Source organism: Zingiber officinale, chromosome 2B, assembly GCF_018446385.1.
Source record: "Zingiber officinale cultivar Zhangliang chromosome 2B, Zo_v1.1, whole genome shotgun sequence".
In the NCBI taxonomy this organism is placed as follows: domain Eukaryota; kingdom Viridiplantae; phylum Streptophyta; class Magnoliopsida; order Zingiberales; family Zingiberaceae; genus Zingiber; species Zingiber officinale.
This window is the reverse complement of record NC_055989.1, coordinates 113,097,843-113,169,931: the sequence shown is the minus strand read 5'-3', so window position 1 is coordinate 113,169,931 and position 72,089 is coordinate 113,097,843. Positions and strand designations below refer to the sequence as shown.

General features: G+C 39.5%; 1 protein-coding gene across 1 annotated transcript; it reads right to left on the bottom strand.

The window, feature by feature from the left end:
- Positions 1 to 44,114: 44,114 nt before the first annotated feature.
- On the bottom strand, positions 44,115 to 71,369 carry LOC122049442 (sulfite oxidase-like). Its single transcript, XM_042610827.1, has 12 exons — positions 71,295 to 71,369; positions 61,478 to 61,590; positions 61,332 to 61,394; positions 61,169 to 61,205; positions 60,920 to 61,001; positions 50,050 to 50,168; positions 49,793 to 49,888; positions 47,759 to 47,869; positions 47,584 to 47,685; positions 46,531 to 46,578; positions 46,237 to 46,452; positions 44,115 to 44,275 (listed from the first exon to the last, which is right to left on the bottom strand). Exons 1-12 carry the CDS (start codon positions 71,367 to 71,369, stop codon positions 44,147 to 44,149), a joined length of 1,191 nt encoding a protein of 396 aa, XP_042466761.1. The 3' UTR covers positions 44,115 to 44,146.
- Positions 71,370 to 72,089: the final 720 nt, after the last annotated feature.

The window sequence follows — 72,089 nt, the reverse complement described above, 5'->3', positions numbered from 1 at the left end:
TAACACCGCTAAACATGTTTCAACAACTAGAGCATGAGATATACCTTTGTTTTGGTTCCTACGAGGATAGTCCGCCTTCCAATGTCCTGCCTGCTTGCAGATGAAGCACTTGCCCTTGGGCTTCTTCACTCCAGCTTTAAATCCCGTACTTTGAGATTTATTCACTTTCTTTGCTGAGCCAACTTGTTTCTTCTTCTTCTTTCCTCTCGGTTTAGAAGTAGAACCATTTTCAGCATAGTGAATTTGAGAATTGTGACGAAATAATCCTTCTGCTGCTTGAAGTTCTATCAGTAGTTCCCCTAATGAATAAATCCTTTTATTCATATTATAGTTCAGGCGGAACTGCTCAAAACTTCTAGGTAGCGTTTGGAGGATCATATCGATCTAGGTTTCCCCATCAATTTCTCCTCCAAGGATCTGTATCTCGTTCAGATAAGCCATCATCTTTAGGATATGATCCCTTACAGGAGTACCCTCTTGCATGGTGGCAGTCATTATCTTTCTCATGGCTTCTTGCCTAGAAGCTCTATCCTGATGACCAAAGAGTTCCTTGAGATTGTTCATAATATCATAGGCTGTTGGTAAATCTTGATGCTGATGTTGCAATACATTTGACATTGAAGCCAAAATGTAACACCGCCATCTCATCCGCTTTTACCCATTTCCTATGAAATTCAATCTCCTCTGGGTAGATTCACCAAGAGGTGCTGATGGGCACTCGGTTGAAAGACATTTTAAGAATCAAAGAACAATTTCCGTGTTCCTTTTCCAATCTATGTAATTAGGTCCAGAAGTCTATTTTGTTGAAGTATGATGGATAGTGGGGTGAAAGTCATCCTAAGAATCACAAATAACTTTTGGTCGAACTCTAAATTTAGAATAATATTGATTCCTCAAACAATACTATTTTAAATTAACCAACACCTCATAACACCGTGAATTTTGTATGCCACGTTAGTGTGGACGTATACAAATTCAGCATTTGTAAAAGGAGGGTTTTAACCCATTAATTTTATTATCTTGTCAACCTAACTTTTGACAAATAAAATTAATAGTTGGTATTATTTGGTCACACAAATAATAGCGGTGACTCCGTTGGGAGGATACTATTAGATGTGTCAAGTGTATACCATTACTTGACACTAAGTCCATTAATAAGATTATGCCCTTCCGTTGGGGAAGATCACACGCTTAATTAACTTCCTATAGTCATCCAAAATGGAAGTCTGTCTAGTGATCCGCAAACAAGCTCATCCGTTATGGAGGAAGGCACTCGAGCCAACGCGCAAGCTTGTTTGCATCACTTACAAACCAAGAATGGAGACCATGAGATTTACTTAAAATCCTCTCCCACTTAGTCATTTATAAATGAGGAATTTTAACTATGCTAGCCTACTTAACTTGTAACTAACATGCACACATAGCACAATATAAAAGCAATAAATAGAAAATCTAATTTTCAACTATTATGACTTTTATCTCTAGTTGTCCTCCGTGTTGTCATCCCAAGTGTTGCCATATTTGGCCACCGCTATCGGGTCTAGCTGTCGCATCCATCTTGCTCCTAGTTCCGCTGCGCCTCGGTCCTTAGAAGGTTCCACGCTTTGCAAGATTCGATCCATGACATAAATAGAATTTTACATTTTGATCCTATATTCCATAAAAGGAATGTACATGTATCTAGATCAAAAATAAAATCCTAATAAAACTAAATACGCTCTGCAGTATTTTAATACAATCATGCACACACATATAAATGCCCTTGACATGTCCAAGGGTCCAATCACACAAATAATAACTAAAAGCCATAATAGTTGGATCCTGATCCACAAAGTTAGCACATCCTACTATTAACTTGCCTAAATTATGTATGACATGCATAATTAACCTAATACCAAATACGAGGCAAAACCCTAGCTCGATACCAATTGTTGGTTGCTACTGAAAACCTATAGGTTCCATTGCAAAAATTTTGTACAAAGGTCTGAACCTTTCCTAGCTACCATGTTCTTTTAAATTAAATTTTGGATCGCCAGAACTTAACACGTTTGATCCAAAACTTAATCTATTTGTTCTTTTAGGTTTTAACTTGGATCTCCTGCGAAACTTAACACGTTTGACCCAAGTCTCCTTAAGTTATTAATTCCATTAAATATTAATTTCCATAATTGGTTCCCAGTACTGACGTGGCGAGGCACATGACCTTCTTGGATATGGGAGGAACCACCACCGACTAGACAAAACCTTTTATAGAAATCTAATATTTAATTTCCTAAAATAACTTTAGGTTAACCGAAGAGAACAATCAAATCACAAGGAAAAGAAAAAACAAAAGAACACAACATCGAAAAATATATTCGAAATTCTAGAACGTAAGCCTCTTGTATTTGGTATTATTTTCATAAATAACTAGTATGATGCGGAAAGAAAAATTACTAGTTATACCTTGTAGAAAAACCTCTTGATCTTCTACCGTATTCCTCTTCTAACCTCGAACGTTGTGTGGGCAACGATCTTCCGAGATGAGAAACCACCAACCACCTTCTCCTCCTTGCTAGGTTCAGCCACAAAGGAAAAGCTTCACCAAGGAAGAAAATCAAAACACTAACCAAGCTCCAAGAGATACTAGCTTTCTCTCCTTCTTCTTCTTCTTCTCCGAGTAGTATCCGGCCGCCACAAGAACTCCAATAGAAGAGGGAGATTCGGCCACCACAAGAGAAAGAGAAGGAGATGATGGCCGACCACACCAAGGAACAAAAGAGGGAGATAAAATAATAAAGGTTGTGTCTCATGAAGGCACCCCTACCCCTTCTTTTATATTCCTTGGCCTAGGTAAATTAGGAAATTTAATTACAATAAAATTTCCTAAATTTCCTTGACATGATTTAATTAAGAAAAATAAAATAAAATTTCCCAAATCAAAACCAATGGCCGACCACATCAATGAAGGAAAAAATTAGACAAGTTTTAATCAACAATTAAAACTTCCTAATTTGTTTCCGGAAATTTTTAAAAATAAAATTTCTCTTTAAAAACTCTTCATGGTTGATAAAAGGAAATTTCTATAATTTTAATTTTATCAACATGTGAATAATTTTAAAGAGAAAATAAAATATCTAACCAATCTACAAATAAGGAAAGAGATCTAATCTCTTTCTTTAATCTTTTGTAGATCTTTCACAAGAGAGATATTTTAATTTTAATTCTCTTTAATAAATTATTTCTTCCACATAATAAAAATTAAAATTAAAATCCCTTTTAAATTTAATTTGGCCGGCCCCCACTAGCTTGGGTTCAAGCTAGGGCCGCCACCTTATACCTAGGCCGCCCTAGCTTGTTCCCAAGCTAGCTTGGCCGCCCTATTGGGTGGGTATAGGTAGGTATAGGTGGGTATAGAACTCTACAAATAAGAGGCTACGATAGGGGATGAGAGGAGGAATTGGTTTTGGTCTCCGATAAAATTAACCATCCGTGCGCCCGAACACATAACTTAATTTTATCAATGATAATTCATTCCACTAGAGAACTATCATTGAACTACCGCACCAATCCCAAATTACATTTTTGGGCTCCTTCTTATTATGAGTGTGTTAGTCTCCCTGTGTTTAAGATATCGAATGTCCACTAATTAAGTGAGTTACTGACAACTCATTTAATTAATATATAAGTCCAAGAGTAGTACTACTCAACCTTATTATCATGTCGAACTAAGTCCACCTGCAGGGTTTAACATGACAATCTTTATGAGCTCCTCTTGAGGACATTATCAACCTAGTATCTCTAGGACACAGTTTCCTTCTATAATCAACAACACACACTTTAAGTGATACCATTTCCCAACTTATCGGGTTTATTGATTCAACGAACTAAATCTCACCTATTGATAAATTAAAGAAATAAATATCAAATATATGTGCTTGTTATTACATTAGGATTAAGAGCACACACTTCCATAATAACTGAGGTCTTTGTTTCTTTATAAAGTCAGTATAAAAGAAACGACCTCAAATGGTCCTACTCAATACACTCTGAGTGTACTAGTGTAATTATACAATCAAGATAAACTGATACTTAATTACACTACGACCTTCTAATGGTTTGTTCCTTTCCATTTTGGTCGTGAACCACTGTTTATAATTTATAAGGTACTGATAACATCATCTTCTGTATGTGACACCACATACTATGTTATCTACAATATAAATTAATTGAACAACTACAAACAAATGTAGATAATTTGACCAAATGTGATTCTTTATTCAAAACAAATGTTTACAAATGCTTAGGCTTTCAGTATACACTCCAACAATCCATATAAAGAATAATTTTAATAAAAATCCTTTTTAATATTCTAGTGGTCGGCCACCTAAGCTTGGGACCCAAGCTTTGGCCGGCCACCAACTTGGCTCATCCACTTGGTCTTGGCCGGCCCTAGCTTGGGTTCCAAGCTAGCTTGGCCGACCCCATGGGATGGGTAAGAAGGTGGGTATGTGGTAGGTATAAATCTCTATATACAAGAGGCTACGATAGGGACCGAGAGGAGGAATTGGTTTTGGTCTCCCGATGAAATTAAGCTTCCCGTGTTCGCCCCGAACACACAACTTAATTTCATTAATAATAATTCATTCCACTAAAGAACTATTATTGAACTACCGCACCAATCCCAAATTACATTTTGGGCTCCTTCTTATTATGAGTGTGTTAGTCTCCCTGTGTTTAAGATGTCGAATGTCTACTAATTAAGTGAGTTACTGACAACTCATTTAATTAATATCTTAGTCCAAGAGTAGTACCACTCAACCTTATCGTCATGTCGGACTAAGTCCACCTGCAGGGTTTAACATGACAATCCTTATGAGCTCCTCTTGGGGACATTCTCAACCTAGATTACTAGGACACAGTTTCCTTTTATAATCAACAACACACACTATAAGTGATATCATTTCTCAACTTATCGGGCTTATTGATTTTGTAACGACCCGGCCCTCTTGGCCCATTTGGGGACCTCTCATGTCGTCGACCGTCGGTCCTTATGTCGTCGGCCCATTTGGCGACCTCTCAAAACATGATTATCGACAGAGCACTAGACTTTCAGCTGCCTCAGATTCTGAACTCTAGACCTCCGCTTAGAGTTTATGAATCTCGCAACCAAGTGAGATCATCTCATTTTGTGAGCAGATTATAACTTAACTAGAAGGCACGTCGAACGATTGGGAGGCAAAAAAGCTAGTGAAAGAAAGAAACGTCAACAATCGTCCAGGGTCGATCCCCGACACAGAGATCGCCATTAAGTCAAACAAATGGCCAAGAGGGCCGGCGTATTAAAAGTAGAAATCCGACCGTCTTAGGTTGCTTATCTTATTTTTTGCATACCTTCTTTCCCCCCCTGGCCAGTGGATTTTTACCTCCCCCAGGATTCGAACTCTAGACCTCCAGGCTTAAGTACTAGAGTTTATGAATCCTGGTAACCAAGTGAGATGATCTCACTTGGTTACCAGGATTTATAAACTCTAATACTTAAGCCTGGAGGTTTAGAGTTCGTATCCTGGGGGAGGCAAAAATCCACTGGCCAGGGGTGGGAAGACTTAGTGAGTAATGGCACGGCCAAGGGTCGTCGGTCGACGACATGAGAGGTCGCCAAATGGGCCGACGACATAAGGGTCGACGGTCGACGACATGAGAGGTCGCCAAATGGGCCGCCAAATGGGCCAAGAGGGTCGGGTCGTTATAGATTTATCGAACTAAATCTCACCCATTGATAAATTAAAGAAATAAATATCAAATATATATGCTTGTTATTATATTAGGATTAAGAGCACACACTTCCATAATAACTGAGGTCTTTGTTCCTTTATAAAGTCAGTATAAAAGAAACGACCTCTAATGGTCCTACTCAATACACTCTAAGTGTACTAGTGTAATTATATAGTTAAGATAAACTAATACCTAATTACACTACGTCCTTCCAATGGTTTGTTCCTTTCCATCTTGGTCGTGAGCTACTGTTTATAATTTATAAGGTACTGATAACATGATCCTCTGTGTGTGACACCACACACCATGTTATCTACAATATAAATTAATTGAACAACTACATTTATCATAAATGTAGACATTTGACCAATGTGATTCTTATTTCTAGATAAATATTTATACCAAAAGCTAGACTTTTAGTATACATCCTAACAGTTTAATGCTGATTGGATCGGTCGACTGATCCCTGGTTCGGTTGACCGATCAGGTGTCGATCGGATTGTGCTTCGCTTTGGTCTGAACTGATCTATGGTCTGAGTCAAGCTGGTTCGGTTGACTGATCCTCCTATTCGGTCAACTGATCAGGCTGAGTCTACAAAACAGAGTTAAACAATATTCCTGCAAAACAAAGGTTAGCACAGTAATATAATGCATGAGTAATATAGACAGTAGAACTGTCTTGATCTCAACTTGGAAACCTTCTCGGTTTCTTCAGTTGGATCAGCGACCTAAGGTTGTTCCCTTTAGGAACCCGACCTCACTATTGCTCCTCCAGTTGCATACCTCAACTTACCTGTCAAACATTGGTCCTCCTGACCTGTTTGGACTTTTACCTGCTCAGTGTCTGATCGCCCGATCCACTAAGACTTTTCCTGTAATACTACATTAGCCAACAGCAATAATAGTAATACAAAATACAATGGTAAACATAAACCTAGATTTACCGAGATCCGCTGGTCCGGTCGACCGCCCGAACAACCTTGCTTGGAGTTCACTCCTCCAAGACTTCTCGTTACCTAAGGTTACCACCCCCTAAGATTTTCTCCACTTGGCTTCACTCACCAAGACTCAGTATTCGTCTACCCAGGGATCAAGTCCTCCAGACCTATCCACCTGGCTTCCACGATATACTGAGATTTCCCTTACCTAGCCTACAACTAGGACTCAGTATTCGGCTACCTAAGGATCAAGTCCTCCAGACCTATCCACCTGACTTCCACGATATACCGAGATTTCTCTCCTTGCCTAGCCTCCAACTAGGACTTCCCTTGCCTAGCCTACAACTAGGACTTCCCTAGAACAAGCTCCATACTTAAACATACTTAAACATATTTGTCTGACATTAAAACCTTGGAGGTCGATTACACCAACACTAATTATTTAGGTTGATGATGTCTCCTTGAGGAGCTCATAAGGATTATCATGTAAACTCTGCAGGTGGACTCAGTCCGGCATGATAATAAAGTTGAGTGGTACTACTCTAGGAATCAAATGTGAATTAATTGGGTTGTAAGTAACTCAATTAATTAACGGACATACGATATCTTAAACACAGGGAGATTAACACACTCATGATAAGAAGGAGCTCATATTATAATATGGGATTGGTGCGGTAGTTCAATAATAACTCTTTAGTGGTATGAGTTATTATTGATGAACTTGAGTTGGGTGTTTGGGTCGAACACAGGAAACTCAAGTCCATCAGGAGGCTAAAACCAATTCCTCCTCTCGGTCCCTGTTGTAGCCTCTACATAGCCTCACATTAACTCGTTTGATTTTGTTTCCTACCCAAGAAAGAGGTCGGGCAAGCCTTGCTTGGTGCCCAAGCAAGGGGTCAGCCAAACTAATTCCTCCTCTAGGTCCCTGTTGTAACCTCTATATAAAGCCTCGCATCCACCCATCCATAACTTGGTTTGGTTTAACTTGGTTATAGAAAGGGAGATTTTTTTCTAAACAGAATTATGTTATTTTTCTTTCTTTATAACCGACGACAAGCCTATAAAAAGGAGTAGATGGTGGCTCCTAAAACCTAATAATTTTCTCTCTTCTCCTCCTTGAGGCCGGCGTCCGTCCCTTTCCTTCTCACTTAGGGCCGGCGCCCCTCCCCTCCTCTTTGCTTAGGGCTGGCGCCCCTCCCCTTCTCCCTTGCTAAGAGTCAGCGGCCCCTCTCCTTGCTAGGGTCGGCATCCCCCTCATTGCTAAGGCTGGCGTCCCCCTCTTCTACTCCTTGATGGGCGGCGGCTTGGAGAAGAGGAAGAAGATTAGAAGGTGCCCCATCCTAGAGCTGTTGGCTGCTACTCAGAATATCATACTGGTTCCCCTGTACAAAAATTTTGTACAAGTCCCGAACCTTTCCTAACAACCTATTGTGTTCTTTAGAAATTAAACTTGGAATCGCAAACAGAACTTAATATTATTGATTCCAAGTTCAACTTATCTGTTCTTAGAGGTTTAGACTTGTATCGCAAACGATGCTTAACATTATTAATCCAAATCCACCCATGTTACAAAGTTGATTAAATATTTATTTCAAAGATTGGCTTCCAGGTTAAACATGGCGAGACACTAGTCCTTCTTGGGTATGGTATCATCCATCATTTCCTAGACAAAGCCTTTCAACGAAATTCAATATTTAATCTCCTTATAGTAACCCTAGGTTTAACCACTAAGAACAATCGAATCACAAGATCGAAAAACAAAATAAACACAAAATCGAAACATAAAATCGATTGCCTAAAACCGATAGCCTCTTGTGTTTGGTATTTCAAAATCCATACAAAAAAAACTAGTATGATGCGGAATAAGACAACTAGTTATACCTTTCTTTGTAGCTAAAGACCTCTTGATCTTTTGTTGTATTCCTCACCTCCTCTTGGGCGTCGTGTGGGCGATGATCTACCAAGATGAATTCCACCGGGACCACTTCTTCTTCTCCAAGACTCTTGAGCCATCAAGGGATGCCAAAATAGGAAATTTCCTTCTTCTTCTTCTCCTTCAAGCAACAGACCACCAAGTGCTTCTCCTCTTCTTCCTCTCCAAGCAACCAGCCATAAGGATATAGCAACCCTCGATGCCGCCGGCTCTAAGGAAGCAAAAGAGGTGACAAAATGAAGGTGGTGTCGCCGGCTACAAGAAAGAAGAAAGGAAGGGAGCATGGCCAGCCATCAAGGAAATAGAGAGGGAATAAGAATAGGTTGTCTTAGCCATGAGGCACCCTCTCCCCTTCTTTTATAATCCTTGGTCTTAGTAAAAAAGGAAAGTTTAATTAAAACTTCCTTTAAATCTTCTTATGGCCGACCACATCATGGTATACTAAAAAGGGAAATTTTTACAACAAAAAATTAAAGTTTCCTTTTAAACCATGATGTTTACAAAAGGAAAAGTTTAAACATAATTAAAACTTCCTTATTTGTGGCCTCTCTCTAAAAGAGGAAATTTTAATAACAATTAAAATATCTCTTTTTAAATTTTCTATTGTACATGGCAATAAAGGAAAGTTTTAAAAATTAATCTCTCTTTTAAAAACATGTAGACAACTACAAAAAAGGAAAGATTAATTAAAACTTCTCTTTTTAAAACCATGGTTACATAAAAGAAAAGTTTTATCAAAAATTAAAATCTTTCTTTTAAATATTATAGACAACTACAAATAATGAAAGATTTTAACAAAATTAAAATCTCTCTTTAATCTTTTGTAGATAGCTATAAAAGGAAAGATTTTAAAATCTAAAACTCTCTTTTTAAAATCATGAGAATGACTATAAAAGGAAATTTTAAAAATAAAATTTCTCTTTTAAATCCCTTTCATGAATGGCTATAAAAGGAAAAATTTTAACAGAAATTAAAATCTCCTTTAATCCTATGTGGTCGGCCCCATGCTTGGATACCAAGCATGATTTGGCCGACCACTACTTGTGCTCCAAGCCTATACTTGGCCGACCCCCTTGCTCCAAGCAAGGTTGTGTCTAGCCCATTACTTGGATAAGAAGTAGACTTAGTGGATATAAGGTTTTATAGAGGCTACAATAGGGACCGAAAGGAGAAATTGATTTTGGTCTCCCGATGAGCTTGAGCTTCCTGTGTTCGCCCCGAACACCCAACTCAAGTTCATCAATAATTACTCATACCACTAAAGAGTTATTATTGAACTACCGCATCAATCCCAAATTACATTATGAGCTCCTTCTTATTATGAATGCATTAATATCTCTGTGTTTAAGATATTGAATGTCCACTAATTAAATAAGTTACTGCCAACTCACTTAATTAATATCTAGATCCAAGAGTAGTACCACTCAACTTTATTTTCATGTCGGACTAGGTCCACCTGCAGGATTTACATGACAATCCTTATGAGCTCCTCAATGGGACATCATCAACCTAGATTACTAGGATACAGTTTCATTCTATAATCAACAACACATCATATAAATAATATCATTTCCCAACTTATCGGGCCTTGTAACACCCACAAAATTATAAGATAAGTATATGGGGGCTAGTTGCTTTAGAACATAGAGGTAAAAGAATCAAAAGAAGAAATAAAAAGAAGAGGTGAAGGTTTGAACCTTGAACCTCTCACAAAGGATAGAAATAAAACTATGTATGATAACCACTAGGATAATGAATAATATGTGAATGGGAAATGATGTGAATTGTAGTTAAAAGTAAAGATAAAAATTTAGTGAGGAAACAAGAGAAAATCAAGTAGCCTTCTTCCTCTTGTTTACCTCTTGGTTAAGAAAAGGAGTAACAAAAGACAAGTTGTCTTTCTCCCTTTTTCTTCTCTATTTTCGTGGGGTTTAAGGGGATAATGAAGAGAAGAGTTAAGGGGAAGGAATGAAGACATATTCTCATTAGAAAAATACATGCATGTATTAAGGAGGAGAGGAAGCAAAGTTCACCTTTGTAACTTCCACCCACTTAGCATAAAAAGGAAAGGAACTAAAGGATTTCATTTTTTTTTTCCTTCTCCCTCACCCTTGCCGAGACTAGAAGCCTCCTCCCTCATCTCCACAAGCCAAGTTTAGGTTTCTCTCTAAGAGAAAACTAAACTACAAGAAGGAGCCTTCAAGGTGTACCCTTCCAAGCAAGATAAAAATCAAGAGGAGTGCTAGAAGAAGAAGCTCCCTTCTTCCTCTTCACCAAGGGTACCAATTCTTTAAAGATTAACAAGTGAACCCTAGGTAAGCTTCCCCTCACCTGTGGTACAATAGTTTATACGGTTTTTCCATGGAGATAGATCGCTTAAAAACCTAGGACTTGCTTTGAGAAAATTCGGCCAAAAACAAGAAGAAGAGTCTAAGAAAGTTGTAATTAGATATGCTTACTATTTTTCTTGTGACATGTCTTTTATGTAAGAGGTTAATCTAAGTTTTCCATGCTAGAATAAATAATGAAAAACTAGATCCATAAGCCTTAGACTCTCGGCCAAGCATGAACAAGAAGACTAGGTAAGTTAAGACTCAAACTAAGCATGTTTCCTTATTCTTTTGTTATGTACCCTATGATAATGATGTTGTTAACCTTTTCTCTTACTTGTATGTTGTTTGAAACTCCATTTTCATGCTCATGAATATTCGGCCATATAAGAAGTAAAGGCCTTGAAGACTTTTAAAACTAAGACTAAGCATGTTAAGATTTTTCCTAAGACAAGATATGAAGCTAAATGTTATGACATGATTGTATGTTAGTTATGAATCTTATTCCATGCCTATGAAGGTTCGGTTATGATGAGATTTGAATGTCTAGGAAAGTTGAAACCAAGGCTAGGAGGCTCATGACTTCTTGATTAAACAATATGAAACTAGTTGATGATTTTATGGTTGCTTGTTACATAGAATTTTGGTTATATAAAACTTTCGGCCACACCAAGTTTTAAGGCTAGGATGTGTAGATTTTTTTTAACTAAGTTTACTCATGTTGTTCCTTGTTATGATGCCATGAAAAATTGTGTAGGGTTTCCATGCTTTTAGGCCATATGAAAAAAAAACAAAACCAAGCTCATATGTTTCGGCCACTTTTGGATTAAAGGCCTAGGAAAACTTAGAAACCAACTTATATATGTTCATGATGTTTCTTGTGGTAAGTACTATGAAAGGTAGTTGTGTTTTCCATGCTTTTATGCCACTAGAAATTTAGTTCATACTTGATAGGTTTCGGCCAAGATTAGAGTAAGGCCTAGAGAAATTTTGAAACCAACTTACATATGTTCATGATGTTTCTTGTGATAAGTACTATGAAATGTAGTGTGGTTACCATGCTCTTATGCCATTAAAAACCTAGTTCCATGAGTTATAGGTTTCGGCCACCTTGAGTTAAGGGGTCTAGGAAGTTTGAAATTTTAAACAAGCATGCTTATGTTGTTCCTCATGAAAATGTATAACATGTTGGCTTAAGGTTCAACACTTCCATGCTACTTGTAACCTAGAATGAGACAAGCTAGGGTTAGGCCATGATAAGATTAGGAGCTTAAGAAACTTAGAACCCAAACTAAATATGCTTAAGTAGTTCCCTATGAAATATGATATGATATGAGTTTAGGGTTTACATGTTTGCTTGTTGCTTAGAACTTGATTTCTCTTCATGAAAGGTTTCGGCCATGAAATAATTGGAAACCTAGGAGGGCTTAAAATTTAGGTTAACATGCTTATGACCTTTCTTATGTTAGTATGTGAAGATACCATGAGGTTTTTATGTTTGTATGTGGTCTAGAGATCATGTGGACCTTTCATGACTTTCGGCCATATGGGTTTAGTGACTAGATATACCTCACATGCTATGAAGAGATGATATTAAATGATTCCATGAATGGTTATGTCTTTTTATGATATGTGTTATGTTCTTTCATGTATGCTTATGACCCATGTATGTGCTATGTGCTCAAACATGCTTACTTTATGACATGATAAAATGATACGTTCGTTATGCAAGCCTATGATTCATGCATGTGTTGTGTGCCCAAATATGCATGCTTTATGATAAGTAATATGTTCATGATGTATGTTATGATTCATGCATGTGCTATGTGCCCAAATATGCATGTTTTATGATATGTTAAGAAATATGATATGCATGAAATGATAAGAACTATGATATGTAAGTCATGCTACTTTACTTTATGTATGGCTTGTACCAAGGGTGGGCTCCATAAGCGCCCCGGGGTCGATGGACTAAGAAACGGACCTCGTTAGGGATGGGCTCCTAAGTGCCCCTAGGTCGATGGACTAAGAAACGGGCCTAGTATGTATGCCTTGTAGGATTCAAGACTTGCTACCTTGGACCTACATGCGACGCGCGCATTTATGTATGTGGTACAAGCCGGGGCCCTAATCATGTTGAGATTATGTTTAAGTATATATTGTATAAGTTTTCAAAAGACATGTTGCATATGTTACATGATATATGTTTAGGGATTTACCATGCTTATACTTTATGATTATGCCATGCTAGTTATGATGATGTTATGCTATGACCGGATACATTAGATGATCATGTTATGTTATGCCATGATACTTTATGTTATGTTAAGATATGCCATGATATGCTCTTGACATTATACAATTGCCTTTATGCATATGACTTGTGATTTTAATATGCTTGTCGGTTTTTGTGAGTAGGAAAGGAACTTACTGAGCCATGAGTGCTCACAGCTTACTTTCTTGTACCACAGATAAAGGCAAGGAATGGATGTACTAGGGGAGCAGCAGGAGGGGCTAGAAGGATGTGTGCGGTAGTGGACTGGCTAAAAGAAATGACCTGCTTTTGTTTAATAAGAAATTTGCCTTGTTGATGTTTTTACTTTATGACTCCATGACCTTAAGTATGTGTTTGGGTATTAAGGCCCAAAATTTATGATAGGTATGCTATGTGGATCTTTTATGTCTATTGTGATTTTTAAGTAAGAAAAGGTTTTTAAATTCTCTAAGTAAGACTTCCGCTGTGTTAAGTATGTATGTGTGACAAGGTAACCCCCGTCGCCTTAGCATGAGGGGCGGGGCGTTACAGGCCTATTGATTTATCGAACTAAATCACACCCTTTGATAAATTAAAGAAATAAATATTAATTAATATATGTGCTTGTTATTATATTATGATTAAGAGTATGCACTTCTATAATAACAGAGGTTTTGTTCTTTTATATAGTCAGTATAAAAAGAAACTATCTCAAATGGTCCTGCTCAATACACTCATAGTGTATTAGTGTAATATTATAGTCAAGATAAACTATTACCAAATTACACTACAATCACTCCAATGGTTTGTCTCATTCCATCTTGGTTGTGAGCTACTATTTATAATTTATAAGGATCTGATAACATGATCTTCTGTGTGTCTCCTCACACCATGTTATCTACAATATAAATTAAATGGACAACTACACTTAGCATAAATGTAGATATTTGACCAATGTGATTCTTATTTCTAAATAAATATTTATACAAAAATCTAGGCTTTTAGTATACATTCCAACAAGAGTATCCTTTTATAGCCGGCGGTTTGGAAATCGAGAAGAGAAGGAGAGTGGTGTTGTCTTGGTAGATCGTCACCCACACGACGTCCAAGAAGAGGAGAGCAATACGGCAGAAGATCAAGAGGTCTTTAGCTACAAAGAAAATGTGCAACTAGTTCTTAATTCCGCTGCGTAATTAGTTAGTTTTCCTTGTAGCGTTTTTTAGAATACCAACACAAGAGGCCAGCGATCTTGTACTTCGATCAAGGTGTGCTCTGATCATTCAAGAACTTGCTTGATTGATCAAACACATGATTGATCGAACATGCGGGTTGCTAGGAAAAGTTCTATTCTTGTACAATTTTTGTACAGGGAAATTGAAACAGAACGAAATTCCATTGCCTTCACTGAGTGTGTAGCTACCTCTCGGATCTTACTTCACAAGACTGGATTTTTAGCCGCCGCTCGGCTATCATATAGTCAGAGATTTGTGCTGATCGGGGTGGTTAGCAGCGACAATTAGCAATTTCTTCATATCTCGTCGCTTTCTTGGATGAGCGCCTTGTAATAGTTGCTGACATCATCTCAATTTCTTAAAGACTGTGCAAATCTCTGGCCATTATGACCGAACACGCCGCCCATGCATTTTAATTAAGCCCCATTAATGCTTCCCGTCGCTAGCTGCCACGTGTCCCACTCTCTATCGTCGCACGCTTGGTGTGACAGGCTGATATCTGCTAATGATGTGACAAGTGTCTTTTCAAATTCCATGGCCAAATCTTGTCCTTATTTTTCATAACCCTTGATTGGATGGCTCAGAGCGATCATTCACTAGGCTTTGTAAGCCCTTATTTACTCGCCATCATCTTCACACTTCCTCGCGTTTTCGATCTTGAGCACGTTCTGTGACACTTCTCCTCCTCATCTTCGTTGGCGACCTTTCTCAATAAACCTCTCCTTTCTTTCCTTCGTTGAATTCGTGCTTCACTTCTTTCTCAATTTCTTATAGTTGTCTCCCCTCAATCTCCTCTGTCCGTCCCCGGGCTTTGGTATACTTCCATCGGGTCCAAGTTTAATGGGGATGAGATTGACCAGATGAGACTCACCTACCGTTTCCTATCTAACTATCAGACTGTCATCCCTCTACCTATGATCGACCCCATCAACCTCCCGTCGGCTTCTTACCCTTCTTTAAGGACCAATTCTATGTCGGTCTTTGCTTTCCGGTTCACTCTTTCTTTTCAGTCGTATGTAAATACTTTCATATTTTCTTGCATCAATTGGTATCGAACTCCTTTAAGTTGCTGTGTAGGGTAGTCGTGTTATTTTTTCTACACGGTATTCTCTTAATGCCTCGGGTATTCCATTATTTTTATTATCTCAAGCTGTCCGAGCCAGAGACCTTTCTATTCCAAGACTGAGTGGGCTCTGTCTTTTTTGAAAAAATATCGTCCTCCAATAAGCACTGGAGGGAGCATTATTTCTTCATTTACTTCCCTGATCGGCCCGACCTCCCGACCAGCTGGCAGATGGAAGTGATGAATCCTCCATCGCTCAGTAGATATCATAGTCGATTGAACTACCTTCAAGCAGCTTCCAACTTGGCTAGTCAGAAGTACCATATACATTGGCTATTACTGGAGAGTGTCCTTTATGTGTTCGGGTTGAGCCCGATCCGAATGCAGCTACCCCTCACCCTAGGTATACTCTTTCTTTCCTTAGTCTTTGAATCTAACTGATTTTTCCTCCTTTTTTGCAACTCAAATTATGTTGAGAGCACGTCTGAGCGGTAAGTGCAAGCTTGCAGACGCCGAGATTAACGCCATTAGCATTGTCGAGCTACAAAGTTGTGGCCTATAGTTGGTCGACCAATCCAATGACCCGACCGGCGATTTGGGAGGGAGCCGTGCAACTAGTGAGGCCGGAGCAAGTCATACAGCGGCTTCCACAACGGAAGTTCCCCATGATCGGCCTTCAATGTTGTCAATTGTGATGCCATTAGAGTCGACTACCTCAAGCAAGCCTCTTAAATGACGCAAGAAGCACCTAGAGGAAGCCTCGTCCCGTTCAGATTTGGCGACCTCGATCTTCCAAACCCTCTGCCCATACCGGCTTGCGTCATTCCTCTTAGTGGGTTGAGACTTCATCACCCACCCCTCTTGAGCAAGGGACTGTCGCGGTTCCCACTTCTGTATCCTCTGACCAGACACCTTCCTTGTCCAGGTTGTCGTCAGGGACCATATGCACGCCGCCCGTCACATATATGCCTCCGCACTCCTCCCTGTCAGCCGCCCAGGTTTCCACAATCCAATCTTCTCTCCTGCCCAAGTCCACTGGCCAAGCGACCTCCGAGCCTTCTGGTCCGAGCAGCTAGAGGCACATAATGGCCATTATCCACTTACTAACGGATGAGTGGCGCCATCCGGGAGACTCTGAGCTACGTTGTCCCGAACACTAGATCCAGATCCAAGGGCCACTGACACAAGTATGGACTGATGCTAGGGCCTACACGGCGACCATTTCTCCGAGAGAGCTCGCAGACAGCCATACCTAGAAGGCCACTAGGGTGTGCATATTACCCTTATGCTTACTTGCTTATTTCTCGACCAACATTTACTAACTTATTTTTCCTATAGTTTTGGGTCGAGAGTCAGGCCATGTGCAGAGACTAACCTTTTTAACCATGAAATCCAATAGCTGTGTGCCTAGAGCAGTCTCTCTAAGGCCTCCTGGGCTTATTTTGAGCAACTGACTGTCGAGGTGGCCCAACTGAAGGTCGATCTGGGGAGGAGCTCCGAACAACTTCAAGTTGAGTGGAACAAGAGTGCTGAGCTAGCCTCACAACTAGAGCGGCTCAACAAGCAAGCCAATATCTTTGAGGTAAAGATCAACTCTGCCAAAGCCAAGAAGCTCTGAGCCATTAAAGACTTAGATATCAAGAATAAGGAGGCTCGGGTCTTAGCCCAGAATCTCAAGGGGGTGGAGTCTGCTCTAGCGACCGAACGAGAGAGCCAATCGGAGGAGCAAGTGGCTACTAAGCTTTAGCTCGACACTAAGGATGCTGAGCTAGCTTCGTTGAAGGCCGAATTGGAGGTGTGACAAGCGGATGAGCAGCCTTCAAAGCTTACCAAGAGGAAGAGGTCGGCCGATTTTAAGTCTTCAAATGTGATTATCTCCGGTTGAACCCCTTCAACAACCGAATCACTAATTGGGCGCTTCACCTCTTCAATTTTGGCATCAATGGGACCCTTCAACAACTGAAGGACAGTGACTATCTCCCTCTCATGATGACCAACAAGATTATAAATCGGGAGAAACTGACAGAGTTACTACTAGATGATGTGCTGGATTATCTTGAATAACCTTCTTTTTTTCATTTTCCAGACCGTCTTTTGTATCCCCTCTAGTAGTTTGTAAAATTCTTTAAATGTCAATGCAGGCACACCCATTCAACGCGTTTCAGTAAATTTTCCCAGCATTTTTTATGCATTGCCGCTTGGCTCCTATGAAGCTGTCCGGCATTTTAACTATCTTACCATGCTTTATGAAAATTTTCTAAGTATGATTCCCTGCTCTCCTGCTTTCCCATGTAACTAGTCGCTCAGACATTTAACTGTGTATTTCAACGTCGGCTGAACGACCTATGTAACTTTGTAATCGAGAGTCTTTATCCTCCAATCAGCCGTAGAACTACTGTTTCTGTTCACAGCCTGACTTTTTACTAATTTCCTACTCAGGTTTATAGCTGCCGCTAGGCTTTATTTATCGTAGACTCGGGTTTATATCCGCTGCTTGACTTCTGTTCATATTGGCTCATGAGTTTATAGTCGTTTCTCGACTTTAGTTGGCATAAACTCAGGTTTATAACCACAGCTCGACTGTTGATCCTTTGAAGAGGTTTATAGTCGTTGCTCGACTTTAGTTGGCGTAGACTCAGGTTTCTAGCCATCGCTTGACTATTGATTCGCCGACAAAGATTTATAGTCGCCGCTCGACTGTTGTCGTAGACTCGAGAGTTTATAGTCACCGCTCGACTGTTGATTCGTCGACAGTGGTTTATAGTCATCGCTCGACTGTTGTTTCGTCAACAAAGGTTTATAGTCGTTGCTTGTCTTTTGATTGCATAGACAAGGGTTTATAGTCGCCGCTCAATTTTTTTTTTTTTTGATAAAAGGTAAATTATTGTATAGATGGAGCGAAAGGAACGTACAGCAACCTATGGCGCATAGGTCCTCATCCGTCATATCCGGACCAATGCCAGATCGGAACGAAAATCCATAAGGCCGCTGAATGATACAATGCCGCACAAGGCTAGGCATTGGTATTGCCACACTAGGTTGATGTTCGCAGACACCAACCGTCATCACATGTACATAGGATCCTGGGCACAAGCCCAACCAGACAACCATACAAACAAGCAATACTCCCACTAATGACTGTATCAGCATAGCCTCCACTGTGTCCTCTGTGGCTCTCTATCTCCGCAAGCAGATGTCGGCCAACCTCCATGCCCGAGACACAAACTAACCCAGCAGCTCTAGATAAGGGTTTATAGTCGCCGTTCGATTTTTAACTTGGCTGATCGGTGCAAGAGGCTAGGACACTTATGAATTTTATTCATTGTTCACTTGCATTTACAGAACATATATTTATACAATTTTATCTGAATTTAATGGTGCACCTGAGTGGAGCTGGTTTGCACTCCAGGGTCGCTCGAGCTTTCTCCCATCTTCATCTTACAAATAGTAAGCGCCTGAGCGGAGTTTTTGAATAATTTTGTAGGGTCCTCCCCACAAGACTTCCAATTTGGTGACGTCGCTGACCGACTTCACTCTTTTCTATACCAAATCGTCGACCTAGAACGACCTTAGGATTACCCTCCAGTTGTAGCTCTGCTTCATGCGTTGTCTGTACGACATAAGTCGGATGGATGCCTTATCCCATGCTTCATCTACCAGGTCGAGCTCCATGAGTCTCCGCCTGACGTTTCCATTATTGTAGAGTTGTACCCGGTCAGACTCTACTCCGACTTCCACTGGAACCACAGCTTCACCTCCGTACACTAGATGGAACAGGGTGACGTCGGTTGCTTCTCTTGGTATGGTACGATGAGCCCACAATATGCTGGGGAGTTCATCGTCCTAACTACCTCCAGCATGGTCGAGCCGAGCATGTAACCCTCTGAGTATTTTCCTATTGGTGACTTCTGCCTGGCCATTGCTCTGAGGGTAAGCCACTGAGGTGAAAGCCTGTGCAATGTCATAGCCTTCACACCACTCCTTAAGCTTCCATCCTGTGAACTATTTTCCATTGTCTGAGACAAGCCGGCGAGGGATGCCGAACTGACACAAGATATTTTACTATATAAATTTGATAACCATATGTTTGGTTATCTTGGCTAGCGGCTCGGTCTCTAGCTATTTTGAAAAATAATCTACTGTCACGAGTAGAAATCTTCGTTGCCTGATTGCCATGGGAAACGGTCCGACGATATATATGCCCCATTGGTCTAACGAGCACATCACTATGGATGCTTTCATCTCCTCAGTGGGTTGGTGCGAGATGTTGTGATACTTCTGATATGATAAGCAAGTGGCCACCGTCCGACCGGCGTCATCTTGCAATGTGGGTCAAAAATAGCCCGCCAATAAGATCTTTCGAGCCAGTGATCTGCCGCCCAGGTGACTTCCGCAAGTGCCCTAATGAACCTCCTGTAAGATGTATTCAACGTCCTCCAATTCGACGCACTTTAGCAGTGGCCTTGAGAAAGCTCTTTTATATAGCTGATCCTTGGTCATGGTGAATCACACGACCCTCTTTTTCAACAAGCGAGCTTCCTCCTAATCGGCAGGTGTGACTCCCGATCGGAGGAACTCTATCAGTGGTGTTCTCTAGTCGCTCAGAAAGATTATTCCATCCATCCTATTGATGTGTGCTACCAGTTTGACATGTTCGACCGGATGATCTATCATGATCGGCGATAACGAACTAGTTAACTTAGCCAACTCGTCAGCGGCCTAGTTCTCCGATCGGGGGATTTTCTTTATAACCACTTCTTGAAAGATGTCCTTCAACTTTTCAAAAGTTTCGGCGTATAGCTTGACCCAGGAGTTATCTATCTCGAACGTGCCCAATAGCTACTGTGCTGCCAGTTGATAATCCGAGTGAATGCAGACTCTTGTGGCTCCTACATGTCGAGCTGCCTGCAAGCCGGCTATTAGGGTCTTATATTTGGCCTCGTTATTTATAGCTCGATAATCCAATCGCCCGGACAATTGCATCCAGTCCTCCCTAGGAGATATCAAGAGGATGTTGATCCCGCTTCCTTGCCGAGTGGATGAACCATCTATATAGATCTTCCAAGTCACGTCCGTCTCAGCGTTCTAGACCTCGGTAACAAAAGCAGCTAATGTCTGTGCCTTAATCATTGTTCGCGGTCGATATTGTATGTCAAACTTGCTTAGCTCGATGATTCATTTGATCAGCCATCTGGATGCTTTTGGTTAAGGAGGACTCTTCCCAGTGCACTGTTGGTCATCACCATGATCGTATGTGATAGAAAATATGGTCGGAATCTCTTAGCGGCGAGTACTAGCACATATGACAATTTTTCAAGACTGGTGCAGCAGGATTCTGCATCTTTTAATATATGACTTAGAATAGACACTTGTTTGGATTCAGCTTGATTCTATATGCCCTCAAAGTTTGGCAGGTTTCTTCGATATCTACGTAAAGGTCAACGGCTCGGAGAGATTTTATTAAGATGTCATCGGCATATACCTCCATGTTACGGTCGATCTATCATTGGAACACCTTGTTCATCAATCTTTGATAGGTGGCATCAGCGTTCTTCAATCTGAATGGCATGACATTGTAGCAGTAAGTCCTATCAGCTGCAATAAAGCTAACCTTCTCTTGATCTTCACGGGTGAGAGGCACTTGGTGGTAACTTTGGTATGCGGCGAGCATGCAGATCAGCTCACAATCTACCGTAGAGTCCACCATTTAGTCTATCCGGGGCAGGGAATAGAAGTCCTTTGGGTAGGCCTTGTTCAGATCATAGAAGTTGATGCAGACTCACCACTTGTTGTCTTCTTGGAGACCAACATGACGTTGGCAAGCCAACTCGGAAATTGCACCTCGCGGAATGTGGCCGACCTCCAACAATTTTTTTATCTCCACTCGGATAATTTGGTTCTGCGCTGAAGTCCCTCTTCTTCTGTTTCATCGACCGAGCATTTGGTCAGACATGAATATTGTATTGAGCTACGCTTGGCGAGATGCCCGGGAGCTCATGTGTTGATCAGAAGAACACATCATGGTTTCACCTAAGGTAGGCAACTAGCTCTGCCTTTTTCTCATCTGTCAAGTCGGCCACGACCAATGTAGTGGCTTCCTACTGGCCGGGATGGATCTGAACCTCCTTCTTTTCCTCATAAACCAACGCAGGAGGTTCTTCCATGATGGTACTTACTTACAAACGTAGGATCTTCTATGCATCCCTTGACTCAGATTTGATCATCTAGACGTAGCACTGCTGAGCGGCCAATTGGTCGCCTTTAACTTCGCCCACCTCATTGTCTACCGGAAACTTGATCTTTTAGCAGAAGGTGGACACCACAACTCGGAACTCATTAAGGGCTGGTCGGCCAAATATGACATTGTAAGCGGACGGTGAATCCACCATAATAAAATTTGTTGTCCTGGTCCTTTTGAGGGGTTTCTCTCCAAGCGATATAGCCAGTCGAACTTGACCGATCGACAACACTTCATTACTTGTGGACCCATATAGTGGGGTTGTCATGGGATGCAAGTCGCTCCAGTCGATTTACAGCTGGTCAAACACTTTTTTAAAGATTATATTCATTGAGCTGCCTATATCAACAAAAGTTCGGTTAATAGTGTAGTTAGCTATTACAGCCCGGATGATCAAGGCGTCATCGTGAGGGATCTCTACTACCTCTAGGTCTTGAGGGCCGAAACTAATCTCTGGTCCCTCAGCCTTCTCTTTGCTGCATCCTACAGTGTGTATCTCCAGTCACCAAGCGTGCGACTTCCTTGCTTGGTTGGAATCACCGTCGGTTGGCCCACCGGAGATCATTCCAATTTCATCTCGAGCGGCATTGCTCCGATTCTCCTCTTCCCAAGCTGAGGATCTAGTCCGCTCAGCAAAAGCTCGAACGAAAATTGTGTTATTTCTTCTTTAAGGATGAAGATGGCGATGTTCAACCGTCAATCTATCTTCTTCTCTTTACCCGTCCGACTGGCGTTGATGTCGTCGCTCGGGAGTCGGTGAGCAACGACGGTATCCTGGAGGAGCCGATCAGCTAGAAATTGACCTTAAGTCATAACAGTCTTGAGTGTTACACGTCGTTGATTGATGAAACGAGCAAAACAACGGCGTCCAAATCTTGCCCTTCACAGCTTTGGGTCGACATGTTACTACATGCTGCACGACATGTGTTCTTGGCTCCTAGTGCAGCTGTGCTACTCTCGATCAGGGGCCCTTTGGTGGTTGATGATCGATGGTCAGCCGCCATTTTGGAGGAGCAGTATGTTCGACAGGTGCTTCCTTCCTCCGCGCTGCTTGGGCTTCCTCCACGTTTATGTATTCGGTAGCTCGCCTGAGTAGGTGTTCAAAGTCTTTTGGTAGCCTCCAGATGAGGGAGTAGAAGAATTCTCCTTCAGTAAGCCCCTGGGAGAAGGCATTTACCAACATCTCCAAGGAGACCGATGGAATATCCATGGTCACCTAGTTGAATTGCTTGATATAGGCCCTCAGTGCTTCCTTGGGCTCCTGCTTCACTGCAAACAAACTAACACTTGTCTTCTGGTAGCAATAACTGCTAGCGAAGTGGTGCAAGAATGTCACTCAAAAGTCTTTGAAGTTGTGAATCGATCCGGTCGACAGACTCTAAACCAGCATTGTACAAATCGTGAAAGAGTGGTGAGAAAGACACGACACTCCACTCCGTCGGTGTACTGATGAAGTGTGGCCACGTTATCAAACTTGGCCAGATGGTCATCCAGATCGGTCGTTCCGTTGTATTACCCGATCGTCAATGGGGTGTAGATTTAGGATAAGGGGTTGTCCAAGATCCCCTGAGAGAACTGTCTGTTGATCCGTTCGGGAAAATCATCATTTCTTGGTACTTTCCCTTTCCATGTGTCCCAAACGAGCACGTCATTTGAGGAGGATCTTGGTTCCCTGTTCGTTTGACACTATTCCTCTGGGCAGTCTGGAACAATACGCGATAAAAGGGGATCAGTGCATTGGGCGCTCCCATAAGTGTCGATCGGCTTCTTATTCTGCCCCCAAATGGAAACATGTTCCTCTTGATCTTTGTATCCAACCTGCGGACCCGCTGCTAATGTCGCAGACTCATGTACCTGGTGCTCGGCTAGTGCCTGCTGCTGTTGTTGCTCCACCATTTTTGCTGCTCGGTCTTGTATCAGCATATCCATCTCCTCCTTTGTTAAAGTCACCGTAGTGAGTCATCCAGCGTCCTCCATCTTCACGTATCAAATATAGGCTATGTTTTCACAGACGACGCCAATATAATCCTGTCCGAAAATCATGAAGAAGGCTAGCTGGGGATGTGGCTTCTAGGTTAACCACGTATAGAATCCGCTCCGCTCTGCAACACAAGAAATGTCAGTGTCGAGCCAGGGACTCGGCGTTGGCACTTTGACGCTCAAGTCAGTCACCGAAAAAATGGAAGAAGGCATAGCAATAGTAAGCTCAGGCGTGAATAATGAATAACGCGTGCCTCCACCAGTGCATAGATCCCCCCTTTATATAACGCCCTAGTAAGCGATGTGCACGTGCCTCAAGGTGTGGGCACGTGCCTCAAGGTGTGGGCACGTTCTTCAAATTGTCTTATGAAAGGACTGTTAGGATCGATGATCGCGGCTAGAGAGGGGGGGTGTGAATAGCCGACCCCAAATTCTCGTTTCTTCCTACGAATTAGGTTAGCGCAGCGGAAATAAACACAAGAAACGAAAACAAGAAGATCAAACCTCAACGCGTCGATGTAACGAGGTTCGGAGATGATACTCCTACTCCTCGGCGTGTCCGTAAGGTGGACGAAGCCTACCAATCCGTCGGTGGATGAGTCCCCGGAGAACCGGCTAATAACTACTCCTTGTGGGTGGAGAAACCTCGCCACAATACTTGTAACAACAAGAAAGGAGTACAACAGATACAAGAAAGCAAAAGACAATATGAAACACTTGCTTGCCTTTCTTGTTGACTGGAGTGAAGAAGCAGCAACCTCACACCAGCAGCAGCTGACGAGAATCCAGTCGAGAAGCTCACGCGAAGCTTCAGCAGCGAGGAGCTCAGCAAAGCTCTGATAGCAGGTAAGAGCAAAAGCTCTAGAGCACCAGAACAGAAGTTCTAAGAAAAAAAGAAGCACTCAGCAGCAGCCCTTCACCTAGATTTATACCTGCGAAGAACCTGCAACGAAGATAGAAGACGCAGAACCTAGCCGTTGTCACTCACAACGGATAGATCCAGACCGATCAGGCTTCACCCTGATCGGTCTGGGGCTTGCCTGATCGGTCGTGGGGACCGATCAGGCCCTGTGATGATCGGTCCCCAGACCGATCAGAAGGCTTCACAGAGAGTTGTCCAACTCTCTGTGTGGAATCTGATCGGTCCCCGCGTGGTAGTGTCCCTGATCGGTCCCGGGGACCGATCAGGCTCCATGCTGATCGGTCCCCAGACCGATCAGTAAGCCCACAGAACCTTCTATTTGTTATCTGATCGGTCACCAGACCGATCAGATACACAAACGTATCACTGGATCGGTCTGCAGACCGATCCAGAGCTTGGTTTTTGCCCAAACCAAGTCCCAAACCTTCCAAACCAATATCCTGTCAACCTTGACCTATTGGTACATCATGCTTAGCATCCGGTCACTCCCTTGACCTACTAAGACTCCCCACCAAGTGTCCGGTCAATCCCTTTGACCCACTTGGACTTTCCTCTTCGTGCCAAGTATCCGATCACTCCCTTGATCTACTTGGACTTCCCAACACCAGATGTCCGATCACCCTTGATCCATTTGGATTTTCCCTTGCCCGGCTTAACTCACCAGGACTTTCACCTAGCTTCACTCACTAGGATTTTCACCTGGCTTCACTCACCAGGATTTCCAATCTGCCTGACTTCACTCACCTGAACTTCCAAACTACCTGGCTTCACTCACCAGGACTTTCCCTTGCCTGGCTTCACTCACCAGGACTTTCTCGAATGTCTGGCTTCACTCACCAGGACTTTCACCTTCACCTAGCTTCACTCACTAGAATTTTCACCTGGCTTCACTCACCAAGATTTCCCGACTCCCTGGCTTCACTCACCAGGACTTCTCCGACTGCCTAGCTTCACTCACCAGGACTTTTCCCCGTGCCAAACTCCCTGTTTGGACTTTCCCCGTGCCAAGTCTCCATACTTGGACTTTTCCCGAATCAGGTCAACCAGGTCAACCTTGACCTAAGGTTGCACCTACAATCTCCCAAACACCTATTCTTGTCAAACATCAAGAATACAACTCTCTTCTCGTCAAACATCGTCAAACATCAAAACACAACTCGAGTCAGGTCAACTCGAGTTAGGTCAACCAGGTCAACCTTTGTTAGTTAGAGCCCTAGAGCCAATCATTTGATGATTGTATGGACTCATGTATATCATATTCTTGTATATTAATAAAGGCATTTGTTTGGTTATTATACTTATTTGTATTAGTGCCAAATAGACTAAGTATAATAGCGTCCTTGAGTAGAAGGTTCATACCTATATCAATCGATTAGTTGAATCGATAGTGAGATGATATAGGGAACACTACTCTAAATCATTCCTAGTCGAGTATTAACATTCAGGGACAATGTTAATACAATAAGACTAGCATGTAGGTCAGCTCGATGACTTGATCTCACAAGTCATGGATATAGAGATATCAAGCTGACACATGGGTATGCATTAGAGAATGTATACTGAATGACCCGCCATGAGAAAGTATCATGGATCGTTATATGAGTGTCATATACTTTCTCATGTGGCTATTAGTATGACTATTAGTCCTTTGACCTGAAGTCACCATGGATCCCTACATAAGGAGTTATGTACTTTGGTTTCGTCAAACGTCACCCGTAACTGGGTGGACTATAAAGGCGATTACTGGGTATATAACGAATTATGCAGAGGGATGTGAGTGATGTAGATGGGATCTATCCCTCCCATATGACGGGAGCGACATCGCTATTCTTGATAGAGTGAGACCACTAAGTGCATGGCCATGCCCAAATGAGTCAACATTAGATGTTGAGCTCATTTGATCGAGTGAGTCTACTTGGAGTTCAAGATTTAGATTGATTAGAGGATGACACGGTCTATGCCTCATATTGATCAGTCTAGATGTCTAGGATAGAAGGACAATGTCACATGTTGTGAGGAGTCACAATTAGTAGTCACAAGGTGATGTCGGATCTCGACATTCTTGTAACTTGGGTAGTAATGATGTGTTGCTAGATACCGCTCATTACTTATGCTCCTAAATGGGTTTAGGGGCATTGCCAACGTTACAAGAACCTATAGGGTCACACACTAAGGGCAAATAGATGGAGACTAGGTTCATTTGATGAACCTAAATGATTAGGTTCATATGATGAACCAAATTGGATTAAGAGTAATCCAAAGTAGGATAATTGAGTTGGACTCAAGTTGGTTCATGTGTTAAGTGAGTCTAATTTGGACTTAGACTCATTTAATTAATTTAATTCAATGAATAGAGATTCATTAAATTAAAATTGGCTTGAACCAATGGTTAGATTAGATCAACCAAGGGATAGAAGTGGTCAAGTTTGACTTGACTTAAGTAGGAAGATGAAGAGTCATGTTTTTGCCTTGACTTTGACTTGACCAATGCCACATCATCAAGGCCTCTTCATTTGGTCAAGTTTGACTTGACCAAATGCCACCTCATGGGAGTTACCAAGAGTTGTGACTCTTGATATTCCATGGGGGTTACAAGGTTTAATGTGGCCGGCCACTTTGAGTGTAAAATGAATGTTTTATTTTTCATTCAAGGCTAATTGATTTTGATCTTCTTCCTCTTGCTCACAATTCTTCTCTCCCTCTTCTCCTTCTTGCCGAGACCTTGCTTGAGTGCTAGCACACTCTAAGGTTTCTTCTCCATCTCTTGCTTGTGTGGATACAAATAGAGAAGTGTCTACTTTGACACTTTTGAGATCCGGCGAACCAAGGACAAGCGGGATTGCGAAGGGCTTCGCTACAAAGGTATAAATGGTTTATCCTTATGTAGATCTACTGTAGATTAAAGTTTTCAAACTCGTACTCGTATTTTCGTTCGGTTTTACCTTGCACGAGATCCGTGGCTTGGGCGATTCGGGGTTTCCGCGACGCGAAAAGCGGTTTTCGCAGCCCGAAAAACCCAACAACCTTGACCTAAGGTTGCACCAACAATCTCCCCCTTTTTGATGTTTGACAAAATCCAAAATCAAGTTAGGTTAACCCGATAACCTAACTTAGGTTTTCCAATGTTCTTCCTTGAACATTCTTCCAAAACCTACACTCTCCCCCTTGGGACATCTCTCCCCCTTTTTGACACACATCAAAAAGAGGGAATCAAGGTCAAGAGTTTCTTCCTAATGAAAGTCCCATACCTTTCATTGAAACCCTTAATTTCCCCCTTGATACTAAACTCAACACTCAACATAGTGACAATCCCATATCACTAATCCTCAAAAGTCTTAAGGAGTAAAAACTCCCCCTAAAAGTCAACTCCCCCTTGACAATTAGTTAAGACTCCCCCTAAAGGTCAACTCCCCCTTGACCATTGCACCAACAATGTCTTGGAGAGTTTCAAACCTTTAGAAACCTGAAACTCAACTCCCACAGCTGAAATTTCAGACCACAGTCGAAATTCAGCAAATTCAGCGCGCCTGATCGGTCACCGGACCGATCAGGACCCCTCTGGATCGGTCCAGTGACCGATCCAAGTTCAGATCGGGCGGTTTCTGATTTCTTCTCTCCCGAAATTCAGAAACTCACAAGAAATTCCAGAAAATTCGAAAAATTGTGAAATTTTGAGGATACATTCCTCATACCATATACTATCAAGGAAAAATAGTTTTCTATGAAAATAACTTCCATTTTCAAATCTTGATACAAAGTTCAAAAGTCTTTGAAATAGTTCAAAGTTAACTCATCTTTGTATCAATTTGCTCAATGATGAATGTTATCACTAGAAAAGCTTCATCAAGGTTTTTCAAACCAATTTCAAAATGATTTTAAACCTTTTAATTTAGGACCACAATCTTAGGGCTATATGTACATGACTTGTACATAAGCTTTCCCTATGATCCCCAATTTCGAATTAGGCTCATCTAGGTACAAGAACTATGCACCTTGATCCTAACTCATGATCCTAATATCTCACACACATCTAAGGTGTATAAAACACATCCAAGTCAATTTTGATGTGAGATATGGGTTTAGGTTATCTTAGGCTAAGTTTTCATGCATTTTCTAAAACAACAACTTGATCTCCATATCAAATTGTGTTGTTTATCCTTAGATCAATTTCATTGATTATAAATGCAAGAAATGATGACATGGCATAAAAAGATATCATAAATGAAAACATGTGCCAATATCATGATGTCATGGCATAAAGTATGAAACTTAAGTAAAGCATGACATATAGATAACCTAAGCATTATCATGACATTTTAAATGATCATAAACTAAATATGATGTCATGACATGGCATATGGCTAACAATATATGGCAAATAGCACATAAAGGTATAGAAAATACCTAATTCTAGCCTTAGTTGTCATTTTTGATAATTTTGATCATTTTGCCATAGGTTCTATATTCCTAAGTGTAATAGACCTAAAATCATATACTAAAGATTTTTAGATCACCATGTGCCAATTAGATTGATCCTAGAAAACTCCTCAAATGAGATTGGCACATCCTAATCACCTTAGGAATAATTCTTAATTTCATTTTCAAGGCTTGATTATACCTTGAAAAATCCTAAAGTGCCACCTTTTGCCATGATTAGGTTAACTACCTATTCAAGTAAGGTTGGCACACCCTAACTCATCTAGTGTGATGAAATCACGCTCCTAGGAACCCAATACCTATTAGAGCTCATTGGGTTCACTAAATATTCACTAGGGATGACTTCCCTAGCAATCCTCCTAATGACCCTCTTAGGCTTTAAAGCCTTGGTCATTTGGGACTCATCAAGATCAACTCTAGGGGTGACTCCCCTTGTGACCTTGGTGATGGTCTTCCTAGCCCTAGATTTTGTTCCATAATCGAATGGAACATTGTGATAAGTGGGCTTGACCACTTGGGACTTAGGTTTGTGACCCAAACCTTTCTTGTCCTTGGACATTGGTTTTTGACCCTTAAACCCTAGAGATGACTTCTCCAAGTTTTTAAGAGTCTTTTCCAAAGTATCAAGTCTTGACCTCAAGACTTGATTCTCCTTCTCTAATACCTCAATTTTTAATTTTTCATTTTTCTTTGAGGTATTCCTAGGCATGTGTCTAGTTGTTTTGGGATTTCTACCTAGATTATCCTTAACCTTAGATGAGTTGATCCTAGGGTTGGCTTTCCTAGTGTTATCCTTATCTAGGCTCATATGTTTGGCACCTAAGCATGTGTATCGATTTCTACTGTTATCATGCCTATCATTATTAGCAATTGCAATCAAACTACTAGCATGCATCTTACTAGTATTGCAATAATGAGCCTTAAAGGTTACCTTAGGGTTTGCCTTAGCTCCCCCTATCGATGTGCTTGGTTTCTTGTCCTTGTGAGGTTGCCTCCCCCTCGGACATTGGCTCCGATAATGTCCCCTTCGCTTGCATTGGAAGCACACCACGTGCTCCTTGCTCTTGCGTATTGGGACTCTGGCTTCCTTGATCTTTGGCGCCGGTGGAGTCTTCCTAACCCTCTTTGGACATTTACTCTTGTAGTGTCCAAATTCCCTACACTCAAAGCACATTATGTGTAATTTATTTGAAATTGAAGTGCTTGAGTTACCTAGGGTTGAGGATGAATGTAGACTCTCTCCTTCATCCCTTCCGGAGGTAGATGTTTCTTCTTCTTGCTCCAATCTTGAAGAAGTGCTCTCATCCTCTTCTTCCTTAGATGTTGAGTAACCCTCAACTTCTAATTCCTCTCCTCCATGGTGTGAGCTACTTAGCTCACTTGACTCCTCTTCATGGCTTGAAGTGGAACTCTCCTCATGGAACTTGGCCAAGTTGTTCCACAACTCCTTGGCATTGTTATAACCACCTATCTTACATAGAATGTCATTAGGTAATGAGAATTCAAATATTTTCATTACCTCGTCATTAATCGTGGATTGGTGGATTTGCTCCTTCGTCCACTTCTTCTTCTCTAATGGTTTTCCTTCCTTATCCATCGGAGGCTTAAAACCTAATTGAACACAAGTCCAATTTTCAAAGTTAGTCATAAGAAAATACCTCATTCTTACCTTCCAATACGCGAAGTCTTCGCGGTCGTAGAAGGGTGGAATGGTGATGTCTTCTCCGAGTTGATCCATCTCTAGCTTGTGCTCCCTCGGGTGTTAATCCGGCGAAGAGCGACCTCGTTCTGATACCACTTGTTAGGATCGATGATCGCGGCTAGAGAGGGAGGGTGTGAATAGCCGACCCCAAATTCTCGTTTCTTCCTACGAATTAGGTTAGCGCAGCGGAAATAAACACAAGAAACGAAAACAAGAAGATCAAACCTCAACGCGTCGATGTAACGAGGTTCGGAGATGATACTCCTACTCCTCGGCGTGTCCGTAAGGTGGACGAAGCCTACCAATCCGTCGGTGGATGAGTCCCCGGAGAACCGGCTAATAACTACTCCTTGTGGGTGGAGAAACCTCGCCACAATACTTGTAACAACAAGAAAGGAGTACAACAGATACAAGAAAGCAAAAGACAATATGAAACACTTGCTTGCCTTTCTTGTTGACTGGAGTGAAGAAGCAGCAACCTCACACCAGCAGCAGCTGACGAGAATCCAGTCGAGAAGCTCACGCAAAGCTTCGAGGAGCTCAAGAAAGCTCGATAGCGTGTAAGAGCGAAGCTCTAGAGCACCGAATGAAGTTCTAAGAAAAAAAGACTCAAAGAGCCCTTCACCTAAATTTATACCGCGAAGAACCCGCAACGAAGATAGAAGACGAGAACCCAGCCGTTGTCACTCACGCGGCTAGATCCGCACCGATCGGCTTCACCCGATCGGTGCGGGCTTGCCTCGACGGTCGTGGGGACCGATCAGGCCTGATCGGTCCCGGGACCGATCGAAGGCTTCACGAGAGTTGTCCAACTCTCTGGAATCTGATCGGTCCCCGGACCGATCCCACCTCGTGGTAGCGTCCCTGATCGGTCCCGGACCGATCAGCTCTATCGATCGGTCCCGCACCGAAGCCCTGTAACCATGATCGCTTCATTTGTTATCGATCGGTCACCGCACCGATCGATACAACGGATCGGTCTGCAGACCGATCCAGAGCTTGGTTTTTCCCCAAACCAAGTCTCAAACCTTCCAAACCAATATCCTGTCAACCTTGACCTATTGGTACATCATGCTTAGCATCCGGTCACTCCCTTGACCTGCTAAGACTCCCCACCAAGTGTCCAGTCAATCCCTTTGACCCACTTGACTTTCTCTTCACCAGTGTCCGATCACTCCTTGATCTATCTGGACTTTCTTGCCCGGCTTCACTCACCAGGATTTTCCCTGCTTAACTCACTGTGACTTTCACCTAGCTTCACTCACTAGGGTTTTCACCGCTTCACTCACCAGGATCCAACTGCCGGCTTCACTCACCAGAACTTCCAAACTGCCTGGCTTCACTCACCAGGACTTTCCCTTGCCTGGCTTCACTCACCAGGACTTTCTCGAATGTCTGGCTTCACTCACCAGGACTTTCACCTTCACCTAGCTTTACTCACTAGGATTTTCACCTGGCTTCACTCACTAGGATTTCCCGACTGCCTGGCTTCACTCACCAGGACTTCTCCGACTGCCTGGCTTCACTCACCAGGACTTTTACCCGTGCCAAACTCCCTGTTTGGACTTTCCCCGTGCCAAGTCTCCATACTTGGACTTTCCGCGTGCCAAGCTACCTGCTTGGACTTTTCCCGAATCAGGTCAACCAAGTCAACCTTGACCTAAGGTTGCACCTACAATCTCCCAAACACCTATTCTTGTCAAACATCAAGAATACAACTCTCTTCTCGTCAAGCATCGTCAAACATCAAAACACAACTCGAGTCAGGTCAACTCGAGTCAGGTCAACCAGGTCAACCTTGACCTAAGGTTGCACCAACAAGGACATGTCAGAAAAATGGATCTAACACCATACTTTAACAGGGTATGCAAATCCCTAATAAGATAGTAGAAATTTATGTCATAGGATCCGCCTGTTGACTATGTCTTATTGTCAGCAACATTATCTCCCAAAGGGATATCAAGAGATATGAGAGGGGTCCCACTATTTGACCGAGTGGGGGAGCTGCTCGATAGGGGATCCTCGCCCTGTCGACCTTAGCTGATCTTCTTCATAATCCCTTGGCTCAGTTGATTATTTCTATCTTACCGGACTAGCGCTCTGGTCGCCTTAGCATTCCTCCACTTCATGATGAGCATCCGATATTCTCGTCGTAGTGCTCTTGGTTGTACAGGCATTCTACTCGAATAAGCCACTTACCAATCAAACACTTCATGCCCAATCCACAAATGCAGTAGACCTTCGCTCGGCCTACCTTTGGTGAGCCCGTTGGTTCTCTAGCGTTGACCACTTTGGCTTTGACCTCCATGCTATATGATACTTCCGTCCTTGACCTGCACTTGGTGGGCCCCTTATCACTGCATCATAAGGTACATTCATTGTTTTTCTCACCAATTACAGTTAGTTATTGTTGTTGTTGTCAAGAGTAATCTCAATGCGAGTGATTTTTTTAACTGCCTCTATGATCGTGAGTATAACTGGAGGATCATCAAAAAGGAGATATCAACTTAGGCAAATTGAACATGATAGGATTGTTGCAATATTGGAGGGTCGAAACATTAGTACGGGCAATGACAAAAATCAAAAAACTAATTTCATAAAGTCAAGAGATACTCGTTGGGGATCACACTACTTGACATTGACTCGTGTATTATCTGTGGCCTTTAGTGATGCAAGTGTTGGAGAATATTTATAATGATTCTAGTTCTTTTGATAGTAGAGGGGTTGCCAAAAGTTTGATTCAAAAAATGGAGAATTATGAGTTTATTTTTATGTTGCACTTGATGAAGATGATATTGAGAATTACACATGAGTTGTCACTTGCCTTACAATAAAATGATCAAAATATTGTCCAAGCCATAAGTTTGATTGAGAGTGTGAAAAATCAATTTCAAATATTTAGGGAAGAATGATGGTATACAATTACACATAAAGTCAATATATTTTGTGACTTGAATGAGATCCCAATGTCAAATATGGAAGACAATTATTTGATTGGTGGTTGTAGTAGGCGTATATAGACTAATTTACGTAACAGAATAAGAAATGAGTAGATGAATGATAGTCTAGTCGTATACATCGAGAAGGATATCTTTTCAACAATTAAAAATGAGCAAATATTACAGTGTTTTCAAAAGATGAAAAGCCTTGGGAAGCAATTGCCTTCTCTTTCTTATCCGACGACCCCCTAATATATCACCAAATGTTAACCAATATTTCAATAAACGATAGTCTAATAGTAATTTTATAATTTATTAACTTAGTATTTTTTTTTTTTAATGTCGAATTGAACTTTTTGTTATCAAATATATTTATTATTATAAAAAAAATCAATTAGCTCTCATTAAAGATTATTTCTAGATCTGTCCATGTTAGCAATCAAGCATTGCGCTATCTTTGAGAAGACAAGGGAAGAGATGGAGAAGAAAGAAGTTACTTGTTAGATGACTTTTCTCTTCATTCATTCTTCCCAAAGAAATAATCTTTTTTTATAGGCTCCAAACTTTAATAGTCATTAATCCTCCTAATTATGGTTATTTACTTCTCAACTGACTGGTGATTAATAGTCAAATCATTATCGGTTGGTCATTATTAGATTTAGTATAAGTCTACAAGCGCACATGTTAAAAAGAGCCTTTCATTCATGTTTACAATTATAATTCAATAAAAATCAATCATACTATCCTAAAACTTTTAATATGGAATTAAACTCTCAATTTTATTAGAATCAACTTTATTAATGTTTATTTTTCATACACTTTTCCCATGACACATTGGTTAATCAATCTAAATATGTTTAAAAGTTTAAAAAAAAAACATAAAGTACTGTGAAGTTTCATTTCATTTGATGTCATGAAGAGCTGGTGAAACAATAAAAACTACAAAAGAAAGTGTAGTTTCTGAGTCCCCTGTAAAGGTGAAGGGATAGGGGATGCAGTGGACAGTGGTTCAGTAACGAGAAAGAGGGAGAGATAAAAGTCGATGTGGTTGTAAAGGTACTTTAATGGTGCATGTTCAGGAGAAGGTGACGGGTGTGTGTTTGGAAGTGGGAAAGAAGGCACGCCATGTGCATCCCCCACCTTTTCCTGCCTTGATCAATGGAATGACAACGTTGCAGGAAGCGAGGCAAGGTAAGGCACAACATAAATAAGTTTTAAATATACACTTTTAAAGTGATCAAATAATTCAAAACTTTTAAGTTGTGACATAAAGATTCGTTCGTTTCAGTTGTCTCTGTCAATTCATCCTTAGATCAATACAGAAAAGATAAATTATGAAGATTACTAACCCAGATAATGACTAATATATAGGAAAAGGTAAGAACCTGACTACTAGTCAAGATTTAACCCTCAAACTTTATTATAATAACATCTCATACACTAGCCACTAATCCATCCTAAAGGGCAGTTCAAAACTTTTAAATGATCTATATAGTGATTTTGATAATAATTATTATATATATATATATATATTATATTTTTAAATTTTGAGAGATAAATATACTCTAAAAAGCTATGGGAGTCCATTTATACTTTTAAAGTAATAAAATGACTAAAAATTAATCATATAATAATTTTGGTTAAAATTATTTAGCAAGATCCCCTTGAGATAAATGATCGATAGCCAAAAAGGATGATTAGCAATTGTTCTTGCAAACACGCTTATACACAGAAATAGTACAACAAAAATGAAATAAATAATTGTAATATCAAAATCACTAATATATCGATATAACGTAGTTTGAAACTCTCTTTTTTATTTATAGCTGGTGACTCACCGATGAATAACTCTTAAAGGTGTATTTTCTTTCTTAATGGATAATCTGGAAAAAAACTCTTATAACATAAACTACACTAAGTGCTTACAGAGGAAAGCTAAAGGATTACAAGAGAAGGTCAAAATGATCTCTAGAATCATTATTTTGCGGCCTTCAAATGTCCACCTTCCTCCATTTTATACAGTGTTCAATACTTCAAAATCCACTTATTCTATTAATCTATCGCAACTCAATCGACTAAATCCACCACCGGTCAACTGGTTTGTCGATCGTTTTAGTCTAAATCTACCAACTACTGCTTAAGTCGACTAGAATTCATTATCAATCAATTGTTCCACTGTAACCCTTAAATCATTTGATTCTCACTTCACAACTTTGTTAGATGAACCACTTCTTTTCTCATTTTCTATGGAGAAATACATTATTATTTTTATGTCCTTCTTATTTTTAATTTTTTTCATTTGTCTGTAAAACATTTTTGTTCTCATTTATAACTCTCTTCTTTTATTTTTGTTCTAGATAATATTTCTACCGTTAATTGCTCCGTGAATATCAGATGGACATGAAATGTGATGTGCACGTGACTCTAAAAAAATTTCAAATTAGAGCCCGATTGTCATTCATTCGGCGTAAAGAAACCCTAACTCTATAAAACCCTCATCTAGCTTCTGACCGTAATGTCGCCGATGGTTCACGAGAAGGCTACCATCGTGATATGCTCCCTCGTCAAATTGGGGAATTGGGGCACTCTCCTCATCTCCGAAGGGACGATTCCACTGTTGATCCAGCTCTTGGAATCAAACAACTTCATTGCCCAAGAAAAGGAAGTGTTTCTTGTTCAAAAGTTCTCAGCTTCCACAGTTACCTCCCGCTCGATCACTAGCTATGGCGGAATCCCCCCTCTCATCGATCTCTACCAAGTCAGCGACTCCATCTCCCAATCGATCATCGCTGCGACATTCAAGAACCTGTCCGCCATGCCCGAAGTGACGCAAACCCTAGTGGACGAGGGCATCTTCCACGTCATGATCAACGTGCTCAATTACGACATCGTTATGGACTTGAAGGAGCAAGCCGCCGAATGCATGCTCCAATTGACTCCGAAACCAAGAAATTCCAGTAGCTGATCGTGTTGGAAGGAGGAATCCGAAGCCTCCTCACGTACCTTGACGATGATCACGACAGTGAAGAACCTTGTCGGATCCGTCTCCATGGAGAGCCTCATTTTGCTCGATCTCCTCCCTCGACTGACAAATGTGCTAAAAACCGGATCTTTGATGGCTCAACAAACTGTCGTCGCCACCGCTGTGTGTAAGATCTCTTGTTCCCTGGAGATCAAAAAACTCGTCGGATAATCCGGTTGCTTGCCATCTCTGATAAACATGCTCGAAGCAAAGAGCAATTCTTCTCGAGAAATCGCAACATAGGTGATTGCAAGCCTAATCGCCTGCCCACGGAATGACAACAAGATCAAGGAGGATATATGCATTCCCAATCTGGTCCAATTGCTTGATCCATGCACCAAAACACAGTGAAGAAGCACGCTGTAGCATGCTTCATGGCGCTTCCTTCGAGCAAGAAGTGCACGAAAGTAATGATATCCTATGGAGCCATTGGCTACCTCAAGAAGCTAAGTTGCAGCCTCAAAGAAATTGCTCAAGAGATTGGAAAGCGGGAGGTTGAAGAGATTTTTTGTCACGTGCACATCATATCATATGCCATTTTCATTTGATATTCATGGAGCAATTAACCGTAGAAATATTATCTAAAATAAAAATAAAAGATGAGAGATATAAATAAGAACGAAAATATTTTAGGAACATAAGTGAAAAAAATTAAAAATAAGAGAGATATAATAATGTATTTTTATAACATTAATCAACTAGTAATCATTATCAATCAATTGATGATAAATCAATACGTTTTTCTATTATAACATATGACAAAAGGTGATTTGCTCGTCCCTAGTATCCCGCTAATTCGTCCCTGAATCAACACAGAGGGAATAAATCAAAGGTGACAACTAAAAAAAATGATAAATCCAGTTAACCTGATTGACTAAATCAAGAGTGACTACTAGTCATTAGTACAGATGACCAACAACTTATTCATCATTATCAATCAATCGATGACAAATCAATGAACTACCCAATCAAATTTAGACAGAAAAAAATATTTTTTTCGCTAACTAATAAGCCTGAGTCAATATCTTGGTCGACTTAGCTGACAAATTGAATGGAATCACCTCCAAGACAAAGTCTCGATTACCATCATCCTAATAGTGAGTCTTACCTAAGTTAAGATCTATCATCTTCAAAAGATACCCATCTCTCAACTCTCACAGCTCACATATCAAAGTTTATCTTTTGCAGTTTGACTTCAACACGAAAGTCATCTCCCTCTAAACCTACTCGTCCATCCAAGGATACTCGTCCATACCAAATCCTTGGAGAGCTCCACATGCTATCATTCATACTTCACCTAAGTAGTTCACCTTCTTCTAATTGACATCAACGTTACACTTCAATGCTCCTAGTTTTATGGTTCCTCAAATGCCCCATATTATCCTTCTTCAATCTCCAAAAGATCCTGAGTCATTGAGTTAACTAACTTGGCCACACCAAGTCATGTTCCACGAACTGCTCCAACATCACCTTAATACTAATTGTTAAAATTGGTAAGTATTTTGGTAGAGCTCTTGAGGAGAAATAGATAGTTTTTCTTGATTCTTAAACTTTTGATTACAAAGCCTTTATATAGACTTGAAAGAAACTTAGGGGGCAAGTAACCTTAGTGATGAGTAAACTTAAGTGATAACACATTAACTTTAACACTCCCCCTTAATGTGTTGTCGGATTCCAAGTTTGGCTCGGAGCTGTTGAAATCTTTCTCTCGGAAGTGCTTTTGTGAAGATGTCAGATAATTGCTCCTCAGATCGACAGAACTCAAGTTGAATTTCTTTATCTTCAATTGCCTGTCGAATGAAATGATGCTTGAGTGCTATATGTCGAGTTCGGTTGTGGTGAACTGGGTTCTTAGCCATAGCGATTGCAGATTTGTTGTCGCAGTATAGCACGGTTCCTTCAATCTGATGGTGACCGAGATCAGCCAAGATTTTTCGAAGCCAAATTGCTTGTGAAGTGGCTACTGATGCTGAGATGTACTCGGCTTCCGCAGACGATTGTGCAACACTTTGTTGTTTCTTGGATACCCATGAGAATATTGCTGAACCAAAGGAGAAACAGTACCCCGAAGTGCTTTTCATGTCATCTAAGGATCCACCAAGATCACTGTCACAATATCCGACAAGATTAAGTGCGTGATTCTTCTGAAAGCTTAGACCGAGGTCAGTTGTCCCTTGAACATATCGTAAGACCCGCTTTGCTGCACCGAGATGAAAATGGCTCGGACTCTGCATAAATCTTGAAAGTAGACTTGCAACATACATGAGATCAGGTCTAGTTGCTGTGAGATATAACAAATTACCAATGAGGCTACGGTAATAAGTGACATCCGCTGCTTTTCCTCCATCTTCCTTTTTCAATTTCTCCCCCATAATGAGTGGTGTAGAGACAGAATTGCATCCCAGCATGTTGAATTTCTTCAGAATCTTTTCTGCATATATCTTTTGGCAGATAAAGATTGTCTCTTCTTCTTGGTAGATCTCCATGCCCAAGAAATGTCGAAGTAGACCCATATCGCTCATTTCATACTTTTGAGCCATGTCATCTTTGAACTCTTCGATCATCTTCTCGTTGCTTCCAGTGAAAATTAGGTCATCAACATAAAGAGTGACTATAAGAACATCATTACCTTGCTGCTTGACATACAAAGTTGGTTCACTCTTGCTCTTTTCGAATTTTGTTCGGTTGAAATAGTTGTCGATCTCACTGTACCAAGCGCGAGGAGATTGTTTAAGTCCATATAGCGCTTTCTTAAGTTTGTAGACTTTCTCTTCTTTTCCTTTGAGGATGAAACCCTGAGGTTGATCTACATACACTTCTTCCTTCAATTCACCATTGAGAAATGCTGACTTGACATCAAGCTGATAAAGTTTCCATCCTTTGCTGGCGGCGAATGCAATTATAGCTCGGATTGTGTCTAGCCGAGCTACTGGGGCAAACGTCTCCCCGTAGTCAATTCCAGGCTGTTGAGAATATCCTTTGGCCACAAGTCTTGCTTTGTGTTTTGGTTTATCGACGAGCTGCCATGTCTGATTTTTTTCAATTACACGAACTTCCTCCTCCATCGCTTTTTTCCATGGTTCTTCTTTGATTGCTTCAGCAAAGTTCTCAGGCTCAATTGAGCAATAATTGCATGTAGCATATATATCGCTCAATGATCTGTACCTTTTTGGAGTTGCGCTTGGGGATGAGGAGTTTGATGAAGTTGGATCAGTTGAGCTTTCTTCGTTGGGTTGAGATGAGCTTGAATCTGGTGTGCTTGGCTCAATTTCATCTTCTTTGTCAGTACTGATCAGAATGTCTTTCTTTTCAACTTTGTTTTCTTCCCAATTCCATAAAGCATTTTCATCAACTTGAACATCTCGGCTAATAATAACTTGACCCAGCTGTAGGTTAAATAGTCTATAACCTTTGCTCATGGTGCTGTAGCCGACAAAAATACATCTTTCGCTAGATTCGTCAAGTTTGCTTCGTTTCTGTTTTGGAATTTGAGAATAGCAAATGCTTCCGAATACCTTGAGATGGTTCACCGATGGTCTTCTACCACTCCATGCTTCAAACGGAGTCTTGTTTGGTATGGCTGTGGTTGGGCATCGATTAGATAAATAAACGGCTGTGTAGACTGCTTCAGCCCAGAAGATTTTGGGTAAACCTTTCTCGTGCATCATTGATTTTGCCATTTCAACGATTGTCTGGTTTTTCCTCTCGGTAACACCATTTTGTTGAGGGGTGTACCTTACCGTTAGTTGCCTTTCTACTCCTTCATCTTCACAAAAATTGTGAAATTCTTTAGAAGTGTATTCTTTGCCTCTGTCACTTCTTAAGGTTTTGATGAAGCATCCACTCTGTTTTTCGACGAGACTTTTAAACTTCTTGAATATCATGAATACTTCGGACTTCTGCCTCATGAAATAGACCCAAGTCATACGAGTGTGATCGTCGATGAAAAGAATGAAATACCTATTCTGAGCATGAGAAAGGGTGTCCATCGGCCCGCAAACGTCGGTGTGGATAAGTTCCAACTTTTCTTTAGCTCTCCATGATACTCCTTTTGGGAAAGGTAATCGATGTTGCTTTCCAAACGCGCATCCTTCGCATACATGTTGCTTTCCTTCTATGTGAGGAAGTCCTTGCACCATACTCTTGCCAGATAACTCTTTGAGGCTTTGTAAATTGAGATGACCGAGTCGTCGATGCCATAAGGTTGATGTCAAGTAGTCCGAGGTAGAAGCTTGATGAGCTTTTAGGTCGGCATAATTGATGTTGAGAGCGAAGCTTCGATTGACCATTTTGATCTTTGTGAACACCTTTGACTTATCTCTCCTGTCAAATATAACACATTCATTGTTATCGAAGCAGAGCTTGTACCCATTTTCCACCAATTGTCCGAGGCTGAGTAAATTTTGACTCAAGCTCGGCACACACAAGACATTGTTGATGCAACTCGGTCCTTCCTTCGTCTCGATGGCGATTTTCCCAAGTCCTTTTGACTTTGTTTGCTCTCCGTTTCCAAACTGAACAGGAGCATTGATGCTAATGTCGAGTTCAGAGAAAATTTCTGAGATCGGCGTCATATGGTTGCTACATCCGCTGTCCAGCAACCATTTTCCTTGCTCCTTGTTGGTGGCCGTGTGACATACATAGAATGTTCCATGTGTCTCCTCAGCTGTTTGATTTTCTCCAACCTGATTTGCCTGATAAGTGTTCCTATTTCGGCAATCTTTGGCGAGGTGACCAAATCGATTGCATATTTTGCATCTCGATTGACCTTTGAACCAACAGTCCTTCTCGGAGTGATTTGGCTTATTGCAATTGCTGCAATTCGATGAGTTGTCTTTTCCTTTTCCTTTTGAGATACGTCCACCTCGTCCTCTTGATTTCCATCCAAATCGTGATTGGCCTTCTCGTTCGTTGTTACCAATTTTGAGCTTTGATTGGAATGCACCCTCTATTGGCTTCTCAGAATGTCTGGACAATCTTTGCTCGAACGATTTTAGGGACGCCATCACTTCTTGAACGGTGAGTGTTGTTAGGTCCTTTGTTTCTTCAATGACGGCAATAATGGGATCATATTTCTCAGGAAGACAGATGAGAATTTTGCGTACCAGCCTTTGATCTGTAATATCTTCACCATGAGATTTCATTATATTGACCAGATCAAAGATTCTGGTTGAGAATTCCATGAGTGTTTCTTTCTCCTGCATCTTGGCATTTTCGAAATCCTTGAGTAGTGATTGGAGCTTAATCGCTCTTACTTTCACATCTCCTTGAAATTCGCTCTGCAAGATCTCCCACGCATCTTTAGCCGTGTTGGCTCGCATGATTCTGGGAAATATAGCCTTAGTGACTGCTCTTTGAAGGATTGAGAGAGCACTTGCGTCGGCTTGTCGAGACTTCTCTAATTTCTTCAGACCGGCCTCATTGAGGGCAGTGGCTTCCTCGGGCTCTTGTACTCCATTCTCCACAATCTCCCATTGGTTAAGAGATCGAAAGATGGTCTTCATCTTCACGTACTAGAAATCATAGTCTTCGCCATTAAACTCTGGAATGAGATGGTTGATGTTTGTTAAACTCGAGCTGGCCATGGATTTGGATTGGTAGAACCTGGACGCTCTGATACCAACTGTTGAAATTGGTAAGTATTTTGGTAGAGCTCTTGAGGAGAAATAGATAGTTTTTCTTGATTCTTAAACTTTTGATTACAAAGCCTTTATATAGACTTGAAAGAAACTTAGGGGACAAGTAACCTTAGTGATGAGTAAACTTAAATGATAACACATTAACTTTAACACTAATCATCTTATGGTTCATGGAATGCTTCCTGCAACCTTCTCTGAACTCTATTAGACCTTCAAGCCACTGGGTGTGGACATACCAAGTTATCATCAACCGTTGACTTCAATGAGTCACCATCTCTCTAAACTCTATGTACAACTTAAAATTCCTTGTAAAACTTTAGCGCACACATCAAATTCATGGCCTAGCTTAAATCCTTTACACAAATATCAAAATCTTATATCGAACTCAACCACTTGAGGAATGATTGTACCAACCATCTCTACTTTCTTTAAGCTTGACAATCTATTTAAATTAGGGAAACCAACAAATGAAAGAGAACCTAAAACCATGTTCCCCTACATCTAAGCTCCTCTAGAGTTGAACAAGGTTTTCTACTTGAACCTTTTCTCTACCTCTCAAAAGAATATATCATCCATTTGTCTTTTATTGTATTTATTATGGTTATTAACTTGTATTCAAAGTCTTCAATAAATTCTTATATAAATGCATAAATTATTTTGAACCCCACATGTTCTATTTATGAACATTCTACGCCGGACTACGGTGCAGCTGAAAGAAGCCAAATTATTACTCAAGCATCTACAGTTTGATCTCCAGCTACAACGCATTTATAAAGATTTTTTTTCTCTAAATAGAACACAATCATAGGATGTTGGACTCTAGGTCATCCAGTGAGCACTTCCCAATTTACTTTAGCAGCCAGTGAAAAATTTTCGTGGAGCCAAACCGATCTCCCTAGGTTCAGTATCACTTGGTTTGACATTTTTACATTCTACTTCTACACTATTCTAGCCACATGGTCCAGTCAACTCTAAGCAAACATAATAAACTATCTACCAAGATCAAGGCCACTTGTACTTGACTAATAACGGATGCAACAATTCTAATCCTAAATAGCATAATTGTACTAATTTCTAAAATGCACGAAATTTTTTTTACAAAAGTCTAAAAATTTTAAATTTTGCAAAAGTTTATTTTACCTACATTTAGCTAGAAAAAAAATCAAGTTTCTTCAAAAAATCATCATAATTCCTAATTTAGATATCTCTCTCAAAACTAGCTAAACTGGTTAAAAGGCTTAAGGGGTCCGAGGGAAGCAGAGCTCTTCTGATGGCCATAGCCAGTGCTCCAGCCTCCAGCAACGAATCCTGGAGGAAGTGATGATGATGAAGAGTGTCATTGTGATCTGCCACTGCAGGAACATGGTGATAACTTAACATGGACCAAGTTCTACGTTTGCGAGCTGAGCATTTGTATTATGAAGCTAATCCTCCAAGAAAATGGAAATGAATACAAAGACAAGAGACCAAGTCCCAAAGAAGGTATCAGTGGATTTTGGGTTTGCATGAGCTATATTGCAGAGAAGGCCTTGCGTGCTGATTAAAGGGGGAAAAGGCTGAGCAGGAATAACCATCGCAAAAACAAGTAGCATTTTATGTGGCAAATTCTGGACAAGAAACGTTGGCATCTTACTTACTTACTGGCAAATACAATACCAACAGCGAAAACTGCAGCCATGAAAGAAGTCAAGACTTGCAGGTTATTTGTAGCATTAAGCTTGAGGTGGACTGGATGAAGGGTGTCATGTTATACTCGTTCATCTTCACAGATTGGATATCACCACTTGTGAGGCTCGCCGCACTTGGACCTTGTGCCATGAGGTGTTCAAAATACCTCTTAGATTCCACACGACCTCTACATTTTCTGGTTGTACATTTGAAGCAGTGTCGACCTGAAAATTGAGAAGTGAGAGATAAAAGAGAACAAATTAGCCATGTAAGTAGCAAGCATCAATAGATATAAGACAAAGCATGTAGAATGGTATTAGTTCCTATTAACTCATAATGTTCCATGCATCCTAGGTTGAAGACCTCGATTAGCTTTTTGATATTGAGTAGATTTTAGTGACACCATAGCAAAATTCCTCTCCAAAGTCCCCGTCTTGAATGATCAAAAGTAATTTGATTATTACTTCCCTGCTTGGGATTTCATTCAGAAATAGGAAGCAAAGTTGTTGCTCCTATATGGCATTATGAGATTTCTGAGAGGACTGCATTTATGCCATAGTTCATGGATATTTTAATGATGAATCTGGAAATTAATAAAGTCAGTGCCCAAAAACCTATTAAAATAATGTATCCTTGCAACCTTACTAACTAGTACTCAGCAGCAAGGAGAATAGGATTCACACTGTGCATTGCATTTTGTGGCACCTCTGTTTTTGTTGCGGCAGTAAAAGCTAAAAGAGCAGCCATGAAGCTTTTGTCAATGCGGGGTCTTAGGAGTCGGATCACATTAGGTCTATTGTGCATAGCCTCACCTTGCATTTTGTAAGAAACTAATTCCGCAACTCGAACCAGTGACTACATGACAACGACTTTACCATTGGGTCAAGCTCTCTTCAGTAGCAAAAGTCAAAGAAAAATGGAAAATACAAAAAATAAATAAATAAATCCAGCCTTAATTCATCAACTAATTCAAACTTGGGCCTCGATAATGACTATAAAATTACCTAAGGGAACTCTGCTTATAGAAAAGATCTTGAGGACAACAATGAAAGTCTTCTCAAATTTCTTTTTTTAGTAATTCACTACATAAAGATAACGGACTAGAAGAGCTTCACTAGTTATCAGCAATGCAAATAACATAAATCACTTTTAATTAAACAGGGCCAATAAAATAAATCAGTCCAGGATCTAAACTATAATTGTATTTTATACAATATAAAGCACAATTTATTTTACTTTTACTATTTCTGGTTAACCTACTTTATTTTACATGTCTTTGGGTCTCTAAAAGAAGCTTTCTATCCATTCTAGCAATAATACAAAGTTTTCTATTTCATATTTTCTTTTTGTAAGGCAGCAATCTCATGAGATCGCTGACCAAGGGAAGATTAACTTATCATATTGTCAAAAGGGCTTCTCCGCCATACTAACACTGTCTTTTACATAATCCAAGTTAATAGATTGGTCCAACTCCAACACCATCAAGTGCAAAAGATTCAGTTGTAACCTGAACTTTTGGAATATATAAGGTTCCACTGTGAAGTCAGTATATATTCTCTTGATACACCTAGGCATCATAGCAGTGCCTTTATAAAAAGGGAAAACAACACTAAATTCCAATGATGTCAATAAGAGTCTACCACAGTCCGTATATATTTTCAAGATAGAATAAAGCATGATAGCAGTGTTGATAAAATGGGAAACGGGAACTTCCAATGATGTTGTAACATCAATTTTAGCATGAACAATTTACTAGCTAGATCAGTGATCAGTACCTTTCTTAAGAATACATGACATCAATTTTAGTAAGAACTTTACTAGCTAGTCAGTCATTAAATACCTTTCCTACGTGTACATGACATCAATTTTAGTATGATAAGTTTATTAGCTAGATATTACGTTTCTTTAGTATACATTCTGTGGATTGGATTATGCAAACATGATAAATAACTTTTCTACTCATTCATCTGGCTGGCAGGGCATCTACTAGATTCTCAGAATTAGAAACCATTCAAACTAACATTCAGAATTGTGAGATTAAGTATGGGTGGTAATCAAACCATCAGGTGAACATTTATGATAAATGCTAGAACAGTAAATAAAAGATAAGGTAACAAGAAAAGGGCATTTGTATGGATAATAGTTGCACTTCATAAGGATAATTGTAGCAATAGATAGTGCATACCGCCTTAGCAATAATCACAGTATTTTCTGGAACATCAACAACAGCCTTAAATAGAACCCATGCCCACTTATCAGTGTTCAAATCATCAGATTGGTGTGGTATATTGCCTCTCTGATATCTCTGAGCTTCAAACCATGTCTTACCCCAATCAACAGATATATCTACTCTCTCGATTCCCCGACCACCACCAGTTACAGCATATCCAGCGACCGTAACCTATAGAACAATATGCAAAATACTATAACTGTTGACTTGAATTTAGAATGCAAAGTTCCAAAACAATAGTATACACACTTTTCCTGGTTTAACAACATCCACATCCTCTAAAGAGCATATTGCACTCTGTCAAAACCAAAGATTGATGAAAGCAGAAATTAGTTTTTCTGAAAAATACCAAGACAACCTGCAAAATATTGAGAAGAAAATTGCATTTCATGTTCAGTAAGATCGGAACTTTTCAAGCACCAGTTAGGTTCCATTTGATTTATTAGCATGTTGTGATCCTATCTTGAATTGTTTAACTATTAGAAAACCATAGAACAAAATGGCCTCGCTGAAAAATAGGAGAGATTGAATCAAAACACTATTGTCATTCACCCAAAGTAGTAGAGATGAGGGTGGAGGATGATTTGCTATGATTGAAAGTCCTTTAGAAATAAAGAGTTAATGCCTGCACTTAGATTTAGGAAAACCTAACGATTTTGAAGTGTATCAGCCATTTGGACGCTGGCATCATAAAGCCTTCAGATCTGATCCTAAATCATTGAAATAATATTAAAATAATGGAAAGAAACTTAGAGAGCATTTAGTTTCATTTTCATTTTTTGAAAAACACATGTTTTTCCTTTTCTTATAAAATGACTTTTAGACATTCTCTATTTTTTCATAAAATGATATCTCTTTTTCTATAAAACAAATGTAGAAATTACCAACCAAACAATGTTTTCCTTTTTCTCAAAAAATGAAATGAAAAATACCCAAATCAAACGCGGCCTTAGATTTTGTCCAAGAATTTTGTTTTTGCTTACAAGTTACATAGTCATACGAACTATATTAAAAATTGATCATAAAAAATAAGAAATCAACTGAGGTAAAAAAGTTACTAGCAGACATTTGCTGAGAATTGTCTCTGCATGTTAAGGACATTTAGGATTTGAATCATTAAATAGAAACTATGGACTTAAAATATTAGTGCCAAATACCATTTTCAACTTTTCTTGCTTTCCATTGGTCATCTAGAATAAAGGATACTATTTAAATGATGCAGACGTGTGATCGTTTGTAAGAGGCATGCAACTGGGTAGGATAATGAACTTTTGACCACCATCATAGAGGAATTCAAAGTACCTGCACTGGAAAGTCCATTTGTGCCTTCCTAGTAAACCAATTAATATTGTCCCAATTAACTGAAGGTGGAAACATCTTGTAATCCTTTTGCATAAAAAATCCCTGTTTAAAGAATCCACACTAAGATAACTACCACATTATACTAAATAAAAAACTTCAATGAACCATAAAAAACCTGGCATTCTTCTTCAATTATGTTGATTTTGTCCAACCATTTTACAGAACGTGCACCAATCACACCAGGAACAATCACCCGCAATGGATATCCATGATCACGATTAAGGGTCTATAGAACAGTTAGAAAAATCTTCTCATGTGACAATCAATGATAACAGAAAAATGTATAAGCAACAAAATGGCTACCAAATAAATCAATAGTACTTGGAGATAGAGAAATGTTAAGTCATCTGACATGGAACTATGCAAACTTGCAACAATAAGAAATACAGAAGTGAAGGGAAAATGTTCAATTTCCAAAATGCAATGTTTCGCCCTCTACCAGACACTCCCTCACTATCCCTCAAAGTTGAATTAAATAATTTAGAAGAAGAATATCTGTAGGAACAAAAAGTACTTTTACCCATGGTATAAAATGTAGAGTGGTGCCCGTCAATATGGGTAGAATTTATCATTCTGCCGACGACTAGCATCAGCACTGATTTGTGGAGGCAGCTGCAAGTCGTGTTTTTTTTTTCAATTCCATTTTTTATATTTTTACACAACTAATTCTAATTCCTTTCCCTATTGCCTTCCCTGTCTTAATTTTTTTACCTCCTTCATCGTTAATTTTTTCCCTCCATCCATCCACAAGTCTAGACAAAGAGAGAAAAAGACCTCTTAACCTCTTTAATGATGGTTAGTTTTTTCCCTCCTTCATCCATCCACTAGATAAACAAAAGGAAAAAAATCTTAAAAGATGGTTAATTTTTTTCCCTTCTTCTATTTAGAAAAAAACCTTTAAGATGGAGAAAATACATTATTAGGAAAAATAAAATACAATAAAATAAAATAATTTCTAACCTTATAAAATATACTACCATGAATTAAATAATCAATCTATATATATAAATTTAGTTTAATTTTAAACTAATTAAAATAAAGCTAAATTAAATCCAATTTAGTTTAAAATGACTTGATCCTACCATGTCTACTTAGTGGACTTCAGCTAATCTAATTAATTTTTACTTAATAAACATCAAACATTTTATGAGATAATATCAAAACTTGAACTCAACATTAAACATCTCAAATATGAATCAATAGGAAGATCTAATAGCACTGGTCAACTATAGCTTCCCGATTTACCTCCTCACATATGGTCGTGAGGCCGACCGTGTGGGGCCGCTGGGGTGGCGGATTCCACCTTCTTTTTTTTTTGCTACCAATAGGAAGATCTAATAACAATTAAATATTAATAAAAATATTTCTTAAATAATATATTTATATTTAAACAGGTTTGTCTCATACTGTATCGGGTGATAAATGTATCATTTCAATAAATTACCAAAACTTCAATGTTACTCGGCACAAGCAATGTCTCCTTCCCCCTTCAACCTCCAATTCACCACATGTACCACACATCGGAACATCAAAACAATGTTGTTTCAATCAATGACTGAAACTCCGACATGGCTCAAGATTTTAAACCTTGTCTAAGACTATAATTTATTTATTTTTTACTTTCTTACCAGTATTAGATATGTGGAAACTAATTTGACAAAACTATATATTATTTGTTATAATTATGAGGAAAATTAGAACAATTTTAGATTCAAAGACAAATAGCATCTACTCCCAATGTAAGATGAACTACATTTGATTGCAATGTAAGGTAAACCAATGGTATCTCAATTGCTTGAGAAATTGTAGTTTCTTTCATATTCTTTTGAAAAAACCATTTTTGTACAACTGAAGGATTACATTAGTTATCATGCACGTATTCAAGTGGGCGAAAGCTTGTATGAGAGAAAAAACTAACAAGCATATATAAGAAAAGTATTAAAATATCTACTAGAACAACATATCAAAATTTTGTCTGAAAGCCAAGCATTATAAGTAAAACAGAACACTGTTGAGTAGAGGAATTGACTCAGAGAATGAGCAAAACATCATGGAAGAGAGAAGGTAAAAGTGACACCAATGAATTTAAACTCTAAAGGAAGACAACATTAGCATATACTTTAATCAATATTGGCTGGTTAGTGGTTACCTCTCCATTCATTTCATATGCAAGTAAAACATCAGCTTCAGGATTTGTGGCCTGCCTTAAGGGTATTGATGCCTTGTAGGGCCCACCATTTTCCTCCTAGGTGAAGTACCAACAGAAAGTAAGATGATAAATAGGAACCATGTCAGCCAAGAGATAATCACTAATCAGACTAAGGAAAAGATTACCATGAGAACTATTCTATTACTGCCTTAGCTGAGATTAAAAAAATAAATAAATAACAAAACAAAACCACTCACCTTGCACTTATCAACGCTGATGAATTCGATGTGCTTCCCACCTAGTGGGGAGGATGGAGTATTTTTGGATATTCCAACAAGCTCAAGAACATCTGCTAACTTTGCTCCTCCCCATATTGCTGCAAAGGTCAATCATAAGTAGTAAGTTTTCCACTAACATGCATAGGCTGGGTTAAGTCCTAGTTCATTTAGAAAAGGTCAATGAGTCAATCACAAAGTTTAATACATATTATGCAGGAAGCAGTATAGTCAGAAACTACTACATTTTTGGCCTCTTAGTTCCCCCAAGAAACTTGCATAAATATTTTCATCATTTAGTCAACAATGTTGGTGCAATCCCAAGTGGTCAGGTTCGGCCTCAAGTTTTGATGTTGGCAAAGAGTTTAAGTTAGGCATTGTGATTTTGTATAATATGTCTGTTTAAGGCATGTAGGACTCAGTCGACACACACATGGAAATTGCCAAGTGAACACACATGGAGAAGGTCTTGCTTACTCAATAGCTCGAGGTCCATGGAGTTAGAAGAAAAATGGTATGGGATATCCTAGGGACCCTAGGACAAGCAACATAAGAGTGAAACAATGTCTGGGATGCGGATTACGAAAGCAAAGCGTAAAGGATGGTAGGATGAGCGAGCCAAGGACTTGGTCGTATTCAAAGGGCGAGAAGCTTGATGGAAGATGGCTTTGTGGGCAAGACACTTGTATGGTGAGTTGAGAATTGAGAGCATATTACTCAAGAGAGAGTAGTTCTCAATTTAGGTGAAACTTGTGTTGGTAATATATTTAAAGCAATATAAACAACAGTATTATATTGACACAAAAATAGCATGCAATAGACAGATAAATAAAGTAGTCGGGTTTAGAATATAGTTATCCGGTTGAAGCGTCGGCACGCTGACTGTCCTTAGAGAATTTATTGCTGCCTCACGGTGCAAAGGCTCCCCAACAAAATTCCCCCAAGATCCGACAACCGCTCGTCTTGTCCGTAGGTGCACTCCAAAACGGACGCAACACTCGGACCCAACCTCAGATCGCCGAAAGATCAAGCCTCAGGACACAACAAAGGCGCAGAAAGACTCGAACTCGAAAAGAAAAACAGAGGAGGTGCTGTGCAGAATGTATTGCACAGAGAAGGGAGAAGAAGGAAGATTGAGTGAGTAATAGAGGCACTGCTTGTCCCCTTTTATTCACTCTGAGGAGGTACGAAGCACTGCTTCGCTAGCGAGGAAACGCGTCCGCGTCTCCTCACGCGCCGTGTCGCGTCCGTGTCTCCTCTCACGCGGTGTTGCGTCCGTTCCTTACGCGGAACAAAAACCAAACTCTAGTTTGGTTCGAACCAACCGAACCGGAAACCAAACTGGTTTGGTTCAGACTGAACCAAACTAGCAAAAACAGACCGGGCCGCCCGTGAGCGCAAGGCTCACGGGCTGGGGATTTGCACCCCCCCCCTGCGCGCGTTAATCGCGTACGTGACGCCCGGTTTATGGATTTCCGGCTCGAACCCCCCAAATCCACTCGATTTGGGCTTGGCCCGCGCATGCGTGTAGGTCCCCTTATCATTGCTAAGCAAGGATGGAAGGGCTTCCTATATAAGCCCTTACAAGCTTCTCCACTTAGCAATGTGGGACTAAAAACACTACCAACAAATGCTTTGAATTTAATACAAAATTCAACAATCCCCCACAAATTCAAATCATTTCGGTTTAAAAGATAAAATATGTCCTGAGGCTAGGTTGCAATGAGCTTTTAGTGAAAATACCTTCCAGTTTGAATTTTCACCTGAGTACACCAATCTTATTCACATAGGTTTGAAGTGAACTAGGTCTTGAACTTAAACCTTCTTTTTTATATGTGAAGTCAATTGGTAACAACTCATCACGGGCAACGGTTGAATCCTTCTGGGTTGGTGCATTACGGCCATGCCACCGAATCTTGTTTCATAAGTGCTAAGGGGAGTTGCCTAGACCCCCCACACTGCGGCCACACAGTTACACTTACATAGGTGAGTTCTCCAAGGATGTACTGCAAGCATCCTGTCATTAAGACCTTGAACTCATTAAGAGCTCCTAAGCTCATCCTTACTAGCAGTCAAGCATCTATCCAGGGAAGAGACTATGAGATTACATCTCAATCAATTTGATGCTTACGTTTCACCCTTATAGTTTGTTTGTACCACATTGAACCTACTTTTTGGGATCTCCAATCAGATAGGTTGGGTTGCCGCTATAGATGAAACCAGGACAGGCCTCAGTCCCATTCCCTTACTGGATCTCTTGATTTTCTCAGAATCAAGTCCTTTAGTGAGTGGGTCAGCAATATTGTCTTTTGAACTTACAAAGTCCAATGACACCACTCCAAGAGACACTAGCTCACGAATAGACTATAATCTTATTCGTACATGTCTCTTCTATTTCTGGTTATACTTGGAGCTTCTAATCTGAGCTATTGTTGTTTGATTATCACAGTGTACTGAAATAGAAGGTATTGGCTTCATCATCAAGGGAATTTCAGAAAGAAGACCCTTAAGCCAATCAGCTTCAGTTACTGTGGTATCCAAAGCACACAATTCTGCCTCATATGTAGACCGGGTTATAATCGTCTGTTTAATAGACCTCCAAGCAACTGCACCGCCTCCAAGTGTAAAGACATAACCAGTAACGCCTTTTCACTCAGCAGTGTTAGCTATCCAACTAGCATCACTATATCCCTCCAGGACTGCAGGGAATCTCCCGTACCACAAGCCCAAGGATATAGTGCCTTTCAGATATCTAAGTACTCTGTCTAATGCATCCCAATGCGTTCTGTCCGGACAACTGGTAAACCTGCTCAATTTCGATATAGCAAAAGAAATATCAGGTCTAGAACAATTTGCTAAATACATTAGACTACCTATTATTTGTGAGTATCTTAATTGAGACACTGTCACACCACTCTTATTCTTGTGAAGAGTTTTTGAAGGATCATAGGGTGTGACTACAGATTTAACTTGGCTATAGCCATATTTCTCTAATACTCTCTCAACATAGAGTGACTGAGAAATTGCTATTCCATCAGTTGATCGAGTCAACTTCAGCCCTAAAATCATATCAGCACAACCCATATCCTTCATATCAAACTTACCACTTAAGAGGGTCTTAGTCTCATTTATAATAGAAAGGTTAGTTCCAAACAGTAGAATATCATCTACATATAAGCATAGGATAATACAATTATCACCTTTCATTTTAGCATATACACATTTATCAGAGTCATTTACTTCAAAGCCAAATGATAGCATAGCTCTATCAAATTTTTCGTGCCACTGCTTTGGGGCTTGCTTCAAACCATAAAGAGATTTGACTAACCTACAAACTTTGTTCTCATTTCCAGAAACTACATATCCCTCAGGTTGATCCATATATATCTCTTCTTCAAGATCTCCATTAAGGAATGTCGTTTTAACATCCATTTGATGGATCTCAAGATGATATATGGACGCCAATGCTATTAATACTCGGATTGTAGTAATTCTTGTAACAGGAGAATAAGTGTCAAAATAGTCAATCCCTTCTTTCTGTTTGAATCCCTTAGCAACTAGGCGGGCTTTGAATTTATCTACTGACCCATCAGGTTTTAGTTTTCTTTTAAACACCCATTTACATCCTATAGTGTTACACCCAGGAGGTAAATCTACTAACTCCCAAGTAGCATTAGAGATAATAGAGTCCATTTCACTTTTAATGGCCTCTTTCCAGTACTTAGCTTCAGGAGAAGCCATAGCATCTCTATATGTCACAGGGCCACCTTCTATATTATAGGTGATAAAGTCCTGGCCTAAATTCGTAGACACACGTTGCCTCTTGCTCCTTCTCGGTTCTGTACACTCACTAGATTCATCTAGTCTAGAGTGACTTGAGGAAGGTGTACCCACTACGGATAATGGGACCTCTACAGAAGAAGGCTCTTTTCTAGTAGGAATACTAGATTGAGGTGTTCTCGTCTTCATAGGAAATATATCCTCAAAAAATGTAGCATCGCGAAGTTCTACAATAGTATTTGCATCTATTCCAGGAATTTCTGATTTAATAATCAGGAACCTATATGCAATACTATTTTGAGCATAACCCAAGAAGATACCATCTACGGTCTTTGGACCAAGTTTTTTCCTTCTGTGTTCAGGTACTAGTACCTTTGCAAGGCACCCCCATACTTTAAGGTATTTCAAACTTGTCCTTCGGCCTTTCCAAAGCTCATATGGGGTTTTATCCCTTGACTTCATTGGGACTCTATTTAGCACATGGCATGCAGTGTATAGAGCCTCCCCCCACATAAAGTTGGGTAACCCAGCCTAACATGGAATTAATCATATCTTCAAGGGTTCGATTTTTTCGTTCTGCTATACCGTTGGATTGAGGACTATATGGAGCAGTTACCTCATGGATTATACCTGTATCTTGACAAAATTTTTGAAACAGGTTCGAGGTAAATTCTCCACCCCTATCAGACCTTAACCTCTTAATAGTTTTATCGGTTTGATTCTCAGCTTCAGATTTAAAAATCATAAATTTATCTAAAGCTTCATCCTTGGTTTTTAGCAAATAAACATAACAATAACGAGAGTGGTCATCAATGAAGGTAATGAAATACCTTTTATGGTCTCTCGTTATTACACCGTTAAACTCACAACAGTCAGTATGAATCAATTCTAAAATATCAATTTCTATCAACTGATTTGAAGGGTTTACGGGGTTGTTTATATTGCACACAAATTTCACATTTTTTCTTATCATTTATAGCATGCTTAGGGATCATGTCAAGATTCATCATCCTTTTTACGGTATTAAAATTGACATGTCCTAATCTGTCATGCCACAGATCATAAGACTCAATGTTATATGAACAACCAATATCAGAAGTTTTATTTAAAGTAGCATTTTCTACATTGAGTTTAAATAAACCTTCATTAAGGTAACCTTTTCCAATAAAGGTTCCTAAATGTAATATTACAACTTTATTACATTTAAAGTTCAACTCATAACCAGCACGGACTAACTTTGATCCGCTAATCAAATTCCGACGGACCGCTGGAACATGATGCACCTCATGCAGTGACAGGACTTTTCCAGAGGTGAACCTCAGGTCAACTTGTCCTATCCCAAACACCTTGGCTGCAGAATGGTTCCCCATGGTCACGGAAGTGCCTTCAATTACCTGATAAATAAGGAAGGCAGATCGATCAGCACAACAGTGTACATTAGCACCTGTATCAACTAACCATTCATTGGGTTGATAGATCAAGTTTAGTTCGGGTTTGAAAGTAACAAACCTATCGTTGGTGTCGTCACTAGCAGTCACGACATTTACTTGTGCCTTGGTGTTGGACGTATTGCTTTGGTTCTTGTCCTTTCGCTTAGGGCAGAATTTGGCATAATGTCCAACCTGTCCACATGCCCAGCAAGGCTTAGGTTTAGTTCCAGTTTTCTTTTGAACCTTTGGGTTGGGTTTCATCTTGTTCTTCATTTTCTGATTTTTGAATTTCTTCTTGTCAGATGAGACTACTACATTTGCCTTTGGAATAAAATCCATAGGCATTCTTGTATCATCATTTTTATGTTGCTTCCGATGTTCTTCTTCGATATTTAAGGCAATCATCAAATCTTCTAGAGAGATTTTACCTCTCCGATGTTTAAGAGTCATGTCAAAATCTTCCCAACTCGGAGGCAATTTTTCGATGATAGACAAGACCTGAAATTTTTCAGGTAATGGCATATCTCCTTCAGCAAGACCATGAATTTGAACTTGGAATTCATGTGTCTGCTCAACCACAGATTTGCCTTCAACCATTTTGAAGTTCAGGAATTTTGCCACAGTATACTTTTCTAAACTAGAATCTTCAGAGTTATATTTTTTATCCAAAGATTTCCACGGCTCTTTAGCTGAAGAGGTTGAGCAGTATACATCAAATAGTGCGTCTGAGAGGGCAGACAGGATTCTCCCATGGCAGAGATAATCCCTTTGCTTAAACCTCTCTAAGGCAGCACTACGGGCAGGTTCCTCTTCAGTAGGTGAAGGAGGGTCTGTTTCTATAACGGAGAATAGCCCTAGGGTAGTAAGCCAAAATTTCATCCGTTGTTGCCAACGTCTGAAGTTTTGCCCGTAAAATTTCTCGGGTCTAGCACTAGCCTCATCAGATCCTATTACCCTATCATTCATCATGTCTATAGATGCAGGCAAATAAGTTCTCTAAGAATGTTGGTAATATATTTAAAGCAATATAAACAGCAGTATTATATTGACACAAAAATAGCATGCAATAGACAGATAAATAAAGTAGTCGGGTTTAGAATATAGTTATCCTGTTGAAGCGTCGGCACGCCGACTGTCCTTAGAGAATTTATTGCCGCCTCACGGTGCAAAGGCTCCCCAACAAAATTCCCCCAAGATCCGACAACCGCTCGTCTTGTCCGTAGGTGCACTCCAAAACGGACGCGACACTCGGACCCAACCTCAGATCGCCGAAAGACCAAGCCTCAGGACACAACAAAGGCGCAGAAAGACTCGAACTCGAAAAGAAAAACAGAGGAGGTGCTGTGCAGAATGTATCGCACAGAGAAGGGAGAAGAAGGAAGATTGAGTGAGTAATAGAGGCACTGCTTGTCCCCTTTTATTCACTCTGAGGAGGTACGAAGCACTGCTTCGCTAGCGAGGAAACGCGTCCGCGTCTCCTCACGCGCCGTGTCTCCTCTCACGCGGTGTTGCGTCCGTTCCTTACGCGGAACAAAAACCAAACTCTGGTTTGGTTCGAACCAACCGAACCGGAAACTGGTTTGGTTCAGACTGAACCAAACTAGCAAAAACAGACCGGGCCGCTCGTGAGCGCAAGGCTCACGGGCTGGGGATTTGCACCCCCCCTGCGCGCGTGACGCCCGGTTTATGGATTTCCGGCTCGAACCCCCCAAATCCACTCGATTTGGGCTTGGCCCGCGCATGCGTGTAGGTCCCCTTATCATTGCTAAGCAAGGATGGAAGGGCTTCCTATATAAGCCCTTCCAAGCTTCTCCACTTAGCAATGTGAGACTAAAAACACTACCAACAAATGCTTTGAATTTAATACAAAATTCAACAACTTGATCGATGATCATAGCTAGGTAACTAAGTCAACTGAGAATCCCAAAACCCTAAAGCTTGTTCGGTGTTTGTGATTTTACTCGAATCATCTGATGTGAAATTCAGTCAACTAATGGTTGAGTCAGCTAGGCAATTGACTAAAGCTGAGGAGTTGACAAACATAATGTTTTTGTTCGAAAGTCAGACGACTAAACATGGAATAGTGGACTGATGCTACAACAGACAACTTCAACAAAGTCGTTAATGGAAGGACTAACAGTACAATCAGATAATGATAACAATAACGAGTAAATCAATCGACTGATGGTACAAACCAACCGACTGATGGTGCAAACTGGTGGCTGACTGATCGATGCCATGCATAACAGCTTCAACATTTGAATTCAACGAAGTGGCTATAAAAAGGATTCAAAGGGCTGCTAACACAGTTCACAACTATTCAAGTATATTTTGTGATAGATTGCAAAGCCTCTATTTTATAATCCTCTTTTGTAGAGTTTCTTCACCTCCAATGCTACCTCGAATGAGACAACGTGGAGTAAGAGCCTTCGAGGCTGCCAAACCACGTAAATGTGGTATGTGCTTACATGTGTTTATAGTTTTACTTTGTTGTTCATTGTTTGGTGATGTTGATAAAGTACTAGTAATATTCACACCCCCCCTCTACTATCTTGTTACCAACAGTCATGGATTACGGGACAATGTTTTAGATAAAGCTCTATTTTATAGCAATAACAGATATCCTTCTCAATTATTAATGATGTGATCATCGATCATGCATTCCCTTTTACAATTCAAATTTTAGTTATTAGCACAATATGCGAGAGTTACCAAAAAAACCTAAATTAAAATGGGTTAATTGGGTTGGAATGGGCCACATTCTATGAAAACTCAAATGTAAAATCTGATAAGATATTCAAGAAAACACCAATTCATGTTTAGTCATGTCAGTTTCTGATCAAATTTTTTAAAAAAATTGTTCTGATGTTTGCAAAATGGTGATCAAGCCTACTATGCTATATGGATTGAATGTTGGGGTATAAAAAGAATACATGAGTAGAAGATGAGAGTTACAGAAATGCAGATATTAAGGTGGATGTGCAAATATACGAGAATGGACAAATAAGAAATAAAAACATTAGCTAGAAAGTTTGAGGGAAAACACATTTAAGATGGTATAGGTATACGCATAGACAACCAATAAATGTCGTAGTTAGATGATGTGAAACCACGACAAAATATGCACACTAATCAAGGAAATGCGGATAGGCAAATATGCACACTAATCAAATTTTTAAAAAAAATTGTTCTGATGTTTGCAAAATGGTGATCAAGCCTACTATCCTATGCGAATTGAATGTTGGGATATAAAAAGAACACATGAGTAGAAGATGAGAGTCACATAAATGTGGATATTAAGGTGGATGTGCAAATATACGAGAATGGACAAATAAGAAATGAAAATATTAGCTAGAAAGTTTGAGGGAAAACACATTTAAGATGGTATAGGCATGTGCATAGGCAACCAATAAATGCCGCAGTTAGACGATGTGAAACCACGACAAAATATGCACACTAATCAAGGAAAAGAATGACCAAAGGAGACTTAATTAACAATGATAAAACACGATAAAATTCACAATTTAAATAGATGAGAATATAGTAGGGAAAAATCCAATGGAATAGGAGGATCCATATAGTCAACCCCACTTAGTGGGGTAAAGACTTGGTTGTTATTGTCGTCGTCAAACAGCTTCTCCATTTTTACCATTAATTACATATTTTACTTGTCTCGTAGTTGTTGAGGATACCTCGAGCCCATACGTTTGGAGGGTGTTCCATGACCTCTCTCACATGACCAAATGTAAGCATGTGTGCTTACATTAAGGAAGTGTCTCCCTCACAAGTCACTAATCATGTTGGCATGGATGACACCTTGTCTCACTTAAAACATCATATTAGAGCATTCATGTACCTCTGAGCCTGATATGAAGTGCGGTGTGTTGAGCTTTTAGTCTATAAAGTGTTCCACCACCTCAGAATCCCATATTGGCATGCAAACATCATACAAGTGCTTATATTAAAAGGGAACCCCTGGGCTTCCCAAAGTAGCAAGTCATTTAAGGGTTCATTGGACTTCATGCCACTTCTACAATAGTTGATACTGGGTCGAGCTTTTAAATCAGTTCAACACGACCAGAAATCACCAAATAGAGAAAAACGTGAAATTCAATCAGTATCTTCTTCAGGTAACATTGGTTATACAAGTGCTGCAAGCTGGAATGCAGTAGAACTGAAAGAAAAAAAAAAATACTAGAAAAGCACTTTAAGATGAATTTTGGGTGTTGCAAGGGAAAGCCATTCTTCAAACAAACCACAAAAAAAATTAAATGCAACAAGCCAACTGACGATAACAGCAAGAAATATGTTGAATGGTTACTATCTTACCATGTCAATCAATATCCATGTTACGACATGATTTCAATTTATTTGTTCTACTTTTGCCTGAGTTCATTGTTCGAGAAAGTGATCCAAGCCTCCACATAAATGCAAACAAGATGTGTTCCATATCGGTGGTGATTGTGTCTTTACTGAATATGTGATCAATTAGAGAATCAAGATTATGCAGACTACATTGGCTCAAAAAGGACTAACCAAATTACAAGGCTCAAGCTAACTTTTTATTTACAAGAAGAGGCCTACATATTAGACAAGAAAATTACATCTGTTTAACTACAGTACAAAAAAATCTAAAGTATTTCCAAAAAGGAAAGAAATGGGCTGCAAAAGATTTTACAACTGTAGTAGAATGATAAGATGATTGTTTAAAAGATGCCACTTGGATTGAGGGTGAGGTGAGATTTAATTGAAAAACCTCCATAGCCAATAAGCTTCCTCAACCAAGGATCTCATAATGTTACATGTACCTCAACTTTAAAAGTAAACAACGAAGCAAATTAAATAAACTGAAGAGAGTGAGAGGTAAGATGAATTCAACAGGACAACAATGGCATTTCTTCTTTCAAGTCATTTTCCTTAATGTTAAATCAAATTTTGATGTTTTTTGGTAGCAAGACACTGCATGTTTACTTTATGGTAAAAGATACGATTATTATTTGTATTTCACAATGAAGTATGATGTAGATGTAAACTATATCTTATGGATAGTTTGAGTTGATTGTTTCAGTTTTACATTACATTTTCTTGGTTAAAAAAATTATAAAATTTTATAATAAAGAAACATATAAATCACATGTGCTTCAATACATATAAGGTATTGTATAGCGGCCCAATCATATGAAGCCTATATAGACTTTTTTATAACCTTTTTTTACCTCAAAACATCTATAAAAGAAATTTTGAAATGATTAAGTTAATAAATACAATTGCAATGGAATGGCTGACATGAACTAGTGGATGTTAACAATCTTGTTTAGAACTTAGGAATAATTAAATATCATTCTACTCTTGTAAGCATACATAATTTTAGATGCTTTTATGTGGTTGCCAAGCAGCCTCTTGACTGAGAAGGAATCTGCTAAGATTTTCAAGGAAATGCTAGCAATATCTCGAAAATGTCAAGATAAACCCAATGTCATCTATACACGGCAAGAAGAATATCATTACAAAAAAAACTTAAATTAATAGTCCTTGTGCAAAGGCAAGCAGTTGTCTTTGTCTTCTTCACAGTATAGTTTTTCTTTCCCTTAAGGATGACGGAAAAGTACAACAAAGAATTCATTGAAGTGTGTGATACTTACCATTCCCTATGGCAGCAACATCCCAACCAACACCTTTTACTGTACGAGTTTTGCTCATTTCTGTCCTTCTATTGCCTGCACACTGCACAGGTTTTGCTTTTCATCAGTTAAAACACAAAGGTTTTCCAATTAACTAAGATGCAAAACTCATACAGTAAGGTGCATATAGGAAATGGTAAGAAATGAACTAAGATGCATACACAAAGAGTGTGATTTCAATGAAATCAAGTTACATGGTTAGCACTTTACCTGTAAAGTTGCAACAACATTATACTTAGGAAGCTTCCTGTAAAGTGTAAATCCATCCAACAATATCAGTTATTGGTTTTAACCATCAATATGAGCAGCATTTGGATGTGCGCTTGCATGAGCACACACACATACATATTTATATATTCTCTTGGTCAAATACCTGATTTCTGACATAGATATCTCCAAAGGATTCTTCACCAAACCACCTATAGAAACACAATACCTATTGCCCATAAAAAATATATATTATTTAATATAGGAAATAAAGTTCATCTTATATAGAAAAAATATCCGACAAAAGATGACCTTTTGATGTCATCGACAATTGGAATTGGTCCATGGTTTCTCTTATAGAAGAAATTGATAGGAGTAATGTATGACAATAGAGCCGAGCGATGAGGCTCAGCATTAAATGGCTCCTACACCATAAACAAACAAAAAAAATGTCTCGCGGATTTTTGGAGATGAGACAAGTATACAGGACTCTTTTTCAATTATGGAAAAAGAATGAAAATAAATTGAAGAAAGAACTGATACTTACCTTGAAGGGCCTTGTATATGAAATAACAGGAATAAGAATCTTCTTGACAGTAACGTTACACTAGTATCTCAAAGTTAACCATAATTATGCAGCTAACAAACAGAAGCACCTGAGGGTAGGATCACATGAATGCTTAATGTTATAAATGTAGTAACAATATGCTATCTCTCCATGCCTTAGAGAAGTTCAGCAATCCATCACATATCCAAAGAATCACTTTGTTCTATGCATTTACCACATCAATAATTCTCAAACATTGAACAATTGTAGCAAAAGAAAAACAGTTAAAAAAAATATGCTATGTCCAAGACAGAGTTGTGCGCTACTCTTTGTAAAGAGGAAGCATGTGTTCGTAGAAATCTAAAATAAAAAACAAGAACTTACATGCAAAATATGTAACTGATTTTTTTTCCTCCCCTTGAGACAATGCAGTATTTGATTCTACACCTCATCCACTCTCCATCTCCAATTAATAGTATATGCAAATACTAAACCTTATCAGACTTAAACCATAATAAAGAAATGTTGGATATTTATCCACAATCTGCCAGAGGGACAGTACTTACTTATCTGTCAAGATGGCTTGATCTGACAAACTCAAGCTGTCGGCCTGGCTGAGTAGGCCTATCGCCAATGTCATCTGGAGCTACCCAAGTTTGTGTCGGAGAGAGAACTTGTTGAGACGCCGAGTATCCAAGTTGTTGAGTCAACGAGTGCTACGACTGCTAAATCAAGAAAGATAATGTCGAAGGCTCGAGACGGAAGCCGAACAAACTCGAACCCTGAGTCTAAGTTGCATGAGGAGCGTCACCTAAGGAACAAAGACGCCAAGTCCTGCAGCAAGACAGTCTCCTTAAAACATATTTGTCCCCTCCAGTGGTGCTAAGAGGTCACGCTTGGACGTTTGTTTCCCAAGATAAAACGGCAAGACCATGACACAGCCTAACACAGGTTGACGTTGAACTGAGTGTATACCTGAACGCTATCACGAATATCTACCGAACAAAAAATTACTCGACAAAAATATGAGGAAGAACTGAAGGGATTCTCACGATGAAAGACTCTCTTTCTTCTCGCTCTCTGTTCATGCTTGCTTGCTCTGTGCTTCTCTTCTGCTCTCTTCATGTTGAGATCAAGGCCTTCTTATAAAGAAGTGCTCAACCGCATGAGCAACCACCATTCAAAGCAGGTGGCACTTTCTAAGCATGTCAAGTGGCCTTCATGCACATCAAGTGCACATGGCGTTCATGTAAAGCAACAGCAAGGTTTTCTTTGCATGCAATGTGACACGCATGAAAAGCAACAACATTGTATGCAAGTGACACGTGACTTTAAAAATTCAAGCAAGGTATGAGAATTACGGGCTGATGTACGTGGGCTCATGTGCCCCAAACGAGGTCCACTTCGTGCAATAGTATTCACACAAGATCCCTTGAGTTGGTGTAATTCAGGCCTTGGATTCACACCTCCTTTGCACAATTGATCAATCATAATGTCTTTTAACCAATGTGGGACTAATAATCCATAAGTCGTGTTTCCATTCACATTTTTTCAATAATCCCCCACATGAATGGAAACAAGGTATGTGATAGTCTTCGACAGTTAAGTCGTGTATAGGATAGGTAGGTGTTACCCTTTGAACCTTCCCTTGTGAAAATATGTTTGCTCATTGGTTAATATCTTTGAACTGTTCTATCATTTGTGTAAGCATGAACAGATCTCACCGAGGACTCTCCCTTGTTGGAATGTATACTGAAAGCCTAAGCTTTTGTAAACATTTATTTTGAATAAAGAATCACATTTGGTCAAATTGTCTACATTTAGTTGTAGTTGTTCAATTAATTTATATTGTAGATAACATAGTATGTGGTGCCACATACAGAAGAGGATGTTATCAGTACCTTATAAATTATAAACAGTAGCTCACGACCAAAATGGAAAGGAACAAGCCATTGGAAGGTCGTAGTGTAATTAGGTATAAGTTTATCTTGACTATATAATTACACTAGTACACTTAGAGTGTATTGAGTAGAACCATTAGAGGTCGTTTCTTTTATACTGACTTTATAAAGGAACAAAGACCTCAGTTATTATGGAAGTGTGTACTCTTAATCCTAATATAATAACAAGCACATATATTTGATATTTATTTCTTTAATTTATCAATGGGTGAGATTTAGTTCGATAAATCAATAAGCTCGATAAGTTGGGAAATGATATTACTTATAGTGTGTGTTGTTGATTATAGAAGGAAACTGTGTCCTAGTAATCTAGGTTGATAATGTCCCCAAGATGAGCTCATAAAGATTGTCATGTTAAACCCTGCAGGTGGACTTAGTCCGACATGACGATAAGGTTGAGTGGTACTATTCTTGGATTAAGATATTAATTAAATGAGTTGTAGTAACTCACTTAATTAGTGGACATTAGACATCTTAAACACAGGGAGACTAACACACTCATAATAAGAAGGAGCCCAAAAATGTAATTTGGGATTGGTGTGGTAATTCAATAATAGTTCTCTAGTGGAATGAATTATTATTGATAAAATTAAGTTGTGTGTTCGGGGCGAACACGGGATGCTTAATTTTATCGGGAGACCAAAACCAATTCCTCCTCTCGGTCCCTATCGTAGCCTCTTATTTATAGAGTACTATACCCACCTATACCCACCTTCATACCCATGATAAGGGGGTCGGCCAAGCTAGCTTGTGGTTCAAGTTAGGGCCGGCCAAGCCTTGGTTCATGGGTGGCCGGCCCTAGCTTGAACCCAAGCTTAGGTGGCCGACCCCCATTAAATTTAAAAGAATTTTAATTTTAGATTTTTCTTATGTGGAAGATATAATTTATTGAAGAGAATAAAAATTAAAATATCTCTTTTACAAAAGATTAAGAAAAGAGATTAGATCTCTTTCTTTATTTGTAGATAGGAAAGATATTTTACTTTTTCACTTTGAAAATTATTCACATGTTGAAAAATTAAAATTATAGAAATTTCTTTTTATCAACCATGAAGGGATTTTAAAAGGAAATTTTATTTTTTAAAAATTTCTGAAGGCAAATAAGGAATTTTTAATTGTTGATTAAAATTGACTTGTTTGCTCTCCATGAGGTGGCCGGTCACATACAATTAATTAGGAAATTTTATTTAATTTTTCTTAATTAATTGTTGTCAAGGAAAGTTAAGGAAATTTTATTGAAATTAAATTTCCTTATTTACCAAAACTAAGGAATATAAAAGAGGGGGTTGGGGTGCCTTCATGAGACACAACTTCTATTATTCTCTCCCTCTTTTCCTTGGTGTTGTGGCCGGCCATCCTCTCTTTCTCTCTTCCTCTTTGTGGTGGCCGAAACCCTTCTTTGTTTGGAGCTCTTGTGGTGGCCGGATACTACTTGGAGAAGAAGAAGAAGAAGGAGAGAAAGCTTGCATCCCTTGGAGCTTGATTGGTGTTTTTTCTTCATCCTTGGTGAAGCTTTTGATTTGGCCGAACCTAGCAAGGAGGAGAAGAAGGTGCTTTGGTGGTTTCTCATCTTGGAAGATCGTTGCCCACACAACGTCCGAGGTTAGAAGAGGAATACGATAGAAGATCAAGAGGTTTTTCTAAAAGGTATAACTAGTATTTTTCCTTTCCGCATCATACTAGTTATTTTTGGAAATAATACCAAATACAAGAGGCATGCGATTCTAGTATTTCAAATTTATTTTCGATGTTGTGTTCTTTGTTATTTTTTCTTTTCCTTGTGATTTGATTGTTCCTTTCGGTTAACCTAAAGTTATTTTAGGAAATTAAATATTAGCTTTCCTTAAAAGGTTTTGTCTAGTCGGTGGTGGTTGCTCCCATATCCAAGAAGGCTATGTGCCTCGCCATGTCAGTACTGGGAACCAATTATGGAAATTAATATTTAATGGAATTAATAACTTAGGTGATTTGGATCGAACGTGTTAAGTTCCGCAGGAGATCCAAGTCAAAACCTAAAAGAACAAATAGATTAAACTTTGGATCAAACGTGTTAAGTTCCGCAGGCGATCCAAGTTTAATTTAAAAGAACACATGGTAGCTAGGAAAAGGTTCAGACCTTTGTACAAAATTTTTGTACAGTGGAACCATTAGGTTTTCCGAGTAGCAACCAACATCCCTAATATAGCTCAGGTCTCATGAGTGCATTTGTTCTTGGTCATAAACATGCTTGGTTCTGTGAGAAGCGCTATGATTTGTGCTTCCAATTCTCTTCGAAGTGGTCCCACTTCTTTCTCACATAGATGATCTCTCGAGAGTATTTTCCATTACTCCATTGCGATCTTTAAAAGCAAGAATGCTTACCATCTTCTCATTGATTCATCGAGTCGTTCCCCCACAGTGATTGTCTTTCAGTGCAGTTAGGTTTTCCTTTTGAACATAATTCTTGGGATCTCCAATCAGCATAGGTTGGGGTTCCTTTGCACCTACAGTCGGCATCGGAACTTACATCAAGCTCATTCCTCGTGATAAGCTAGCAACTAACTCTATGTTTAACCCTTTGGTTAGAGGATCTGTTAGGTTATCCTTTGACTGTACATAGTAAATAATGATAACTCACATTGGGAGTAGCTGCCTAATGATATTGTATCTACGACGTATATGTCGAGACTTACCATGGCTTTGTGCTCGGCCAATTGTCAATTAACTATCGCAATGTATGCAAATTGTTTGTATAGATTTCGGTCATCCAGGAGCATCTTCTAAGAATTGTCATAACCATTTAGTCTCTTTAATATATTTGTCAAGAGTTATAAACTTATACGCCATTATAGATCTAGTTATTATAGTTTGCTTAGAAGTTTTCTATGAAATGGCTGCACTTCCCAAAGTGAAGGCATTTTCACTTGTGGACTTAGAGTCTTTTATATCCGATATCCAATTTGCATCGTTGTATCCTTCGATCATAACAGAATATCTTATGTAGTGCAATCCAGAATCACGAGTATACCGCAAGTACCTTAGTACTTAACAGTGCTCAACACTGGGATTACTTGTGTATTTACTCAGCTTGCTTAACGTAGGCTAAGTCTGGTCATGTAGAACTCATTAAATACATTAAACTTCCAATTTTACCCTAATACTCTATCTAAGAGATACTCTCATCTTAGTTTTTGATAGATGTTGACTTATATCCATCAGAGACCATGCCAACGCAGTATTACTCTTATTGAATTTCTCAAGAATCTTGTCCACATATGGAACTGACTTAAAACAAGTTCTTCTGTTGTTCTAAGAATTTGAATCCCTAGAATCACATCATATAGGCTCATATTTTTCATATCAAATCTTGAGTTCAATATACCTTTAATGGATTTGATTATCTTATCATTATTCTCAATAATAAGGATGTCATCTACATATAGACATAACATGACATAGTCATTTCCTGAGTTTTCATGTAGACGTATTTATCACATTCATTAATTTGAAATCCACTTTCCTTCATGGCAGTGTTAAACTTTTCATATCATTGCTTCAGAGTTTATTTCAAGTCGTATAAAGACTTGACTAATCTACAAACCTTGTTTTTTACCCTGGCACAGAACCCTTCAAGTTGCTCTATGTAGATTTCCTCTTCTAAATCTCCATTTAGAAAAATGGTCTTTACATGTATTTGATGTATTTCTAAATTTCATAGAGTGGCGATAGCCAACAATACTATGATGGAAGTTATTCTTGATACAAGAGAATACGTATCAAAGTAATTAAAATCTTCTTGTTGTCGATAACCTTTAATTATCAATCTAGCCTTGTACTTATCAATCGTGCCATCTGATTTCCTTTTTTTCTTGAAAATCGACTTGCAACAGAGGAAGAACCACTATGTAATTTTGTATGATAGAGTCAATTTCAGATGCAATTATCTCTTGAGGTCTCTCGGAACATCTTACTACTTCTAAATAACTTTGGGGATCACTTTCTAATATGAAAGTGATAAAATTCGTTCCGAAGGATTTTTCCACCCGAGCACTTTTGCTTCGTCAGAGCTCAACCTCAACGGGTTCATCAGCTTCTTATTTTCTTTGTGTTTCATATGTCTATTTTGAGGAGCTAGCTTCCTCTTGAGTTTTATATAGAAACATATGTTCGAAGAACAAGCCATTTCTCGATTTAATAATCGAGTTTTTATGTATCTCCGATATTTGAGATTCAAACACAAGGAATCTACAAGTACTACTATTATGTGCATATCCAAGAAATATGCAATCAATAGTCTTTGGTCATATTTTAATTCTCTTTTGATCAGGAACCAATACCTTGGCAAGACACCCCCATATTCACAAGTGTTTGTAGGATGGTTGTCTTCCAATTCACAACTCATAAGGGTTCTTTTCTATTTTCTTTCGGAATACCTTATTTAAAAGGTAATTATACATGAGCACAACTTCCCCCACATTTGCTCTAGCAGTCCAGAACTCAATAGAAGAGTATTCATCATCTCTTTTAAAGTACGATTCTTCCATTTAGTAACACCATTTTGCTTAAAAGAATAGGGAGTCGTTGTTTCATGTCTAATATCATATTTAGCACACAACTCAATGAACGGTGATACATATTCACCGCCTCGATCACTTCAAGTCATCTTAATTTTCCTATTAAGTTGGCTTTCAACCTCACTGTTATAGAGAATAAATTTCTCTATAGTTTCATCCTTACTTTGGAGAAGATATACATAACCATATTTTGTGCAATCACCTACAAAAGTGGTGAAGTACTTATTCCCACCATGTGTCAATGTACCTTTAAGATCGCACATGTCAGATGTGTGTAAATTAGGCCGAGCGATTCAGTACTTCTTTCAACATATTGAAAGATGACCTTGTCAATTTTGCTTCAACACAAGTCTTACACTTATGTTCCAAGTCAAAGGAAAATGTAGGTACACTTTGTATGTTATTTATTCTACATAAGACGGCGTAATTAATATGTCCTAATCTACCATGCACAAAACTGGAAGACTCAAGCATATACACAAAAGAGCTTTCGACTTTATTTAGTTTAGACTGAATGGTCATTACATTGAGCTTAAACAACCCATCATTTACATAGCCTCTTCCTATAAACATTCTATATTTGGACAATACAACCTTGTCTGACTCAAACGCAATCTAGAACTCATGCTTGTAGAGAAGCGATCCGGAGACTAGATTCTTTCAAATCTTTAGAACATACAACACCTTGTTCAGAGTCAGCTCTTTGTCAGAGGTCATCTTCAGCACTTCTTTCCCTTGACCCTTAATGTCCAAGGTTACTGAATTGCCCATGAACAGCTTATCCCCATCTTTGATTTCTTCAAAGTTGTGGAGCAGTTCCTTGTTACAGCACCGGTATCGATCCACCATTGTCGTGGGTTAGACCTCTCAGGTTCACTTCAGAGACCATGGTACAGAGGTCCATGTTTGGTTCCTCATTCAGGTTGGTCTCCTGTTTCTTTTTTGATTTTTTATACTCCGAAGTTTTGTGACCAACTTGATTACAGTTGTAGTATTTTCCAGAGAATTTTTTCTTGAAACTGTCTCCTCTGGATTTCATCTTAGAAGATTTGGGATTTTTCTATTTCGAACTGTGACCGTGCTCGATCACGTTGGCTTTTACAGTAGCATAAGAGAATAGTTTCTTCTCTAAACTCTTGTTGTCTTCCTCAATTTAAATTCTTACAATGAGTTCTTCGATATTCATCTCCTTCTGCTTATGCTTAAGGTAATTGAAGTCATTCCAACTAGAAGGCAACTTCTCCATGATCGCTACCACCTGAAAGGTTTCACTCAACATCACGCCTTCTGAGTGAATCTCTTGCAAGATCACCTAAAGCTCTTGTACTTGGCTGATCACTGACTTGGAGTCAATCATCTTATAGTCTAGGAAGCGACCAACAATAAATTTTTTGGCCCCAACATCCTTCGATTTGTATTTCTTGTCTAAGGACTCCTACGACTCCTTTGTCGTTTTCTTCTCACAGTACACAATGTATAGTGAGCAGCAAGACTGTTGAAAATGTAGTTTTGACATATGAACTCAAACTCAGTCCATTTTTCGACTGTAGTGATGGTTTTCACATCATTTACACCCTCAGCAAACTTGGGAGATTCCTTAGTCAAGATCCGTGCCAGGTTCAGCGTGGTGAGGTAGAAGAATATCTTCTGTTGCCACTGTTTAAAGTTTAACCCAGTGAACTTCTCTAGCTTTTCCTCGTGATTGATTGGAACATTTCCAATCGGAGCGGAGGAGGTCAACACATGTTGAATCTGTTGCATCTCAACATCTTCTGTCATCATCTCAATTGAACGAATCTGTTTTGAAATTGTTGGATTTTTATCCACAATCTGCCGGAGGGACAATACTTCCTTATCTATCAAGATGACTTGAGCTGGTAATCTCAAGTTGTTGGTCCCCAATGTCGTCTGGAGCTACCCAAGTCTGTGTCGGAGAGGGAATTTATCAAGACATCGAGTCGCCAAGTTGTCGAGTCGGCGAGTGCACCAAGTGTTGAATCAAAGAAGTTGACGCCGAAGGCTTGAGACGGACGTCGGACAAACTCGGACACTGAGTGAGGAGCGTCACCCAAGGAACAAAGACGCTGAGTCTTGCAGCGAGATAGTCTCCTTAAAATAAATTCGTCCCCTCCAGTGGTGCTAAGAGGTCACGCTTGGGCATCTGATTTCCAGGATAAAATGGCAAGACCATAACACAACCTAGTACAGGTTGACGTGACGAATTGAGCATATACATGAATGCTATCACAGATATGTACCGAACAAAAATTGCTCGGCAGAAAGATGGGGAAGAACTGAGGGGATTCTCACGATGGAAGACTCTCTTTCTTCTCCCTCTCTGTTCATGCTTGCTTGCTCTGTGCTTCTCTTCTGCTCTCTTCATGTTGAGATCAAGGCCTTCTTATTAAGAAGTGCTCAACCGCATGAGCAACCACCATTCAAGGCGGGTGGCACTTTCTGAGCATGTCAAGTGGCCTTCATGCACATCAAGTGCACATGGCGTTCATGCAAAGCAATAGCAAGGTTTGCTTTGCATGCAATGTGATACGCATGAAAAGCGACAACATTGTATGCAAGCAACACGTGACTTTAAAAATTCAAGCGAGGTATGAGAATTATGGGCTGATGTACGTGGGCTCATTCTGCCCCAAACACGGTCCACTTCATTCAATAGTGTTCACATAAGGATTCATAAGAATCCTTGGGTTTGTTTAATTCAGACACTGGATTCACATCTCCTTTGCACAAGTGATCAGTCGTAATGTCTTTCAACCAATGTGAACCTAATAATTCATAAGTGTTTCCATTCACATTTTTCCAACAAGAAGAAAGTTCTTTTGGAGGAACTTCCATATACAACAGTGACAATTAGCTATTTAACCTCTAACAGAGCAACGAAACCTTCCATTAGCAGACCTCGTAAACAATGAAATGAACCTAGACTGTTCACTGGATAATGCAACCCGCTGTTTTCGAACATATTCCTATTCGTTCATCTCCAATCCCTTCATTCTACAAAAACTAATTAAAAAAAAGGAACAAGCTCAAAAAGGAGAGAGCAGTGATACCTTAGAATTGATCGTGAGGGAAGGATGGCGAGGGGGCTCGTTGGAGTAATCGGAGGGAGCTGTGAGACCAGGCATCTCCGATCGACGAGACCAAGGCGACGCGACTCCTCGTCGTATGCGAGAGAGAGAAGAGGAGACAAGAGGTGGTTTTATCGGGTCTCTATTCAAAGTGCGGGGGCCTCGAAGGCTCCGCTCACCCTTAATGGTGGGTCCCCCACAGGCGGAAGAGGGTGAGGTGGACAGCGGGCCGTTAGAGCATCTCCAGACGTGGCTTGTGGGAGCCTCCCTCCACGGTAGGGATGGTAATTTCATCCAAATTTAATAGAGGTTTCGACATCCGATCCGAATGAAGGAGGGTATGGAGGGACTATTAATATCCGATATCTGACCCAAATACCCGATTAAATAATATATATACATATATTAAAGAAAATTTACTTTTTTTTCAAAATCAATTTACTATTTTTTTTTTTTGATATTAGGAATAGACTATATAGATGTTTAATCAATTTTTTTAATTTTATATATATATTTAAATATGTTGTTAATTTTAATATATTTTTGTTGAATGATAATAGTTGAATAGAAAGAAGAAAAATTATAACTATAGAAGATATCCGATCATTTAATGGGTATGAGTATACTCATCGGAGATCCTATACCCGATAGGTATGAGGACGGAGGATATAGAATTTGATCCGAACCTGACCCATTGTCATCCCTACTCGACGGAGTCAGTCTTTTGTTTTTTTTTATTTGTTATTCAAAAAAATATACATAATTTTTTTCTTAATT

Coding starts and splice junctions, on each gene's coding strand:
- LOC122049442 (XM_042610827.1), bottom strand. CDS start 71,369: ATGCCTGGTCTCACAGCTCCCTCCGATTACTCCAACGAGCCCCCTCGC. Junction 61,206..61,331: donor ATATCTATGTCAGAAATCAG/GTATTTGACCAA, acceptor TACACTTTACAG/GAAGCTTCCTAAGTATAATG. Junction 49,889..50,049: donor TCAGCGTTGATAAGTGCAAG/GTGAGTGGTTTT, acceptor TACTTCACCTAG/GAGGAAAATGGTGGGCCCTA.